Source organism: Neospora caninum, chromosome VIIa (assembly GCF_000208865.1).
Source record: "Neospora caninum Liverpool complete genome, chromosome VIIa".
Taxonomy (NCBI): Eukaryota; Apicomplexa; class Conoidasida; order Eucoccidiorida; family Sarcocystidae; genus Neospora; species Neospora caninum.
Genome location: NC_018393.1, coordinates 644,899 through 714,073, shown reverse-complemented (window position 1 = coordinate 714,073; position 69,175 = coordinate 644,899). Strand labels below are relative to the sequence as shown.

Sequence of the window (69,175 nt, the reverse complement as noted above, 5' to 3'; positions counted from 1 at the left end):
AACAGATCCTCTACGGCAAAACAGTCCCGTTAGCAGGCCGCCCGTTCTCCGCCAGTGTTGTGTGCCTCGTCGGCGTCTCGGCGACATCCGTGGCAGTCCCGAGACAGGCCTCCTCGGCTACCCCTGTCCGGATCCCCTCGCTGCTGAAATTCGGCGATACACAATTGCACTGTTGCAGTTCTCAACATTGGGATGGCCAAGAATTTCACAGGATCGCATTGCTTTGCAACACGCACAGTCTTCAATGCCTGTAGCTATTTGCTTGCCCGTACGAGCCGACTAGCATGAGGCATGTCGGATGGAGCGGGTTGAATAGCGACGAAGAGAAATCAAGTCCGCGCCGTGGATCGGAGAGAGCCGACTGGTGCCTTCACCGACGCCTGCGCGGCGCTTGCGTCCCTTCCTTGTGCCTCTCGTGGTCGACGAAGAGGGGGCCGGTCTCGAGTCAACATCTCATTGCTTTGTGTTCCAAGTGTTAATGCCACGGAAGGACCCGTCAGTGGGCGCGGTCTTCTTTCGAGCCCCATTCAGCGTTTTTCACTGACACACTGCTCAAGTGTCGACATTCATTTCCATCATATCGGCAAGAAACCGTGGCAACTAGCAGCCGCGCGCGGGGTTGGATAGCGGTTTTGCCCGCTGATAGCTTCGATTGTCGCATTGTGTGTGTACGGTCCACAAGCGGTGCCCTAACGTCGTGTTTGCTGGTCTCGTTCGGGTACGTTCCTCTACCTAGGGACACCGGCGTTCAATTTTCTGTCGTTTCCAAGCAATTTGCGGTACCGCCGAAGAAGAATGTCGGGACGATAACACATTGGCCGTGATTTCCGCGACAAACGGCGCCCATGCCAGCAGTCGTGCCGATGTCAACGTCTTTCAGAAACGGGTGAACCAGGATAGCGTAGTACAATTTGGAGAGACCACTGCTACATGTGAGCGACGGAGCTTCGGTCTTAAAAATCCGATACGACGGAGCTTTCCAGATCTCTGCCTCAAGAAAAACCTACATAGTGCGCGCCCAGGCGTCTCTGTTTTGTGCCTGGCGAGGCCGTTTCCACGGCAGGCCTTGCTGGCGATGAGGCCGGACATGGGAGGACAGAGAAGTAAACGCACTGACGCAGCACCATTTATTTGTGGCTCGTCGACATAGCAGAGTGTGTCTAGATATGAAGTGATTACAGATGTTGCTCCTTTGAGCGTGGTGAAGAAGGCATAGGGTTTCTCTCCGGGTACAACGATCAAACGTTGGTACCTTGGGACCTACGCGACTTGAACCTTTAGTTGACCACTCTAACCGAGGAGCGCTCAAAGATAAATTCCCCCAACGACAGGTATAATACTTCAGATTTCTCTACCCCACGCGTGGGTACGCCACCCGCCGATGCTTTTTTACAATTCTCGCCGCCATGCTTTCCACGAGGCGGCTCTGGACGTCTTTTGGCATTCTTTCAGCCACCATCTTCACCGGCGTCCTGTATCAAACTGACACGGCAGACGGACACAGATTCAAGGGCCTTTCCTACAGTGCTACAGACGCTGAATCTGCAGATGGTGTGAGTTCAGGAACGGACCGGCTCGGGAGCGCCAGGTTCCAGAAGAGCGACTTGAGACCTATCAACAGGCACCATGGCGAGATCCGTAGCTACGCGCCACCTTCTGATGCCGTTGACAGTGGCGCTGCCTCGCCTCCCGGAGCCGCCTTCCTTTTCCCTACCAGTTCAATCGGCAAGAAGGGGACAAATCTCAAGATCTCTAACACGGTTCCTGTCGAGCCTGCTTCCCCGTCTCAAACGGTCCACCTCGGCACGGCAACTGCTCGACCGGAAATACTTGCCACGCTGACCCCCGGGTTACATGCACCGCAGGCCTCGATGAACGATCCTGGATCATGGACAGGGCTCGCGGAGGCAGCTGATCCGAGCCATGTAGTTGCGTTGCCAGGTCAATCACAAACTGGCGTCCCTACGGTGGTTGTGCCGCAGTTGCCGTCAAATGGTTCCCCCACTTTGGCGCCATCAACTGTGGCGCCCCAAGGAGCTGCGACCGCTAACCCTCCAGCTTCCTTACCGGCTGGACAGAACCAAGGACATCCACTTCTTGCCACGGACATGGGCGGGTTGCCTGCTCAGCCTCTGCCACCAATGACCACGAACCAGGGTGCCCCGCGCTCCGTCGGTGCGACGACTTCTCCCGTCTTACTTGCTGCCATACCTGGTAGTGGCGTGGCTCCGCAACCACCAACGACGCTTGCCCCTGCACCAGCTCCAGTCGCTTCTGGACAGCAGCCGAAGGCCAGCACTGTACCGGTGACAGGTGCGGCTTCAACCGGTGTAGCTACTACACCACCAGCAGCTACAGCATTTCCGACCGGGAGTCCAGCACCGGTAGCAGCTACAGCACCAGTAGCAGCTACAGCACCAGTAGCAGCTACAGCACCAGTAGCAGCTACAGCACCGGTAGCAGCTACAGCACCGGTAGCTGGGACAGCACCGGTAGCTGGGACAGCACCGGTAGCAGCTCCAGCACAACCAGCCGCTACAGCACCGCCAGCAGGGACAGCACCTGCTGCTGTAGTTACTTCTTCACCCACCGCAACTCCCTCATCGGCTTCATTGGCTGCGCCCGTGGCCGAACCACGCATCGATGCTCGTTCCGCTCCCGCAGCTGTGGGTGGAGTCACAGGGACATCTGGTCAGCTGTCCACACCCATCACCGGCGAAGCCTCCCCTGTGACCGCGGAAACACAACCGGTTGCTGGAGCAGTGGCAACAGCGGCGGCCGAGAATGTGCCGCCGGTAGCTGCGGTGCCGGAAAGTTCTGCGCCCGACGGGAAAGTCGCAACCGGAGAATATTACCAGGTGGTGGCCGGCTCTGCTGGTGGCGCTGCCGGTGCCGAAGACCAGTTTCTGGTTGCCCCTTCAGTGAAAGAGATTTCTGTGGGGCCGAGTGGCACTAGAGTTGTCCACTCCCAACAGAGAGTCCGGGCTGTAAGTGTTTCACGCAGTATAGAAAATAATTCCTCGGGATGCTCGCGTCAGTTGAGAATGCGGACTCTTTTCAAAAAAAGACATCTTACGGATCCGAACTGACGCTGATATGAACATACGTTTTCACCATACCACATTTCCGGATGCATGGCCACCCCTCCCCACCGATGAAGGGAATAAGCGTTCCGAGTAACTCGTAAGATTGTCTCTTCCGTGCGCTGCGCTCCTTGTGCCACTGCTTGCTGCCAGTGCGACGCTTGTCTTGCTGTTTGCCCTTTGTCTTTTCAGGCAGGCGAAGTTTGTTTCGATGCCTGCTCCTGCTGGCCGGTGTGGTGCATCAGCATCGTGGTGCTCGTCGTCAACCTCGTTGCTAGCTTTGTCGCCTTCCACCTCACCGCATCCCTGTACTCGAAGGTTAGTCACTGCAGAACGCTGCCGCTTTGTTTCATTGTTTAGTGGCAACGGGGTGAGCGCGTGTGAGCCCGGCGCGCCCCGCCATGAACATGGTTGCACGCCTCGCAGTGCGGCCTCCTGACAGTTCAGTCCGCGACTCCAAGCAGCACAGCAACTGAATCTAATCATCCACAACCGTTAGCCTTGGCAAAACAGCCTTCTATGCATGTGCCTGGGGGATCAAGGGGGTTCGCTGTCGCCAGGGAGTATAGTGGTCGGGCGTTGCTCTTCTGCTGGTGCAGGCCGGAGACCTTTGAATCTGTGTCTGAGTGTGTGTGTGGACTGTCGGTTTCCCCAAGTTGCAGCAGCACGTCACCTGGATTTCGTTTTAGCTTCGTCTCGTTTAGGGGAGTTCAAGCATTTTTATTCCTCAGGCTAGAGGCTTGGTTCCATGCGTCGGACGTTGTATTCATACGGACTGGTCCGTGCACTGCTTCTTCTCAGGGACTGTTTTCTTCGCATTTCTACAAAGGTGGCGGCTACTGGATGATCGGCGCGGCGATTGGCGGGCTGGTGATTGGGGGCCTCATTGGAGGTTTAGTCCCTCCCGCCTGCTGGGCAGGCGCTCTGTACCTCGGCGGATCCTTGATGTCGAACTGCATCTCCATTATTCTTCTCGGACGCCGAGGCGCATGGCTGGGTGCTCTTGGCGGCGTAGGCTGCGGTGGCGTCATTGGTTTCTTTACCGGCACGGGTGCTGTCGGCATCGTTGTGGGCGTGTTTGTCGGCCTGCTCTTTGGCATCGTTGTTGGCTTCGCCCCAGTCTGCCGGTCACTGAAACTGAATGAGCGGTACATCCGAGCTGGCATGAGAGTTTCAGGCGGCCTTTCGTCACGGTAAGGGGAAAGCCGCGCCCCTGTTGTTAGCAGCTCAAAGACGAGCGCTGCCATTCGGCTGTGGGACGGATGCACATCCCGGTGACGGTCTGGCTTGAACGCTGTCGCAGGTTGCATTTTGGGCAGAACGGACATGGGCACGCTTTTCAATCGCGTGCGGTACGGGAGAGCATGGCAACTTGGTAGATCCTGTACACTGCCGGGATTCTATGTGCCTTGAAAAGCCTACCTTGTGCCATTCTTTACAGGTTCTCTGATGATGGTCACGAAGGCAAGCACCACTCGGGAACTATGACACCGCCCCTTTCTCCGTAAGCCCCTGGGAGTCTCAAAAGGGACCCTCTCGTTGCTTGCTTCCTTCTACTAGGCAGCTAGGCTTGCAGGGGGAACGGAGGAGGTGATACGAATCGGTTCTTTATTTTGACTTGAACCCTCTTGCACCACCCCAGGGTGAAGGCGGAGTGACAAGCAGAATTATGCTCACGTCTGCAGGGAAAAAGGTGGAGTACTTTTGCACCTGCCTGTCCATTTTTCTCTGTGAGGTGTTTTGGTACGGGAATCTAATGTACATTGCCGCACAGAAACCCCCGATCCACACGCTTCTGAGCCATATAGTTACCTCCGAACGGCAGTTCGCATCGGGGCTGTGGACGTGAAAAGCTCTAAGATACGGCTAGAAACGCCGGTCCATGTGTGCGCATGTGGATGCAGAAGAACAGCGCGCACGCCAGCAGGTCGACGACTACCTGGGTCTGATGTGGGATCTGCATCTACCGTACAGTCTTCAAAGCGATATACAGAAGACCGAGTTCACGCCTTGGCTTCAGATGGTAGCCGAACTCGTCAGAATGCTGTTCCGGGTAATGCGGGCGACAGTCAGATTGGTTCATAAAGACTGTGCAGGTGTGCAAAGGAATGGAAAAAGCCTCCCTTTCTTGTCTTCCTTCTCCTGACCTAACTTCCTGGGCAATCGACTTCGAAACAACAAAAGCAAATGTTCACAACACTGGCGCGATTTTTTTTGTACATACGTGCGCAAATTTCCAAAGGCGGCGTTATGGCCTTGAGCCGAATGACACTATTCAGTTCAGCGGAAGCAGGGGCAATCAGCTCATCCCCTTGATGTTTTCAAGGGGGAAGTTGCGGGGGTATCGGACTATACCTTCATCAAGGGGTGGAACACGCAAAAATTCTGCCCCATGCGGGGGTAGCGCGCCTGCTAAGAAAAGCAAATGCGACGTCATTCTGTCAAACCTTACTGGTTTCCTCGTCTCTCTTTTCTCTGTTGATATTTGACGCTTGTATCGTTGCCCTAACCCGTTTACAGTCTCAGTGGGACGTGTAAACTGTGATTAAATTGGTGAAACCGCCTGGAGAGCTTTGAGCTGCAGTTGCTGCGCCGGCGAGGATGCGCCAAAACGGTGTTCAACAGAATGTTTGCGAAAAAAGCACGGAAGAGAGCAATAACGTATGCGAGCAAGCGCTGGCATCTTGAGACAGTTTCACCTGCGTACGGCTCGAGGAGAACTGGAGACAAGCTACCTTTGCTTCAGTCTATATCGGCACGACTTTCGTTTACCCCGCGGCACGAGATCAATTTTGCTGAACAGACCACGAATAGGGTAGCACAAAACAAGAAAAACGAACCCATACTACCATAGCTCAATCCCCATCCTAACCTTAGCGTCCCTCCCTACGTAAACAGAGACGGGTTCCCATTCTGATGTGATTATCGAATGTTTTTCATTTCCGGTTTTCCCGTCCCAAGACGCCTCCGCGAGGGAAGATTCAGTTCCTCGGCAGGATACTCACTCCGGGACGGCGGATAGAACGGCAGTTAGCTGACGGAGGAAGTACTGATATGCGGTTGATTCGCCTTCATCGGGGAAACGGTCGGCAGTTAAGTAATGCTGTTTCTTGCCTGCAAGTCGCCCGCATCCTCGAGTCGCCGCCTACGCTCCTCTCTCTTCATCTGTGGTTAACGAGGAGAGGCTGTGTGCTCCGAGCAGTGTCTCGGCCGTACGAACTATCTTCACTCATTTCGAGGTCTACGACGCCTCCATTTTCCTTTGACATGCTGGCTTGGGGGCTTCGCTGATGGTGCCTCGCAAATGCGATCTCAACGGGGTTTCGCATCGTCGGCAACGCTCTGCGGTACTGGTCGATAGAGGCGTAGATGATGGGCCCGTCGCCTTGTTGAAATTGCACTTCTCCTCTGCCTGTTAACTTGGCGTAAATTTTGACAAGGACGAACTTTAAAATCCCGAACAAGGTCCCCAGAGTCTGGAGAGAATACAGCAGAGAAATAACCACCTCACATCCGACATAGACCAGCAGCCAGTTGAACTTCTCTCGGATGTGCTCCTCCGACTGAAACAGCAGGCTCTCGAGGTCACTGAAATTGTACAGTGCGTAAGCGCCGACTCCTGTAAGCGTGTAGTGAGTTGCACCCTCGGCCACACGGTGTAGGAGGCCGCACATAACACTGCCGTAGGCAGCTCCGTCCTCTCCCACGAGGCATGTCATGAGACACATGAAACATCCGAGACAGAGCACGAGAACAACTTCTGCAAGCATTGAACCAAGGATATAGTAAAACAGCAGGGGCGATGTGTTCCGCATTTCTGGCCAGTGAAGCAGCAGTGACGTCCCCAAACACAGAAGCAGTAAACTGAAAACAGATTGCAGATTCCGCAGGCAATGACCCATGGCGTTCTCCACATCATCTTCATGAATGCCTGTAAAAGCATCGTTCTCGATATCCATGAGCGAGTAAGAACGCAAAGGCGCTTCAGCACGATGGTAAACCACCGGATGCCCGTTGTGTGGATGGGCATGCTGCCCCGACGGGCTCTCTCCGTCGTCCCGTCCATCTGTCTCAGACGCGCTCTGAGGCGGCTGAGATGCCACCGTGGGGTCACACTTGAAGTGAACATCAGCCTCTTTCATAGCGGAGTCTCGATGTCGTGTGCGTGCTCCCGTTGCCTCTGTTTCTGCGACTGTGTCTGTCGCAGACGACCCTACGAGTGAAGGAAATACAGTGGGAAGCAGCTCGTCATCGCCAAAAACGGCCTGTGGAAGCCACTGTGCATTCTCATCTCTCGATGCCGAAACAGTGTCACCAACAGGCGCGTCAGCCTCAGGCGTCTGTTGCGACGCTCGAGGGCGAGATGGAGCTAAATACACGGGAGGCATTGAAAAGGGTGCTGTGCTCGGGGCCCCGAACACCGCTCCAATCGTTACGTTAGTTCCCACGTCACCGCGTGGTCGAAGTCCGTGTGCTCCCGGTAAGAGGGCGTGGAGATCTTGTCAGAATCCCTGGTCACACGAAAACTGATTGCACAGTGCACGCACACCCCTTTCAAGGGCACCTCAGCTCCTCGTATTTTCGTGGTTAGCATGAACTTATTGCGGGTGCTTCATCGCTTGCCCAATTATTTGCATACGAGCAACACATCTTGACTCGGAGATGGAATTGCGGCGGTCTCAGGAAGAGTGGCGTGTCGCACTTCCGTGCGGGATCGGTACTCACGAGTTTGGAGGACGGTTCCCAAAAGTATAACTGGGGGAAGTTGCAGCGAAAACCAGAGGCAGGTAAATGCACGGTATACTGGAACGCCGGTCCTATAGAGATAACGGTGATTGTAAGTGTACGACAACTCTTTAAATCTTCAAGCATTTGCAGTTCCAAAAAGGGGCACTGCACAAACGAAAACGCTGTCTTATGTGCGGTCACCTACCAGTAGGGCGTGAGAAGGAACCAGAGTTTTAATGCAGTAGCAAGAGTCTGAAAAGGAACCGTTTTTGAGTGAGCATCATTCATGTTGTTGTTCATTGCTTGGCACAGACGAAGTGTGTGGTAGGGAAGCCTAGGACTACCAATCCACAAAGAAAAGTTGCGCTTTTCACGAGGCTCTTTTCTGAGCACAAACGATTCTCCAGCTAGCCGACCGAGTATGCGCGCATGTGCGAGCAAAAGCCCGGGAGGACAGGCCCACACGCGCAAGACCTGGCGTGCGCGTCAAATCTTGCCTTATCCAGCTGACGCGACAATCCCTTTGGACATTGAATTTCTGTGGTTCTTTTTTCTGCGGAACTTCAGGCTGGCTACATTGCACAATTACTTCTGCCTTTTTGTTCACTACGCTGAACCGTAGCATCGGCTACTCTACGATGGGCGACGCCCTGTAGAGAGGGTCGGGGCGGTAAACGGAGGGTAACACGGCGGTGGGACGTGCTGCAAATCACAAGAACTGCCACACCGTTTTGGAACTGGAGTTGAGCTTGGTACACATTAACCACTCATCTGTCAGCGTTTTGTGCAGTTCGCGGCCCACGACGCCGTCATGTTCGTGCGTAGTGCGTGTGATAAGAAACTCCGTCTCGCTCAGCCCTTCCTGGCGTCTTGTAACCGTCCCCGTCAGTTCGATACTGCTTGCAAGGTGGGCAACAGCGCCTGGATCCCTGAGCCCAACAACGGTGAACGCTTGCAAAACTAGAACGCAAATGTGCTAGTGCCGCACTTCTCCGCAATGTCCAACCCATCACAGGGGAGGAGGGGGAGGGCTACTCACGCCAGAACTACTTGAATGCTCCAGTTGACCTGCTGCAGAGTACCAGTTGAGTTCGCGTTGAACAATAATCGCGTTCACGGATCGTAAATGCTTCGTAGGTACCGTTAGGATATATATCACCTCGATGACTAGGCCCACTGCACTAAGCACGCGTTACTTAGTGTAATCCGAAACGCCTCCGTTACTGATGCCGCGCGACCCTCTTTTACGAGGATAGATGCCCCGCACGACCCTAAATATAAATCTTCGAAACAGGCGAATACAAAACTTCTACAGAGCACCTCATCCTCCTAGCCAGTGTTTCACCGCCAGTACAATGCCACGTCGAAATACCTTTCCTGGGTGCCGTAGCATAAATGTCATTGGGCCAAACTATCTGACGGTACAATCGAGTCTTGCTGAAGGGGTTTGACTGCCCTACGATTACAAAATGATCATTTGTCCGGCGCATTGCGTGTGCTGAGTCTGAGGGTACACCTAGCTGCTAGAAGGCTAGTGTGACACATGCTCTCGGTGTCTAAGAGTGGAGATTCCCGGCCAGGGCTGCGAGTAACAGCATCTGGAAAGCAAAGCAGTTCTTTCACCACACGCCCTTGGATCGTACAGGTAAGGAATGACAAAGACCCTGAGCGGGGAGGGGGGGGAGTCTTGGATTAGCAAGTTTTGACAACCGATGCGCAGCAGGTGCCTCACAAGCGACACACTGCTTAAAACGTCACATGGCATCCAAGTGCACAACAGTCATCTCCTGTTGTGCAAAGGTGCTTGTCACCGGCAGCTACTTCACATTCAAGGAACTCACTAAGGGTAAGTCATGCAGCCACGTCGCAAGCTTACGAGAGTTGGCCGCACGCCGAAATCTCAACGGCACACTTTGGCTGACCATTAGAGCGTCCCTCGGCCTCCATCATTTTCACAACTTCCTGTCCTGCAACAACCTTCCCGAAAACGACGTGCTTTCCGTCCAGCCAGGGGCAGGGAACAGTGGTAATGAAAAACTGAGAGCCGTTGGTGTTGGGTCCAGCATTGGCCATAGACAAGAGGAAGGGCTCAGAATGCTTGTAGCTGAAGTTTTCGTCCGCAAACTTTTCACCGTAGATGGATTCGCCACCGGTTCCGTTCATGCGGGTGAAGTCGCCTCCTTGGCACATGAATTGCGGAATGATTCTGTGGAAGGGGCATCCTTGGTAGTACAGCGGCTTTCCGCTCCGGCCTGTACCCTTCTCACCAGTGCACAGAGCCCGGAAGTTTTCTGCCGTCTTGGGAACCGCATCGGCGAACAGCTCGAATTCGATGCGGCCCGCAGGCTTCTTGTCAATGCTGATGTCGAAGAACACGCGTGGGTTCGGCATTGTGGAAAGTATTGAAGAATAAGAACAGAAAGCCACGGGCGATAAAGATCCCGAATGGAGACGCGTCGGACGACTAGTGTAGAGTACTGCTCCCGCGGTGATAGGAACGAAGATTGCACACAGAAACCATATACAAAGATGGTAAACTTTCTTCTGGAGACGTGGATGCTCGGGACAAAAAAGTGACACGCGGGTCGCTGGCGTACCAACTCGTGTTGAGTGCGCCGAACATCCGTGAGGGGAAATACCACGAGGGAGAAGGGTCGGCACCGGCCGAGACATTTCTTGACCGGGTGAACTACGGTGGGTGGGGTGTTTGACCGTGGTCGCTTCGGTGCTTCGTGGCCTTTGTGTGACAAAGAAACGGAACGCATGCGGCTTCAGCACTCGCGCACACCGTCCCCACTGCCTTGGCACAGCCCCAACCAAAAATGGCACCGGCCACCCAATTCCTCTTCCTTGACATACACAAGCGCAGGCCTTGATATTTTCTTGAGTGGGCTACGTCTCAGGCGGCACTGCAAGTGCTAGGTTTAATTAGGCACTTTCCAGGAGACACAAACGAAAAAGCACGCAGCTCCTGCGAGACCACCTGCGAAGCAGACAAACTGTTGTGTGGATCCTGTGTGCGCCGCTGCGCTGGTTCCGCCCCGGTCCCGCGGAGGACAAACTGGGCCGTGCTGCCGGCACCGCAGCTGCTGCTCCACGATGCAAGCAGTGCACACAAGAAACAACATAGCGTGTTGCAAAGGTTTCGACAACCGGTTTTGAGCTTTATAGAGCCTTGCGGTGGGTTAGCAACACTCATTAGAAATGGATTGCTGGCTGCGTTTGAAGGCACATCTGTTGCTGCGCCAGGCGTTTTGCCGGGTGCATTTCCTGCCGTACGGGCTGCTTTCGTTCTCGCGGACGCACGTACCAGAAGCATTTGACACGAGAGGGTGATATACGGAAACATTCGACTTCTGAATAGACATCAAGAATGTCCCAATAAGCAAGAAGGATGAGTGGATGCGTGCGTCTCTCTCTGGAGGTTTTGCAGCTGCAACAACGCCTGTCGAGAGGAACTGCTCCATCACGATGGCCCGCTGCAGATAACGCGGCGGGCCCCTCACACAACGCCGCGAAAGGCTGGTAAACCCTGCACTCTCACTCACAAGTTGTCATTTCTGTGACTTCTTCACATTACTAATACACTGGGTCGTCCCTCCAGCAACGTTCACGGATGAGGCAGGGCTGGTGCTTCGTTGCGAAACGTACTGCGTCGGTGGCGCCTCCCAGGAAGTTGGAAAAGGTTACGGTGACGCGTTGGGGAAAACTACCGATTTACTAGAAAGATGCCCATCGTCTACAGTGTCTCGGAATCTTGATTGTGCGACAGCTCCACAGAGAAAGTTACCGGGCTGCAGAGCCCGGTCGCTTCTCCAACAGTATGTCGAAGGTGTCGGCAAACCAGGGGGGGGGGGGGGGGGGGTAACGTCCTTGAGGAACTCCACGAAGGGCCCTATTGCTCCTCACTCAAGATCTCTATTGCTACTGACACTCCCAACCTTGCTGAGGTTTTCGAAGCTCCACTATTTCACCTCACAGGCATCGTGGTCAGTCAAGTCATCTCTCTTGCGCCAATCTCAGCGCCCGGCTAGTTACTGTGTTCCATCCCGCGTACACACGATCACGCGAGACCGAGTTGAGATGACAGCCTCCCCAGAGATTCTGGACAACGGGGGATATTGTGGCCGCCAAAGTCGACGAAGTGTGAGAAGGGTCTGAGGATCACGGAAAACGCGTTTAAGCACACACCAACAGAACTGCTAACCGGCAAGAGACCATGATAATCGCACTAGACAATGACTTCTTATACACGCGTATACACCCATTTCGACCACGTATGTCCTGAGGAATTTTGGAATCAACAACGACGCATAGCGGCCTGCATTTCCTCCAGCCGCGACCCCGACGACATTTGTCAGTACCGCCACGTAGGTCTTATTGAGTAAACAGACATGACGAGGGGAATCCATTACATACCGAACGTAGCCTCACGGTACCAAGTATTGCCTCAGTAAACCTAGGGACGTGAACTGCTCCACGACCAGAAGTCCATGTCAAGCACTGAGTGTGGGGAACGCTTTTGAGGAAGGGATCACTCATCATCCTTAGCCGACGCCACAGGCGAGCCTGGTGCCTGCGAAGTGGGATATCCCAACAAAACCTGCACTGCTTCCAGGATGCTCGTCAAAGAGAAGTTTGCCTCCGCTCCACAAAAGCTCGTGCACATCGCTTTCCCCTCCAGCGAGCTCTCTCTGTAGAACCTCCAGGATACATCATCGGAAGCCCGACAGCCTCGCACCGTCAAACCAGCGATTTCATCGGGTAGTCGCTAATTTAAATCCGTCTGACTCTCCGCGTCTCGCGTGTGTTCTTCGCTTTGTTGTCTGATTTACACTTGGTGTGGGGCGTCACCGGCCTGCAACAACAAAAATCGCTGCCACAGCCTCACCTAGGAATTCACACCAACGATCCGCAATGGAACCTCCGTAATATGAGCGGCACACTCTGTGGCCCGCAATGCTGGCCCTTGCCCGACCAAGGGCAATGGCGAAGACGCACTACTGCTCCTATTGTGGGCCCCAGGCGTCGAAACACGATTCGACACTGGCAAACGACAGGCGTTTCCAGGTTCACCGGACCGCAAATAGATAGCTCTTAGTTGGCACGTAGGGTTGTTTATCTAAAAGGTTGTAAAATAGAGTTATCTTTGAATATGAGGATCGAGACGGCCCGACGGTTAGACCCTGAGCACCTTTACATCCCTTATAAACCGGACCAAATCCCTGACGCGCAAATATCGCCCACGGGCTTCTCGAACCTATGCATATTTACGTCCATAAACTGGATATAACGCAATGTCGCTCACCGCAAAATCAGTGAGTCGGGGAAGATGCCTCTCCGGGGACTCCAGTGTCCGATTCCTGTTTCCCTGACGCTCCGATCTGTGGCTGGGGTCTCATTGCGGGGAACAGGATAACCTCTTTGATGGTATTGTGATCCGAAAGGAACATCGTCAGCCGGTCGATCCCAAGACCCCAGCCGCCAGTAGGAGGCAGGCCGTACTCCAGTGCGGTGCAGAAGACTTCATCGATACAAGCGGCCTCGTCATCGCCAGCTGCCTTCGCCTGAGATCGCAACACGATGGGAAGTCTTGATAAGTGAGCTCTCGCAGACTGACACAGCAACCGCGGCCGTCCTGAATGAAGCGCAGCATCTGGAGAGTCTACCGCGCTACATATCCTGGCCACTGGTCCATTTGACAAGGGAATATCTGTTAGCCACTCGGTGAACTGCTCAACGCCAACTGCCGCGCTTTGATGGTTCTCTCTGGAATCAGAACCTGGCTCTCGCCTACTCGGAATCCCCACTCACTCGGCAGCGAGCAAGGATTTATCACAGCCTCGTGCTGGCAAAACTGCAATTGCCACAGGCGGCTTGTCCTGTCGCATATCAATATGACACGTACCTTTGCTTGGTCCATAAAGCATTCACGCTGCTTGACGGGATCATTCAGCTCGGTATACGCATTGCAGAGTTCCTTTCCCATGACGAACAGCTCGAAACGCTCTGTCAATTCGGGCTTCGACCGATGCCATTTAGCCAGAGGGGACATGATCTGTGGGTGCTCTGTGATGAACACAGGTTTCGTCTGCGCTTGACACTCCACATACTCTCCACAGAGCGCGTCGAGCAGCTTAGCACTCGTGGTCGGTTGGGGGAGCTCCACCTTGTTCTTAATCAGCAGGTCTTTCATGAAAGCGATGCACTCATCGCCATCCAGCGGTCTTGGCAACGTCACTCCCGCTTTCTTCTCGATCTCCTCGACCATAGACAGACGCGCAAAGGGGGGAGTGAAGTCCAGAGTGACTGCCTCACCGCCGGGGCCATCTGGGTGATACTGAATCTGATAGGTTCCATGGAGCGCCATCACCATAGCTGCGCAGAAAACAGGGAGCACGCGCAGTAGCAGCGCCACAATTTCGTCACAGTCAGCTGCATGTCTGTCGCAGCGAGGTGTCCGTGCCATCAATCAGGTCCACAACACAGAGCCCCGCAGAAGGGAAGCGTTCAAACGACCTTCGATCGATCTTGCGAGACTCTGAAGCCCAACACAATCAGCGTACGCCTATATGGGACGCCTAGAAAACAACAAGGACCACGATGGCAACGCGAGCGAAAGCCACCTTCTCCGATTCTCTCTGGCGGTACACGCTCAAGCGAGACCAAGCCCAGCTCTTGAAGAACTCCATTCAGAGCTTTCGGCTGAGAGGTCTTCCTGCGATAGAGGCTCCCCGCTCAGCAGGGGCCTCGACAAATGTGGAAGTACCTAAACAGATACGCATCCATACGTCCTCGTCTCTGGACCCAGAAGCTCTGCCGGCACAAGGATCCGCAGCAAGTTACGGAAGCAGTCGACGAATCACGCCACCGAACTGGCGCCTAGGCGGCCGCGAGACTTTCCACTGGCGAGCCCCCACTTCTTTCATGCCGGACTCCTGTGCAATGCGTCGAGAAACTTACATGACAGCAGTTCCTCGGTAAGATCCATAAGATCGTTGTAGTCAGCGTAGGCCCAGTAGAATTCGCAAGCTGTGAATTCCGGGTTGTGTGTCATGTCGATCCCTTCGTTTCGGAAATTCTTGCCGATTTCAAAAACGCGATCCAGGCCACCAACAATGAGCATCTTCAAGAACAACTCCGGGGCAATTCGCATATACAGGTCCATGTCCAAGTCGTTATGGTGCGTCTTGAAGGGCCGCGCTGCAGCTCCCCCGGCAATAACGTTCATCATCGGGGTCTCGACCTCCACGAAACCGCGCGCTTCCAAGAAGTGACGCAAGAAATTGACAATCCGCGACCTGAAAATCCACAGCCATCGTCGCATCTCATCGCTGATACTGAAGACCCTACAAAGCGCGCCGCCTCGAAACAGCACCTCGAGGTACGCACCCGGATCGGGCCCAGGTGACTCCTCAACGGTACTGCCGTGGCTCCAATGATCTGCTTGATCGGAAAACCGGGTGTACGTTTATACGGCTACAGCGAGTTGGAGGAATGCTAGGCAACAGGAACTCGGTTGGCGCACTGTTTGCCGTTTCTCACGCACGAACGAGCAAGTTGTCCTGTCTCCGATAGGTGAGGGCGTCTCAGTCGGCGATGGCGCCGCAGTCTGAGTCCTTCCAAGTCACCTTGGAGCTTCCCCCCGTTGCCTCCCGAAACGCCCCGTCCTGGTGCACGACCGTGAAGACGTGCTACCAGAGCGGGTCGCCTACGACTTCTCGATCTGGTCCACAAATGAATCGCCTTTGCTGACTCAACGATCACCGTCCAGCGGTGCTTCCCAGCGCGGCCACGGCCCACCATATGTCCATTGGTGAACCGTGTCGATTCCTCGCGTCCGCATCTTGACATTTTTCGCCGCGTGAAGCGACAAAGCAGTCCGTGTGAACAGTTACCTTACCGGATAAGGAACGTTTTACGCGTTTCATCGTTGACGATCAGATCGAGATACCGGTGACGGAAGCGCACTTCGAAGTCCTTGAGAGTGTTTCGCTCCGGCAGCATGTGGAGGCACGGACTCAGCAGGGTCACTTCGCGGGGAAAGATCGACAGCTCACCGCGTTTCGACTTCCCGGGGAACCCGCGAATTCCTGACGCGGCAAACAGCAAAGAGGCACCGGAGCATATGAGGCTGAGAAGCAGGTGCACGGCATACTGCTCCGGAGGGGTACAGAGAAAAAACAGAGACTCCATCCGGTGGCACCGAAAGCACTGGCGTGTTTCTGTCTGTGGAAAACTCGAATCTCTTGACGGCTGAGAAAAACTTACCAATAACATCTCCTCTTCGGAATCGGTTGTGGATCTCTGAGAAGTCTCCTGCCTTCTCATCATGATAACTGAAATTCGACATGACTTGGATCTTTTCGCCGTCGCCGCGGATGTCGTAAAAGCGCAGCTTCTGCCCGCTCGCCGAAACACGTGTAATTCGGCCTGCGCGGAAGGGAAGAGAAAGGCGAGAAGCGCAGAGAAAAACTTGAGCCTACGCAGCCAGGCCTCATCGACTGATGAGAAAGGCTGCCCTTCGGCCTGGGCAAAGGCGATTGCCAGGGACGCACAAAGGCCCTACCCAACTACGTCCACGAGTCTCACAGAGGGGAATTCGACACAACGTATAAGGCATCCGTCTCGATCTGCTACAGAAAGTAGGGCGTCCGCCGCGCGCAGAGAAGTGGAAGCCGCGCCCGTCAGCGCGCCGGTGTCAAGCATGAGAACCTGGTCGCGTTCAAAAACCTCAAGCTGCAGCGGAGTCCCGCTCGCGTTTGCAGGAAGGCGTACCCGCAATCTGGACTTCCTCGGCTTCCAGGTGCTCGCCGTCTCCGAGGTTGCCGTACTTCTTGATAAACTCCGGAATCGACAGAGATACCTGCGCAGGTGAAACGGAATAAAAGACTGTCAGCCGATCAATTGCGTCACCTGCCACGGCGCGCCAGGCGAAGGGTAACGGCTGCTGCGTACGCTGTCTGGGAAACGCGGCAGGCAGCGGCCAGGTTGCCGAAGTTCGGCTCCTGCTCGCCCGCAAAAAGAAGTTCGCCCCGCCGCCCCCCTTTCGACGCTGCGTGAGATCGAACGTTTCGAGTCCGCTGGCTGCCGCGAGAACGTTGAGTTCACGACGGTAGCAAAAGGAGAGCCATCCTTGACGGGCAACAACGCGCTAACGACTGCCTGCGCAAACAGTGTTTCCTGCGGCTCGACGCAGGCAGCTGGACCGCCGTTCGTAGGTATGGACACCACAGCACGTGCAGAGCTTGAATGGAAACACTGTGCTTGGAGCACCAGTGCTTCGGTTCCGCCCTCAAGGGTATCGGCCGTGCGCGCGTCCCCACAAAGAACTCTTCCTTGGATCCGGCCCCGCTCGAAAGCCGCGCGCCGCGTACCTGAAATTTGTGGGGGTACGCGGAAACGCCCTTGTGTTTGAGGTCCTCGACAAGCTGGCAGCGTTTCTCGAAGTACTGAGTTGGGTCAAGCTCGTCCTCAGCCTTTTCGGCGCCGTTCTTGTCTGCCTGGGCGGCGGCGCCTTCTTGCTGTTGCTTCGACTCCTTCTTTGCAGCCGCCTGTTCTGCCTTGCGCAAGCGCCTTCTCTCTCTGCGTCACACACCGAAAAAGCGCGAACACGCAGCGAAGAAACGAATCGACCGCGCTGCTCTGCGGCAGATCCACAGCAAGCACGGGGTCTGAGGCGGACGGCGTGCTGGGAACGGCGGGACTCCCGACCCAGCTGCTGCGCGGCGTTTGCGAAAAACACGGGCCTAGACGCGTTTCCACTTACGACGCAGAGAGCTTGGGCTCCTCTCCATTCACGGCGGCCTGTCTCTTCTCAGGCGCCTCGGTTTCGACATGGCCGGCGGGAGGAGCCATGGTGGAGAAGGGACGGTGAAAAAAGCGCGCGCCGGGCACTCTGTACCGATCTAGGAAAGGGTGTCGGCTCTGAGAAGCCTCGAGTTGGAGGACACGCGACCAAATGCGTAGACGCCAGGAACAGACCAGAGACAATGCCTCAAACAAGCTCTTCCCGCCGGGAACGGGGACGCGCATGCCACGGACCAGTCGCCACGGATATATCGGTCCTCCACGTCTTGCGGCGCACAACGCCAGAAAATGACGGCGCGCGGCTACTCTGTGAGAAACGAAGCCTCCCAGGGAGAACGGTGACGCTAACAAAACGGCTCTGCAGGCACGCCAGAAACGCGACCCGCGACAGGTGGGGGGAAGGAAACGCGACAGCGTTGAATAGCGAGACGGACGAAAACGAACGATTTGGTCGCGTTGCCCGGAGCTACGGGCATAAGCTACCCTCGAAGAATGTTTTGGTTTGGGACCAAACCACAAATGAAATCTGGAGCTACAACAATTTCTTTGCTGAAAACATTAACAGTTCAGCCCTAACAGAGCGGCTAATTGGCCTAATGCAAAGCGCCGACCCCAAGGGACAACCTTTCTCGGGCCTGCACAAAGCTGCGCCGTCCCTGTCTCCGTATGCCGAACGACGCGCATGCGTGCCATCAACCAGAGACGCCGACGCGGAAACGCGCTTTTCTCTTTATAGACAACAACTGCGCGATCGGCGCAGAGAATCCTCGAGGCTGACGAACTCTTCTGCAAGGGGTGTATATGCAGAACCACAAACTTTTGAAAAGAAGTTACTGCATCTATGGTCGTACTGTCCATGCCGGTACGACTTGTGTGTGTATGTGCGCTGAGATAGGGACATTGTATAAGCATACATAAATGTAGTTATATATATATATATATCTATTTATACGTGATCGGTACAGTCCCAGATCAAGCACCGCTTGTGTTGCCGAGAGCAGGAACGGGATCAGCAAAGAGTTGTTATTCGAGCCGCCGTCTGTGGATGTTGCTGCTTCCACATTCGGAGTTCCGTTTTTTCCGTTCCAAGGTATTCCAGGTTGGCACGTGTGATCCCTTTCCCTTGTATTGCGAGATTCAGTCATTGGGACGGTTTCCCTCCGCCTCACGTCCGGTCTTGTGTGTGCGTGAGCGTCGCGCTTGTCTGCGGAATCCTTTCCGTCCCGTGACAGCCGGTCAAGCGCCCATGCACAGCGCTGTCTACCTTGCGGGCGAGGTTGCTTGTCGAATGGACCATTTGTTTGTGAAAATTCCATTTCTTCGCAGTGTTTTTGCTGGCCCACATGCGGGAGTCTCCTCAGCCACGTCTCGACGAGACACGTGTTGGGACACCTAGCACACGCAAGGTGCGCGTTTTTTTGCTTCGTGTCTGCACGTGAAAGAAAGTTCACCTTGCACGGATGCTCATTCGAGCCGCGGGCTCCGTGGACAGCTTCTGAGAAGGCAGGCGGGAAGCAAACGAATCTACGTCGTATCTACGCGGGTGGGTGTTTCCTTTCGAATCTCTGAAGGCCCATCTTTTGTCTTCACGGGAAACAGACTCGGGCGCCCCTCTGTGCGCGAGACCAGGGAATCCCTGCGCGTCTGTAGCTGTACTTTCTGTGCCACAGAAGCGTTCAAGGTTTCTAGAATTTCCTTCTCACGGGCGGCGTCCACCATGTCGCCGTCCGCCTCTCTACCGTCGTTGGAGGCGATTGCCTCTCTGCCTAAAGTCGAACTTCACGCCCACCTCTTTGGGTCCATTCGCGTGCCCGTCCTGGAAGAGATACGACGGAAGGCGGCCAAAGAACAAAAGAGTGACGCGGAGGGTTGCAACGGAATCCATGCAGACGAGGCAGCCGCGAGCGTCGCGCGGATCGAGGGAAAGTGCATCGGCATCGGCGACGCGTTCGCGTATTTTTCGGCCGTTTACCAAATTGTGAGGCGAAAGGATGACATCGTCCACGCGCTCCGCAGGACACTCGAAGACTTCAGTCGAGATAACGTCGTCTACCTCGAGCTACGGACAGTAAGTTCTTCCTTACCTTCTCTTTGCCGTTCTGTCTCTCCTTTTCGATACCCGTTCTGCGTCCCTGTCCCTCTGTTCTTTCGTGTCTGCCTTGGTCGCGCATGTATGCGGGTGCGACACACACTTCCGTTTGCAGCGCATCTCCTCTGTAAAGACGGTTCCTCTCTGGTCTTCCGTGGCCTCCTTCGTCTGAGACGGGGGTAGCGCTTTTCGTGACTCGAGAGGATCTGCGTCTCTTTTGAAAAGGCGTCAAGGTGTTGCGGGAAATGGTTCCGAGAGCCAGGCAAGGATCTTTGCTTAACCACGAGCGATTACTCTTTTAAAAAACGCCTGCGCTCGCACGTGTGCACCTTCTCCCCGGCCTGTCCGCAGACGCTGAAAACGATTCCAGAAGAAGGAGTCGACCCTGACACTTACGTGGCGCTGCTGGTTGAGGAGCTCAAGTCTTCACAGAAGCAACACCCGATGATCGTAGGTTTTTTCGAGGCGACGGACTGCCCAAGCGAGCGAACCGCCGAGTTCTGCACTGAGCGCCCCGCCGGCAGAACACGCTGTGGCGTCGGAAGCGACATGGGCGAGATCTGAGAGCTGCGTTTGTCGCGGAAATCCCTTAGGTTTTGGACAACTGCGGGATCGCGGGCGTCTGGAGGGAAACCATTTTCCCAGTCGGTGTCGTCTCGGACCGGGGTGCTTCCTGTTACCGCAATCCAGGTGCGGGAAGCGTGCAGAAGGCAGCTAGTTCCGGAGGGACCAAAGGTCATGCAGGCGCTCACTTGCACGGTTCGGAGGCTCGGAGATATCAGGCAAGGGCGTACGGTTTGGTCACTAGCAGGCTTTAACACGCAGAAGAAGTCTTCTTTCTGGCGGTTGTCTCTCTTTGCCCCAGGTACGCCTCATTCTGTCTTTGAACCGTGCTCGGCTGACCAGTGAAGACGAGACCCGAGACGAAGTCTCCAAAATTCTCAACCTCGCGGCGAAATACCCGGAGTGGATTGTAGGTCATGGACAAAATGTACAGCCTCTGGAAAGGGAAAGGCACATGGTATACATCCGGTGGAAAGGGAAAAACACATGGAATAAAGCCGGTGGAAAGGGAAAGGCACAAGGTATACAGCCGGTGGAAAGGGAAAGGCACAAGGTATACAGCCGGTGGAAAGGGAAAGGCACAAGGTATACAGCCGGTGGAAAGGGAAAGGCACAAGGTATACAGCCGGTGGAAAGGGAAAGGCACAAGATATACAGCCGGTGGAAAAGGAAAGGCACAAGGTATACAGCCGGTGGAAAGGGAAAGGCACAAGGTATACAGCCGGTGGAAAGGGAAAGGCACAAGGTATACAGCCGGTGGAAAGGGAAAGGCACAAGATATACAGCCGGTGGAAAAGGAAAGGCACAAGGTATACAGCCGGTGGAAAGGAAAAGGCACAAGGTGTACAGCCGGTGGAAAGGGAAAGGCACAAGGTATACAGCCGGTGGAAAAGGAAAGGCAGGCGTCAGCTGATGCTGCCCATATAGCTGGAAAGAGCCTCTCTGTGGAGCCAGGTGCTGGCTGTCGGCGTTCGAAGACGACAACCTCACACTGTGTACATGGAGGAACGTGAAAGGGATCGCGCGCGGCGCCGCATCCAGTATAGAGGATTGGCCCAGCTTGATCGCTGCATTGACGTCACCGGGGGGAACTCCTGGAGGTCTTCCTTCCTGTCTATGTCTCGCCAAATCTGCCTGCTTCTCAGGTCGGGGTGGACATTGCCGGCGACCCTCGAAAAGGAAATATCTTGCCTGCCTTGGCAATCTTCGAGAAGGAGGTGATGAATCCAGGGGGTGCGCACTTCGGTAAACTCAAGCTCACCGTGCACACTTCGGAAGTGGTGCGTCAACTTCTCTGCATTTCAAACAGGTAGAGGGGAGTTCTGAAAGATCGTGAATAGCAACCGTGCTGGTCTGCTTTGGTGTGTGGCCGTGCGCCAGCAAAGCCGAACTCGCTCTCATCCAGAGGGAGGGGGGCGGAACAGTTCCCGTGACGGTTTGGAACATCCTCTGTTATATGTGGATACCCGCAGGAAGGTGCTGAGGAGGAGACGAAAGCTGTGTTGAAGCTGGCACCCCACCGCATCGGTCATGGGTGCTACCTAGTAAGTATCGTAGTGTTTGCTGGGCCTTCGTCCTGCCTGATCCCGGTGCTCACGCGACTACAATAAGTCTCTGGCGCGCATGCACGGCCTTCCCGCCTCCCCAGCTGATGTCCCAAGACGCTCTGACTGCGTCGGTCGCCTAGGGCCCCCAGCAGAGCACTAGCGCCTCAGCTGTACAGGCAGTGGGAGGGCCTGCGGGGCAACCTGGTGTCTTTTTTGAACCGACGTGGGCTTCTCAGGCTGATGATCAAAGGGCGCATCTTCTCAAGGAGAAAATCTGCGTTGAGGTTTGCCCGACTTCAAATATGTGCACACTTAACCTGAGGTAAGCTGACTCTGACAGCTTTTCAGGCTGCCGACCACAGTAGTCTCCTTGGAAGCTGGCTCTGCGCCCGGTTCTTCGACCGCGCCTTGAAGTCAAGCACCATTCATTCGCAATAACCGATTCTGCACTCCTCGATTTGCTGGTTTCTTAGGGATTTGAAAGACCATCCGTTTTCGTATTACTGCGGCAAAAAGGTGCTCTCCAGCGCCGTCTGCATCTGCACGGATGACATTGGTACGTTTCTTAACAGTGTGGGTCACGGAGCGGCCTTACGTGGAGCTGTTCTGCTCTGTGACCTCGCACGAGTGCGCCGCCTTCAGGGAGCATGCACATGTAATTTCTACAAAGTGAAGGAGAGCGAAGAGCTTGCTTCTACGCGAAGGTTTTTTGCGTATACCCGTTTCATAAAGGGGCTGTGGTGCATGGTTGCGACCGCAAAATTCTACCCCGGAGGCGCGGTTTTTGTCGGCATGTCTTCTTTTCTTGTCAGGCCTGTTTGATACCTCGCTCTCGAAGGAGCTCCATACCCTCAGCCAGGCGTATAACCTTTCTCTGTCCGATCTTGTCGACCTGCAACGGTCTGCCTTGGCGGCTGCTTTCTGTCGCGCTGAAGACAAAGCCAAAATCGAGGAAAAATTCTTCCGCACGTCTGTTTGACGTGCGCCTTTCCGATTTCCGAATGGAAATTCGTGTCGCCTCTCCTGAACACTTGCCACCAGGATGCGTCGCGGTCTTGTCGGACACAACGCCACACGGTCGCTCTACTTCGTGAAAACTCTAGGGTAGCTCCCGTGAGAGGTGGTGGTGAAGTGACGTGGCAACCAAGACTCAAAAATATACACTATCTTGTCGCCCGATAGAACCGCCGGCATTTTCCTTGTCAACATGTTTCTAGTGTGGCTCTCGAGCGGCTGTACCAATAGCGGCGTCCGACGGTGGTGCACTCAACGGACAGTCCTTGTGAGGATTCGGTTCTCGTCAGATATCCTGTTGACGTGGACTTGGCAGGCTTTCAATCTTGAAGGGGTTGAAGTGACATTGTGCTTCCGTTTATCCACATGACTCCTGCCCGAGAGCAGACCAAGAAAGTTGGACGCGTCGAAGCTGCAGCGTCGAAAACCCAACTGAGCGCCCAGTTTCTGCTTCTGCCAATCACAGGCTGGGACGTTTGTCTCCTCGGTGTGTGCACGCCTCCCGCGGCAGCTGAGACACTAAAGGAAAGAGGTTATGACGCCACGGCATTGGCGCCGGGCCGTTGTGCAAGGAGCCAGCATCTCCAGGATTCCTCGGTGGTACAACCAGAGTGAAAGACACATCGTTGTAGAACCTGTCGAATCCACCGATGAAAGGTGATAGGTGCGACACAGCTCATCAGCGGCGTCCTTGTGTGCGCGTGTGGGGGTCAAAGCCCAGGAGTCCAAACACTACTGTGCAGCTGGCCCTGAAGCTAGTATTCCGGATACCGGAGGACGCCAGTCTAGCAATGCCCGACTGCCGGCATAGTAAAAACGAGCGTAAATCACCGTCGCCTCTGTCGAAATGCACATGCCAGCGAACGCATTTCCTTGGCTGGCACACCGGGAGAAAGGCTCCTGTCTGGGGAGCTCCTGGGGCCGTTTCTGGACAGAGGCTCGCAGTCTGTGGAATGCCCCGCAGCAGCCGTGTGAAAACGGCAATAGTGGTGTGGCCAGAAACTCTGTATGGGTAGCAGCAGGGTTCTAAACCAGTAACGTTGCTCCAGAATGCGGGGAAAGGGCGCAGCCACGCTCGACAGGAAAACTAAAATGGAGACTTTGCTGATGGCAGGGCGTTCACTTGCTCAGTGGACAAGGCAGAGCCAGGAAATACCTTCGAAACGGCTCCACTTCAAGCGTCACAAAAGGCACGGACAACAGACACGGCTCAAAGCGTTTTCTGACCCAATTTCACCTCCCGGCTCCTGCGCACTCCTGGTAGTTCACTCCGTCCCCTGTCAACTGGCCGATGCTGGTTGACTCCTGCGGCTGCCACAAGTATCCAGAGACGCGCAAAGGAACGCATTGGCCCCGTTTTACAGCCACTTCCTCGGCAACTGTTCTCTCCACGTCTCGTCCCTCGTCTGCTTCCTCGAGGGTGCCGCGCTGTCGACATAGGTTTAGACGGCCAAGATCACGGCCTGTCTGTGTCTTGGTCGACGGGACCGCCACTCGATTGCCTGCCGCAGTGCTTCCTGCATTCGATTCCTGAAGACTTCTGCTCACAGAGGTCAGCCCGGACTACGCTGATACGCTCGTGTGCGGCGGAAATGGTCTCGTGCAAGATGCTCACGCACTCACTGCGTCATCCTACAAACTGCGCGCACAGGCACCATTTGCTCAGGCTAGCGTGCACATTAGTTTCTCGAGCCCTACGACAGGTTTGCTGTACCACGGGGAGATCGCCGACGGGCCTTCGGGAGCAACATCGAAAAGGACCCTTCGCGGTACGTGACAGTGAAGCCACAACAGAGACGGGACACAAAATCTCCCACAAATTGCGAACCGAGAAAACACTACTAGTTTGAGAAGCTGCAGCGGGCGCCTGACCACACACCGAAGGGAATTCAAAGAGAAACAGGGCCGTACGTCCCTGTTTGTATCTGCTCCTTCAAGCATGGGGACCGTGCTCTGTACCTGCCGAGCACGTTCTATGCGGAACGGTGTTCTGTCTATAAAAAGCGCGATTTCTCCCGTGTGCCTCAACGTTCCTGTTCCGTAAACGCGTCAGATGGTACTCCCTCGCTGCCTGCGCAAGCTTGTTCCGTGAAGGCTCACCCCAGTCCAGTAGTCAGAAAGCTTCTTCCACACTGTGACTCTGTCGTCGACTCTGCGACTATACAGCATCGTCTTTCCATCATCGTAGACGATCGGGCCGCAGTCGAGCACCTTCTGTATGCCGGGACACACAGGTCAGTCACGAAAATTAGAAAGATCGGTCGGTGCTGCCGTCGAGGACACAAAAAGACACAGCCACAGAGCAGGACCACAAGTTCGCAAGAGGGCCTTTCTGGGGCAGACGCTCAAGGCTGGCTCACGCTGCAGTAGCGAAACCGCAACAACAGAAATACCCTATACAAATACGCCCATTTATGTCTTTTCGCATTTTTGCGTCTCTCCCAACGAACCAGAACTCCCATGTACCTTCCACATGGACACCCGCGCTACAGACAACGAACGTCTCGGGAAGTCGAGAACGGAAAACCACTCGCGCCGGACGGGTCCTTTTAAGCGGGGAGGACGCGTTCGAAGTATTTGAATTCACAGTGGACTCGGTACACGGGAAGAGATAGCTTGCAGTCTTTTGAATCTTTTAAGCACCACCACAGTTTAACCGGCAGGTGATAGCTCTTGAGAGGGCTCAGGGAGGCGTACCTGCGCGAACTCGGGCGCGGCGAAAACGACAACGAAGTTCGCCTCTTGGCTCACTGACGGGGCACGCTCGATTCGAATAACTGGTCCCCACCAGGTAATGTAGTTTCGTGCCGTAAAGGGATTACAGCCGGGCGGAAAGTTGCAGATCAGCAGAGACGAGGCCTCGTCGAAGTCTTCCGGCTGACGGCGCAAACACCCCACGGAGAAAAAGGAGTCATTTGCCCTCCTCGCGATCCGAGGGCAGTCGGATTCGGCTCTACATGCGCATCGAAGAAAACATCCTGTCCACATGTACGATCCTATGGCGCCTACGAATGACTTTGAAGAACAAGCAGACAAATATCCGGGTTGCACTAGAAAGCCGCGGGGATCAGTAGCTTTCAGTTCTTCAGTTGATGTGAACAGCAGATCAACAGTAGGAAACTGAAGTGGACGCGGTGTGAACCGCCGTACCCGTCCCCAGCCACAGCCGCCATCGACGCGGGACCAAGCCTTGGCGCCTTGGGGCGAAACACGCAAGCAGACGAACGCTACTAAGTGACGGTGCTCTCAAACAGCACAGTTTACGCTCAAGCAGCAGCCGCACCCTGATGAAAGCCTGAGTTGTGCCTTTTGGTTTGAAAAACCGAGAAATATCTTAGCCCATCCTCAAACGTACCGCATAGCACTCAGTAAGAGTATTCATAATCTGGCTTGGGTCGCTGGGGCCGCCGTCTACCCTCAAACTGCTGGTCGACCGCATGCTGGTCTGAGACCTGTTCGGCCGCCGTTGAATTTCAACGGTAAGTTTACGATCCAGTTTGCGCTCCATTTTGTGCTCTGCCTCAACTTCTCGGTCTCGTCTGGTTTTTCGGGTTCAAGCCCAAACCCCGCCTCTGGAGGGGAGTCTCCGAAAAGTCTTTTAAAGCGCCGGTCCCCTGGACGCAGCCGCGGCGACGGTATTCGCCGGTTCAGCTCTCTTTGGCACGCTCACCACAGCATCCTGACGACGATCCACTATCTGGATCGTCTCCACCTCCTCTACAAGGACGACGCTTTCGATGCGTCTTGAGACAAGGCTGGACGTCCTTAGTCCGAAAAGACGAAAGCAGGTTAGCCCTCTGTCGGCCGAGCCGAAGACCACAAGCCCCGCCTGGGGTTTTGTAGGTGTGCCCAATCCTGTTTTTCGCGGGCGGCAGTCGCGGCCGTGGGACACAGTCAAATGAATCAGCCAGTCAACGCGACCTTCCTCAAGAAGAAGACATCCTTCACTTGAAAGCTTTCGCTCGTTCACAGGTTTGGAGCGAGCAAGAGCGACAGTGTAGTTTGGTTCCCTTCTGGACGGCGTGTGGAAGCGAGTCTTCGCGAATGTTACGAGTACGGGGCAATGGGTGGAGGACAACGCGACTGACAAAAACAGTTTGGAACTAGATTCAACCCTGCTTGTAGGCGCGATGATTTTCACTCGGGAGTGTGATTTCGTGAGCACACTGCAGAGCGTACATTCACTACAGGTAGAGAGAAGGCGGCAGAGGTACTCGTTTCAACTCTCCCAAGGAGGGAGGACGTCGGTGAAGCCGCTCCAGCCTACCTTCGTGTCGAGCAAGTATGCCTGAATAATTGAGTCCCAGTAATGGGTAAAACAGAAAAGTGCGTCTGTCGATTCAAAGGAGCTGCCGAGCAACGCGGCATGCACACGGCTCAGAATCGAGAGCCCCGAAATCTCGCAGCCGTCAATGGGAGCACGAGGTCGTTCGCAGATCCACGAAACCCTGACAGTGCGTGGTTAGCTGGAAGAGAGCAAAATTTGACGAAACGTGTTTTGACTTTCTCTGTAAGTCGTTCCACGGTTTTGAAGGTGGAGAAAAAGGGGAACCGCGTCGGCTAGTCAGCCATAGCAGAGAGCGCGCCGCGCGACCACCGGCCTAGCAAAGCGGTGAGTGCCGCAATGTGCAAGCAGGCGATCGTCGACGCTGACAAATTTACACGGGTCCGCGTTCCCAGCTCAAGGAAATCATGGAGAGGAGAAAAGGCGAATTCCATCAAAGGTACAGAGATTATCTAGTAGCAGCGCCGGTGTATGCAGTCTCGAATTCATTGCTATAGCAAGTGCAGCTGCCAGGACGCGTCTCGTGCAACAGGTGAGAAGCTCAGTCGAAGAGGCGCAAAGCCACGACCTGCATGCACCGCCGCCAAAACGCATTCCTGTTTATTCCTGTGTGTGTCTGTAGCACGGCATGCATATCCTTCTCTTCCAACCTGTCGGTAGTCTGAAGACGGTAGAGCCGTAGAGCTCTTGGGCAACCTCTTCAATTTACTCTACTGGTACGTAGACTCCTTGGAGAACGTCACTCGCTTTTTTCGCGTGGCCCTCCACACCGCATTGACCCGGCTGCATGCACGAACTCCGAGCACACCCTGTTCTGTAACATTCTTAAGGAACTTTTTTCGTTCACACACAACGAAGCATATAGAGGGCGTGCCTTTTCTCCTCGGTTGTGTTAGTCTGGCTGTCAACTGTCTCCAGTTGCCATCGGAAAGACACGGACAGTGGCCCCGAGCTTTTACAGTACTTCCCGTTTCCCCCCCCGCCCCCCCCTCCCCCTTTTTCGACGGGGTAAAGTGGAGGATTACGGCCCCATAAACCTTTCTGTCTCCTCGGCTAACTCAAATGAACTTGATCGGGCCAGCGCTACCTTTCAGCCGAGGCCAAAAGGATGGGAAGGACCGATCCCAGACCTTCCTTGGTGCTTTGTAGACAGTTGACAACGGCGTACTCTTGCGGAAAGGCTCAGATGGTGTGGAGACCCGTTTCGGGATTCTGCACTTCCCGTTTCCGACTCCAGTGATCCCGCCAGGGTCTTCTCTGAAGGGGCGTCGTCTCAAGCGAAAGACGACAGTGCCCAGCAGCAATCAGCCTCAATTTCACGGAACATCCGCCCGTCCTGCTCACTCCGCGGACCCTGCCGGAGGTAAAGCAGCTGCGCGACCGGCCGCTTCGCGGAAACTGTCGCCGTGCGCTGTCAGTTGAGCCCGATACAGAAAAGGCAGGATGGTGGCTGCGCGCCCGGATCAGTCCGTTCCCCTCCGACAGGTCGGCGGGAAGCAGGCGGCGGGAGCCTCGGGTCGAGGTCTTGTGCGTTGTCATCTTCAGAAAGCTGCTCTTAAGCGCCTGCTCTCGGCCTTTCTTCTTTGTGAAACGCTCGTCTTCTCCACTGCAGTGTTGGGGGCGCAATTTGAAGATGAGGCGGGTATAAACGACTGGCTTTCCGAACAGGTCGCCGGCGTTACGCATTTGATTGCGAGCGAGGATACCGGTCCTTCGGAGAATACTTTCTTTGTTGGAACAAGCCACGGTGTCGTAGCGGCATTCAGCGAGGCGGAGGGTTCACTTCGATGGCGGAGGGTCCACAGGGAGAGTGACCGCGTCGCACGCCTCGAGCGACACGCCCCGTACCTCGTCGCTCTGCTCCAGCAGCCCGCCAGAGCACCGCCGAGCACAACGGGACTGACGGTCGCTCCAGAAGCGGTTCGGTCTGGGCTGTATGTCCAGCTGGACACCAGCGGCAGTTTGGTGTGGAGTGTCGAGGAGGGCGTGAGAGACTTCGCCGTGGGGCGAGGGCCAGATGGTGCACCGGCAGTGGCTATTTTAAGGCCTGGCGGCCGTGGTGTCGAGGTGCGAAATCTAAAGGATGGCCACGTCGTCTGGGCGGCTGGTGATGGAGCTGAGCTGGGGGACCAGACCCGCGTCGCGTCGGCCTTGGAGGGCGTTGCGTCGGTTCTCGCTGTCGCACATCTCCCGCAAAAGGAAGGCGCTCTGGTGCTGCTGTACAAAAAAGGCCCCAGCCAAAGCGAAGTCCGCATGCGCGTTCTTGCCTTCAAAGACGGGAAGCAGCTGAGAGACGCGCCGTCGCATATCGCTGCTCCAGGCACGCTCAGCCTGGTCCAAGGCAGCACCGACTGCGCAGGCTTCCTCAAGACCACTGCCTCCGTTGACTCCCCCCCAGTAGGTTGGAACCCTGCTGACGCAGCCTGCTTTGTCTGTGCGACACGGTGTTTCTCTCTGTCTGCACATCTGGCCCCAGTTTCGTGTCTATGTGGTGCCTTTTCCGCATCTGCCATCCTCGTTTCTCTGCCCCTCCGCCGTTCTTTCCTCTGTTTCCCTCTAGTGCTTCCTGTCTGCCACAACGCTCGCACTTCTTCTGCGCGGGAGTTGGTGTGAGCTCTTCAGTCAAATACAGCGAACGCAGCTGCTCCACGAGACCGGTCATCAGAGCACGTCACTGCGGGGTTCCAGGGGGCCCGCGTCGAGCCCAACGCAGTCAACAGACGCTTCACTTTAGAACGCGCTAGCCTCCTCGATGGGCGTCGCGCGAAAAGGAAGGGCGCTCCACGTATTACACGAACAAGATCAGATGCAAGATAGGGCATCCTGCTCTGCGACCGAATCCTGGACCTGGCGTCCGTCCGGTCGGCTTGACGAGATGCTCAGTGTCCCCAGCAGAACCTTTGTGCGTTTTTTCGCCGGAGCCTGCAAACGTTCGCGCGGGCTGCCTCCCGCCCTGGTACTCTGATCTTTCTGTTCTCGGCCTTTGTGGACTCCTGTCTTTACAGACTTTGAGCGTCGTCGCATCGAACGGCCAAGATTTCTTCGTGAGCAAACCGTTGTCTCTGGCAGCCCCCGGCAAGCTCCCGAGGTCGGCTGTCTCCCCTTCCGTCCACGTCGCTGCGCTTCCCGTCGCGGGGTGTTTCTTCGCCGTCACTGGCGAAGACTCTCGACAAACGGTCATCTTGCGCGGCGAAGGCTCGGGCGAGCAGTTCCAACTGCGGCAACACTATGTGAGTTACACGCGAGAGTCGCGTGCGCGTACATGTGGACCCTGTCTCGCGCGCTCTATGCTTCGTGGGGGACCCGAAGAAAGGCGGTGGCGTGGTACGTTTCCTGGGAAAATCCTTGAGACTGGCCTGCGACAAGCACTATTTTCCTTCGTGTGGAAAGGCTGCGGCGGGCAGCTACCGCTTTGTCGCACCCGTGCGCAGAGCGCGAATGAAGAGACGCCATCAGAGAAGAGGAGGCCCCGCGCTGTCCCGAGGGCGGCGAGTCGGGCGCAGAGGAGGACGGACAGTGTTTCGCGAGCTTCTCGAGAGCCAAACGAGGAAGAGAAAAACTTCGACGTTGGTGTAGAAACCACGAACGAACGATTCTGTTGCGCAGTACGGATGTGCTGACTGAAACTTGAGAGGGGATTCTGCGACGTGCATACTTCCAGAGGCAGTCCGTCTGTGACCTTCAACAGCTTTTCCCGTGTCCTTTCTCTCCATCCGGTTCTGTGATGAACGCAGACTCTTGCAGCCGGTCACTGGGCGTTCGGCAAGCTTCTGGTCGATGGCAACCGAACTGGGAGCGACATCTGGACGCAACTGGGAGGACGCGACATGGCGTCAGCCCCTTCAGAGTAAGGTCGACTATGCCAGTCATGGTCTAGAGTGAGCGAAACGCCGCTCGCTCTCAGATCGCAAACGCGCATCTAGGCCCCGGAGGCCCCCTTGGCAACTGTGTTGTTGAGTTGTCTCTCGCGGGCAGGATGTCTCATAAACGACCGGATTGACGGCGCATTGCTCTGTTGAACTGAAAGGAAGGGGGGACAGCCTCCTTTGATGTGCGGAGAGGAACTCTGCAGCCAAGTATGGGAGCGGGAAGAGAAGCTAGCAACGTGTCAGCAACGAAGCGTGCCCGGAGTTTAACCAACAAGAGATATGCGGGGCGGGGCGCGAGTAAACGGGTGGGTTGCCCGTGCTCCAACAGACCGGCCGAAACCCGTTGGTGCTCGACGGCGCAGGCCGTTCTTGACATCGATGTAGCGTGATTCAGGTGATGCACGTTTACACTTTTCCGTCAGAAGAACAGTGCTTTCACGTGCAGTCTGCGCAGGAAACGCGGTTCCGCGGTGGTCCCGCTGACATTGAACCTGGCCGTGAGTCCGGTCGAAAAAGGTGACTGGTCATGGTAACGGTCTCGTTGTGTGTCGTTATGTGGGTCTGCTGTCTTTTCCAGTTTGGTTCTTGCGACAACGGTCGAGAACGATACGCTCCGTGCCTTCGTCATGGACGCACGGACTGGAGTGCAGGTCCGCTATCTGTCGTAAGTGGAACCGGGGGCCAAGGGTTCACGCCGGAATTCTCAGATTCCGGGGATTTTGAAAGACTCTGAGTTCCCCGACGAACGGACACTCCCCGGCGTGTCCATGTTTCCGTGTGTGTCTCTTCTCGAGCTTGGACTTGTTCGTGGCTCCTCCAGCAGTTCCGTTTTGTCTTCTTTGCCACGGGAGAACGGCTGCGATCCAGGAGTGCACCGTGAGCTGTTCAACTTGCTTCCACCTGTCCGCTGTGGCCAGTGAAAAGAACGACGCCCACTCGGATGGTTCCTGCAATCTGCTGAAACTCCGTCTAAATGTGACCAGCGACGCATGCAGCGAATACTGGAGCAGCGGTTCCCGAATGGAGGCCCAGGTTACTCATTTGTTCGTTTGGGAGGTCAAGAGGAAGTTTTGAATCGCCAGAGTGGAAGGGTGACAACAGCCACGAGCGTCGCGCACGCAGCTATCCTGCAGAGGGTGTTTTCTCCCAGATCGCTTTCTTCCTGCATCACGGATTTCGGCCTTTTCGAGTGTCGGCTCTGATGGGTGTCCGAATGCGTAGGCTTCCTTTCGAACAGCAAAAGAGCGACGCGCAGAAACTGGCAATGGCTGTGGCCAAGCAGCGGTCGACAGCAGGCCTTGTGGAGCCTTCCCTCATCAGCGCCGAGCTCATCTATGGTCGCCTGCTGGCGGGTGAAGATCCGTCGGCACGCCGTGCGGTGCTTGTAACCTCCGATGCGTCGCTCTCTCTTGTAACGGGGGCTCACTGGGTCTGGTCGCGGGAAGAGGGCCTCGCAGATATTCGTGGGACCGTTATGTTCGCAATGCCGTACACCGCGAGCCGTCCAACAGGTACGTGGTCTGCGGGAGTGGACAAAGGAACTCGCAGCAGCTAGGTTCGACGCTCTCTTGTGCATATGCAAGTGCTACAGACGGCGTCGGCGGTCGCACGCACAGCACACCCGTCCGTCTGGTAGGCATGGTGGACGTGTTTTCTGCACAGCCGGGCAATCTTGTTTGATCCCTTCCTCAGAAGCACACAGCCACTGCCTCACGATACAGGCTCTTATCTGCTGTTGAAACTGAACGAGTGACCTCGTCATTTCAGATCGCGTGGTTTCACCGTCGGGTGCGGCGCGGAGTCACTAAGGCCCGCTTCTGGCGCCATGCTGATTGTTGATATCTCGCTAGCAAGGCCCAGTTTGCACAGCGGATCCCTGCGCGCTGAACAGATGGGCTCCGCAGGCTGAGGATCTCTGGTGCTCAGGAAAACGGGGTGGCGACAAAAAAATCGCAAAGGGGAGTGCTCGCCCCGACCACGCCCTTACGGATGACGGCGAACTGGAGGTTGTCTGTCCTGCCGCGATGGGTTCAGCTTCGTTCTGTCTCTGTTTTTCGCCTACGTGGCTGTGCCTCAGAACGACGCGAGTGGGCTTCGCTGCCATTCATATCCGCGCTTCTTCCCTCGGGGTTGGAGCGGCTGGCCCTGGAGGCTGCGCTCGCGTCGCCTTCAGATTCCGCCGCGCAGCGAAGTTGGGCCGAGTACCTGAAGCTTCAAGCGGCGCGTCTGACTGCCTCCGCAGTCCTGGGAGTTGCGCAGATGCTGGAAGCGACTGTGGCGTTCTGCCGAGAGGCGGTCCAGGGCGTTCGCCGCGCGTTCAAGATGAGTTCTGGAGCCCGTGCCGGGGCAAGAGAAGGAGCAGGTAAGGCGCTCACCAGCCAAGAGTCCAGGTGCGGCCAGCAAAGGACAAGATGGCATGGACGGGGGAGGCGTGTGGGGAAACCACCGGGAGGACAGCCTTGTGGAAGGGCGCCGCAGCCGGGGGGGCTGGTTCCTGTCCCGCTCAAACGTCTTGCCGCCTCTGTCGGGGTGCACCTTGTGGGGGCGGAGTGAGGTGAGTGAGAAGGTTTCGACGTCCACAAAGGAAGACATCCGGGTTAGATGCCTTTGGGCATGTGGCTGTGAGACGGAGCGATTCGGTGACTGTCTCCGCTTCTCCGGGCATTTTCGGTTCCGCGCGCGTTTTCACGAGGTCGGATCTGAATGCTCCTGCGGTTCCGTGCGCCATGTGAGTGTGGACGCTGGAGAGAGCTCTGTACCAGTGCGTTGTTTCAGCCTTTCGGGAATTCCGCCGCTCAGCTCTTCCCGTCGTGACCTGTGTGCTAGTGTCCTTGTTGGACTGTGTTTGTGGGCGAGAGTGTGAGGCGGACGGCGTCTGCACACGCCGTTGACGTGTGCTTCTTCACGGCAGAGGACGTGCCGCTGCGTGCATGCTTCCGACCAGGCAAGCGGGCGGCGCTCGCGCCGTTCGGCTTCGCTTCGCTTTCGGCACACACGAAGCTGCGTCTGCTGGGTTTCGTCGCGTTCGAGGGAGCGTCGGAAGAGACGGCAGACCTGGCGCTGAACGCCGCTGCCGCTGAAGAGGTGCTGATGCCACGGGGACGGAAAGCCCCGGCGGTGCACGTCGATCCGCGGCTGTTTGGGTGGACGGAGTTGATCATCGCCGCGACATGTTCTGACCAGGTCGGTTGCTTTGCGACCGCAGAAATCGAAGAGTGGCAGCGCGTTTCACAAGCGCTCACTGAGAAGAAAACGAACCCGCCACAGAGCGGCCCGGTGTGCGGTGCCAACCTCGCACAGTCTGCACGCTCCTCCCTTCGCGGGATTCTCTTGTAGTTCACGTTTCGAATGGGAACGAGTTTTCACAGGCAGAAAACGTGGTTCTGGGGAGTCTGTCTTGTACCCCAAGAGGCGTCGACGTAAATCTCACCACGGGAAGCGAGAGGAAGCGCCCTGGGTCGAGAGACTCAACACCAGAGAATGTACACGATCGAACGAAGGCTCTGGCCGTCCCCCACACAGCTGGTAGACGGATCTCTTGCTCTTCAGGCTCGGTACCGTTCAAGAGACAAGTTCCTACGGCAGTCGCTTCCTCTAGACACGTTTTTCGCAGTAGTCGGTCTGTGTAGTGTGATACCGCCAATGCCATGCCTAGTTTTCCCCCCCCGAACACGAGTGTCGGTTGGCGTGTGTGTGGCGCCTGTGTGGCGGTACGTGCTCACCAGCCATTCCGTGGATCTCGTTCCCAGCAAGGTCAGCCAGCGGCGGAAGGCATGCGTTGGAGCGTGACTTCAACAGCTTCGCGTGGCCTCATTCCGCCGCCAGCGGGAGTTCTTACGGGAGTGTTTCTCTGCTGCGGGTGCCGCCGTCTCCCCGACTGTACCGCTTCCTGGGTCTGGTCTTTTTGTCGTCAGGTCTACGCGCTGCATGCGGCAACGGGCCTGGTCATCTGGCAGCAGAGCCTCCGTTTCTGGAAGACCCGCGAAGCGCACAGGGCGGCCTATCGAGCCTGCAGAGCGAGCAGCACGCTGGATTCTTCGCCCTTCGTCGGCGTGTCCGCGACCAACGGCCGAAAAACGTCGGTGCTCCGTGTGCGCCCGGATGGGCCAAGCCAGGGCGGATCTCTGGCCTCGCGCTTTGCGGAGGGCCCCCTGCAGACGGGCGGCATCGTGGGGATGCACCTTGTCGGAGAACACAAAAAGGAGCTCCTCGTGGTGGTTGTTGACTCAGCCGAGCAGGTCAGGAGAGGGTCGCAAACAGCCTTGTAAACGCAGGCCGAGAGAACGCAGGGAGGCCAATTTGAGGCTCGACCTGGCTCAGGCGTCGATATCTAGTTCGGCCCGCGTCCGTTCGTGTCACTGCGTGTAAGGTGCGCCGGCGGCAATGCGTGGCCCTAGCGTCTGGAGCCGTTGTCGCAATCTGCCTGTCATATTGTGCTCAGTGACGCTCATTTTCTCGAGCGCCCCTGGTCTAAAGGAAGATGGCGAGAGACGCCTTCTTCTCTCTGAAAAAGGAGGGCTGCACGGCTTTTAGGCTTCACAGTCTGGAGGCGGCGTCTGTCACACCCTCGGCGACGGCTCCTTCCCGGGAAGATGGGTGTCTGCCCGTGCCTTTTCCAAGGAGTGACGATGTTGCCCCTGCTCACGTGGAGCGCGCCTCTGTGTCTCCTCTGTCCGTCTTTTTCTCAGAGCTCTCGACTGGTGTGGCTGGACGCGTCTCTGGGCACGGTGCTGCACGTGGCCGCGGTGCCGTTCGTTCCAGCGCATGTCGTCCCGCTCCAGGCTGTCGACCCCTACCACCAGGTGGCCAGCGCAGCGGAGCGCGACACTCAGACCTTTTTCGAGAGTACAAACGGGGCCCTCGTGGTCGACGCCAGCGGCCGAGCGCCGGTTCTTATCCCCAGGAAGGCCGAGACCGAAACTGAGCTTGAGACGAAGGTGAGGAGGGAGAACAACGTCGGAAGGGAAAGCTGGGTTTTCAGGACGACCGCGGCGAGTGCGGTGTGTGTGTGTGTGTGGCGCGCGCGTTAGGCCGTTTGCCCTCGTTCCGGTTTCAAAGTTGGAGCGACTCAGGAAGCCGGAAGGAGCATGACGAATGGGGGAAACGGCACACACCGCGAACGTAGGCGCTTCGGCCACACAAAGGGCGGATCGACGCCCTTTAAAAAAAAGGACCAAGTTGAGACCTTCCATCCCTTGAAACGCACGGGAATGACGCAGCACCATTTGTATCGGTACCGCGTATACATGGGCGCCGTGCTCTTTTCCGGTTTCCGCTCTCTTCTCCAGATGCACTGCAAGCTGGCGAGACATCTCTCGCACCACTTGAGTCTCTACGAGTTGGACGTCGCTAGCCAGCAGCTCTTCGGCTTCCTCGTGCGCACTGAGGAACTGCAGACTGGTGGCCAGCCCGGGGTCGCACAGTGTAGCCTCCGGACACAGCGAACGTGGAACGTTCCTTTTGGCGGATCGGGCCAAGCTCTGATAGGTACACGGAAGGAACAGGAACCGGTGGCTGGTCTGAAGGACACCAGGACAACCTAGGGCCTGCGCATGTTGTGCAGCGGGGACTGGAGTATCCTCTAGGAAATAGGCAAAGGGAAACTCGGGTTCCGTCCTAGCTTTCGCCGGTCAGCGGGAACCGTGGACAGCGAGGAAGCAGAGCTGCTCGCTTCGGGTGTAGCACGTCGGATAACGCCCGTATTTTACGCGCGGAATGGTCGTGCGATTTGTCGGGTTCGCATTTCGTGTGATCCAGAGTTGGCGAAAGACGGTTTTTTTTTCTACCTTTGGCCATTCCCGTGGCGCACATTAGGGATGTACGGAGAAGAGGACCGGTCTATAGATTGCTGTGCTCCGCAGCATTTGCGTGCACATATCGGGTTCCGGGCTACATCGGGGCTCACGGCATTCAGAATCTGTTGCGGGAGGTCGCCGGCCGTCTTCGCCCTAGAAACCGTCTACGTGCGCGCTTCAGTTGCAGCCCAAATGGCCCTCGTGCTCTGGCAGGAAATGAGCCTTCCGCATTCTTTTGTGGGTGTTTCCTCTGTTTCTCTCAGCCGCTGCTCGGCCGCTCCACTCGGACTACCCTCACGTCCCTGTGTCAGTCACGAGTAACATTTCGATTGTTTACAAATACATCAATCCGAATCTCATGGCTGTCGTCACGAAGACAGAGGTACGGCCAGTCAGGAGACGTGTTCCTTCCGGGATGCCCCGAGTCTCCTTGCGAGGTGTAGGTTTTTTCGTGCTGCCGTTGCCTGGCCGGTTAGCTTTCGGGGGGGAAGAATGCGTGCAGCTTTGGCCGGTACAGATAGCAGAAGGGAACGGAGGACTGGACTGGCTGCGTTCAGTGCGCGAAGAAAAGTCTCCAAGACGCCTACGTGACGGCCCGAGCTAAGGATGCTTTCGTGGAGCGGGGAACTCGGCTGCTATGGTCACGAGACAGGCCCTTCCTGTACTCTTCTGGGGCCTTCACTGAAGATCGCCGCACCCCGGGGACTGGCCTCACGGTGGAGCAACGCCGGACATCATCCTTGTGCGGGTCTTGTCTTACAGCGGGGCGACGCAGGACTCGCTGGAGCAGGGGCGTCGCTCATGCTCCATGTAGTGAACCTCACAGACGGCTCGGTGGTCTACTCGGAGTATCTGCCTAGTGCCGCCTCCATGCCTCTCCATCTAATGGTACGCCCGCGAAACTTGTGTTTGGGTGGCTGCAACTCGCGGCCCGAGTTCTTCAGAGGTTTGTTCAATTCGAGTGCCGTTTCTTCGATTCATGACTTGGCCAACGGTGTTTGAGAGCATTTACTCTTGTTGCGTGTTTTCGGTGAAAGCCTTTTGTGATTTTCCCCCCGCTTCACGTTGAGTTTCCGTCTACACAGTCTGGTGCTCGTCGCAGGGCACTCGGAAAGGGCTGCCTGCGTGTTTTCCCGTGTCGGATGGGGGAAGCTGCATGCATGAAAAACGTCCACTGCATGCACCGGCCTGTGGGCCTGGTCGGCGGTCGCGTGCTTGGGCGTGATTGAGAAGAACGAAAGCGGTTGGGATACTGTCGGAAGAACCGTGAAACCGCGCCCAAATCCGCAGCGGCAGAGGCTCGTCGTAAAGAGGATCAGGAGGCGTGTGGGTGGTCGTATGGATGGGCCCCGGCTTCGAGAGACAGGGCCGTGAGGCCAACACGGTGCCTCACCGCATTCTGAGAGAGGGATCCCAACGAGACCTGGCGGTTCCGAGGTCGCATCCCTCTTGTTTGTGATGCTGCCTCGCACCCTTTGGCAGATGTATGACAACGTCGTTATGACGCACTACTGGAACCTCCAACACGCTCGCTACGAACTCCATTTTGTCGAACTGCAAGACGCGCAGAAAGACGAAGGTGAGTTGCTTCCGGCGTCTGACAGATGCCACGAGACTCGTGGACAGTAACAGGGTGAGCGTAGGCGTTGTCGATGCTCGCGGAGGGTATGTCTTCTGCGTCCGTTCGTTTACACATACAGTCACCCTCTCTCTGTGTCAGTTGGTTCTATGCCTCTGTTCGTGTTTTTTCAGGGCCTTTGAGCATCATTTTCTCTGCAGCCCGACACATTGTGCCCAGACTGACAGGCTTTGAGCTGCCGCCTCCCACTGGGATCAGTCAGACGTACATCCTTCCCACAGGTGTACGCGCCTTCGGCGTCACAGCTACGCTACAGGGCATAACGACGCGCGCCATCTTGCTGGTACGGCTTTTCTACCTTTGAAGGGTACTCAGGAATTCCCTCGTCGAGAGGCAATGCCAGAGAGGACACTGTGGAGGGGATTTGCTCAAACGTGAGAGATATGCTGCCGGGGGAGCATTCGAAAGAATGCCTGGGTCACAGAATGTCGTGTCAGCAGCAGCGCCGAAGGCGACGCGGGGTTCTTGCACAGTTGTGGAAGCCCCCGGTAGCACAGGGATTTCCAACGCCTCTTAGTCGAAGACTGCCAAAGGGGGTGTGCGTTGCAGCGGTGGACAAGCAGCCTGGAATGGAAGCCCTGTCCTCCGAGGTGGCGCGTGTCAGTTCCGTCGAGCTCCTCTGCGGTCGCGGCAGCGTTCGCGTGTGAGACGCGGATTGAAGTAGGGGAGTTCTGTGTGCTGAAAAAACATAGGTGATATCTGTCGCACCTCAGTTCTGCTTTGGAAGGACTTGACTGTGCTGTATTGAAGGCAAAACATCCGCGTCGTGTTGCGACGCCAGGTGTCCAAGCTGCACTTTGAAGTGATCCGTTCACTGTGCCCAGAGCGAGATTGCCGGATGCCGGAGCCGATTGTGTCTCCTTGACATTCAGGCCACCTCATCGTCCCATCAGGTTTACTCCATGTCTACGCGTTTGGCCAATGCGCGGCGTCCCCGCCTCGTGGACGAGCACGGCCGGCCGCCGAAAGAAGCCAGTCCCGCCCGGCAGCAAGAGGAGGGGGTTCTTCCGTATCATCCGCTCCTGCCTCTCCTTCCTCACGACTGCATTTCGTATTACAACCAGGTGAGAATCTGTTTCCGCAAGACATCGCCGCGGCAGTGGAATCGAGGCATCTTCGTTCGCTCCTACGAACGCGTGAAAACTAAGGCGCATCAGGAGGACGAGTTCCCGACGCTTCGCCGTTGAAGAGAAGAGAGCCGAGCTGAGGGGGTTCACTTTTCAGCCTGTGCATGTACTTCTGCGCAGCCCGTTGCTCACGTGTACCCGCCTTCGTGATCCTGTCGCATTGTTGCCACACAGCGCCTTGTCTATATGTTCCTGTGTAACAAGGGGCTCGGCTGGACAGGTGTGACTGTTGCTTGGCAGTGTGACAAGCGCGTGAAATCTACGTGCACTGAAAGGCCTTGCGCAATATGCGTGCAAGTCGCGTTGCCTGCCCCGAGGTAGAACAGCGTTTCAGAGGACAAGGATACGTCTGGGAGGGTGGGGGCTGGACGTTCCTCGCGATTTCTTGAACAGGGGTGAAGCTTCAGCTCCCACAGGGGAAAAAAACGGTTCTCAGGCGAGGGCCCGTTCTGCGGCTTCGTGGCGTTCGCAGGTGTTTCACGTGCGGGGCATTGGGGCCCACCACACAGCGCGCGAGTCAACTTCTTCCACTTTCGCCTTCGGTCTCGACCTCTTCTTCGCTCCTGTGCAACCTGCCAAGGTACGTTTGCCTTTCACCTGCTCGGATAGCAACTGTGGACAGGAAGTTTGTCCGTAAAGGCAAGAGCATACAAGACAAACGCTCGCCGACACAACAGAAAATCGCGGCAGGAGACGGACCGGTGTGCGATGTGAGGCAGAAACCAGTTGACTCTGTCAGCATGTCGCACTCTGGTCGAACGCTTCGTCTTCAGTTGTCCCTGCTTTTCGGAGCTGTGGTATTCACCGAACGGAGCGGGTGACGGTGCCGCCTTTTTCCTTGGTCGGGCAGCGTCCGGAAACCCGCAAAGGACGCCTCGCCGAGTAGTTCCATTGCTGCAGTCGTGTATCGGGTTTTTTTGACATCCTCGCTCGATGAAACGGTTTCGGCCCTGAGTCCGGCGAGACTGAAGAGTGAACTTGTGGCTGCGATGTGTGGACGAGTCCGACTAATTTCCGATCTGTTTTTCTCTAGAAACCGGTTTCGCCACTTCTCCCGTGTCTGCTGGTATAAAACACCATTTTCTTCTGTTGTGCGCTTTCCAGGGATACGACGTCCTCAACTCTCAATTCAACTACGGCCTCTTGGCGGCCGCGATGGTGACCCTTCTTGTTTTGGTTGTTGTGACGCGCTGGCGGGCGAAGGAGGCGGATTTGGCTGCTAAGTGGAAATAAGAGGAAACGCCTGAGGGAATGCTGTTAAACGCAGTACGAGGGTGACTTCCGTTTTTCGCTTGTCTTTCGCTCCGCGCCGACCATGCTGGTGAGGAGTTCTCGGCAATTCGCAGAAGGTGAAAATCGTGCACCGAAGGTGCTTCAGCTATTTGTGCGACATCCTCCACGCTCCCTGGTCGGAGGACGCCAAGCGCTGCTCACCCAACAAACGGTCCAGGAGTTGGGTCCACTTGTGTCCAGGTGGCTGACCGCAGTGATGGAGCGCTCGCTTTAAACTAGTATCAGTCCATCTGTCGTGGGCCTCTTGACCGTGGTCTTGAAGGCGTTCCTCGTTGGGAACAGTTTCAACGCCAGAAAGACTTAGGACGGTGGGGGGCTTTTTCCTGCGCCACACTGACTAGGTGCGGCAAGGGCGGCAACTCGAAACAGCACAAAATGAAGGGCTCTGTTGCGTTATTGAATCCATTTTCTCGTCCCTCCACTGATTCCAGTTTTCTGTTGTGTGCCTGCTGACACGTACTTCTCAAACTTGTCTTCCTTCTTCTCCACAAGACGTTTGTTCTGTTCTGTGTATATTTTGTTCCGTTCCATGTTTTACGGAATTGCTCCTTTCTTGGTGTCAACTCGGTGTTCCTGTGGTTTCTCTTCTCTGCCTGGGTGATTCCGGGATGGCGACGCATGTTTGAAGGACCCAACTGAAGAGACGCGTTCCTCGCCCTTGATCCAAGCGAAGTTGGACAATGAATGGCCCAGCAATGCACACGCGGCATCCGTGAGTGGGAGGCTGTCGCCGCTCCTAGATACCAGTCTCGCTTTTTAAGACGCAGTCTGCTCTTGTGCGGTGAGACGTCGACAGTAAAAGAAAAGCGTGTGGCATTGTAAGCAACGGAAGCGCTCTGAATGACAAATTTGAGTTCCAGTCTTGAGGCGGCTGCCCAGCCTGGATGCGGAAGAGTCTCATTGAACGCAAGAAACCTTCCTCTTCATGGTGGAAAATGCAGCTAGAAATTGCATTCCGGCAGCGCTGTTCTCTCGTTTGTGAGGGGACTGAAGCCGCCCAGATGGAAGTTTTCCAGGAAGCCGCCAAGCCATGGCTTTGTGAACCCTTGGCGTCTCGTGTCGCTTTCCACCTCCGACAAGTCCGACACCTTGCACGGCCCGAACGCCACTGAACTTCGAGGCAACACCCTCTGACAAGGCTAGAGCCCTGGTAAAGGCTGAAGAGTAATCGGCCCAATCCGCAACGTTAGCAAATAGCTTAGATGCCGTTTTTGCAACAATGCATTCCCTGTAGGTTCGTTTCTTTGCTCTCAGACCCACGTACGCCAGTTGCCTGGCAGAAGAGACTCCTGCGGTGTGCATGACGCACGGCTGCATGTTCACGTCTTTGTACCAAAAAGCCCTATCATTCCCCACGCAGTACTCGGAACAGCTGACCTGTGAAAAAGCCACCCGCCGACCTCTCGTCAGGGGTCCCCTTCCTCTCAGTGAAGAGCCCTCCTCAGAACCTGCACCTGACGGCGGAGTGTTTCTCTCTTGCCTTGTTTTCAACGCGTTCGTCCCGCAGGCCGGTGGTGTGCAGGAATGCCGCCGCCAGGCTCTTCAGAAACGCAGCCAACCCCCACATCCTCGACACAGGAGTCAGATATGCCACACTCGCGGCAGTCTACTCGCAGTAAAGACTACCAAGTACTGAACACTGGAAGCCCTTGGGGTTTCCAAAAACAAGGGTTTCTTCACTTTCTCGAGTCGTCCCGGAGCATCACTCTGGACAAAAACGAGCAGTCCCTAGTACCGCCCCAGCCAAGTTCGTTCTCTTCCTGGCCGACCGAAATCAACTACCTCGACGTGTCAGAAGGAAACAGAAGACAACGTGGAAAAGAGGCACACAGGCGCGGTCGCTGATCATTTTGGAGAGTTCTTTGACACAAGGAAGGACAGGGGCGTATTATTAGCTTGCCATCGACAACCGCGCTTCACTGGAGTGCGGCGCAACTGCAGCGGAGCGAATGAGCGTCTGCATGCGGTCAGCCGGCCGTCCTGAAGGCCGGGAACTCGAGTGATCAAGAGACCCCGCGTCTTCTTCCGCGCCCGGGCGACCAATGAAACGCTTCTTGAAATCAATCGCTCCTGCCCAGTGCGGCGCCTCTTGTTGCGTCCAGCCAAGCTGGAGGAAGTAACGCATCGCGCGCCATTGCTTGAGCTTTGTCACCAGTGTGTCGTGGACAATCGGGATTGAGGTTAGAGGCGACAGGCAGATGCTTGACACGACCTGTCAAAGGGATACACGGGGAAGAACGCAAAATTCGATGAAAGACCTGACGACGGGAATGACGCGACTAGCTCAATGAAGGACATGGTCACAGAAAACCACAAACCCACAACGTGAAAAAAAATGGCTGTGTCCTAAAACACGTCCATCGGTACCTGCTGTTCCTTGTACTCCCGCGCTGCAGTCTACACACTGCATAGAATGCATGGAAGAGGTTTGACGGTCCCAGTATCACGATAGCGCGCAGTGTCTAAGGTAGGTTTCTTTTCAAGTGTAGCTCTGGTCCAAATGTCAGGGAGTTGCCTGGTGACGAGCAGACTGAATGTGAGACAGCTAACGCACAAATCTGATAAAGACAATAGCAAGACAGGCAGCAGGGAAGCAATCAAACTAAGAAAGGAAGCTCTGTTCTCGTGCGGAAATCTACCTGTTCGGTATTTTGCCCGAAGATCGTCCTGAGAATGGTCGCATCCAGCTGGCTGAAGGTACTAACACGAACTGTAGCGCAGCGGCGTCTCTCTGGAGCTATCATTGTCAGTTGCTCCGTGATACGCTCTAGTCGTCGAAGAGTCGCCTCCAGCCTTCCGATGCGGAGGTCCCACTCATACCGTGTGTCTTCTAGAAGAAGCAACTGCTCTTCGTGGCGGTTCGTGAATCGCGCCTGACTCTCGGAACTATCTGGAATGGACGCCCAACTGAAAAAATGACAAGGAAGAAGAGCGAACGAGGAGCGCACTTCATTTTGAAAAGGCGAGGAGAAAAGGCTGGCACAAGAAGACACACTGTGTCTCACGTTCTCCGTCCAGTGCGCATAATCGGAAAACATTCGCGCTCCAAACTTTCGGAAAAGGTACCAGCCCTCAGTCCGTAAACTGGCCATGACCCGCAAGGTCCTACGACACGGGGCAATTGGGCCCGCGAAGTGTCGCAGGAAACCTAGAGTGGCCACCGCTCACCTGTGAGTCTCACGCATGCACGGACACCAGTGAATCCGGCAAGCCGCGGTGTACGTGAGAGGTGACACGAATGCATCTGACGGACGACAGACGGCATGAGGTTCATCGCGACACCCCAGCCGTCTTGGAGCCATTCGGTTACGCCTAAATGTGTAGACGCCACGTGCCACATTCAGGGAGCCGCGGGAAAAGGGAAAACCCACAATTCGGTTCCAGCACGACGCAACACCCCAGCAGCGAGCCAGACAAAAGCTAAAAGAAGAAATTCGGGACCACGCAAAAGGCAAAAAGGCAATAAGGTCTGTTGTTGACCTGGTCGTTGCCTATCAGTGCGTTGTTATCTGGCGGGGACGAAACTGCATTATGCAACCCGAGAAATCGAGCGCAGCAACGGCGCGCGTACCTGTCGTTGAACACCTCCCAGCAGAGTGCGTCCCGGCCGCTACACTCAAGCAAAGGCCAGTCGGGGGGCAGTCGCCGATAGGAAGAACCTCGTCGTTCCCACATATCGTACAACTGGCGACTGAGGGAGCCCGTCATATGGCGTTGCCTGGCGCCCTTCTTGCTTTCCAGCAAAGTGAAAAGCGGTCGCAGAGCGTTGCGGGCTCTGGAGTCAGAGCCAGCAATGCACGTCAGTGAATCCATCGCCTAAACGAAAAACGTAAAAACGTGGGGATGTCTCTGTTACTCTCTTCAGAAGGCAGCAGCGTGCTCCCGCGTTCGCGAAATACGTAATCGGCTAATTGCTCCAAAGACACCATCGCGTACGTGACAGTACAACGTTTCTCTTTTTCGACAAGCAACGGCAGCCGCAATGCACCGGATCGTCAGTACATACACACATATATAAAAGCAGACAAGCGAGCAGACACGGAGAGGCACTACATGCTGCTTGTTTTCTGTTCAAATGCGTCAGGCAAACGCCCCTACCGCAACTGTTGGGCCACTGCACTAGACGACGGATAGGCAGGCCGTGACAGGTTTTGACTTCGGGTATTTCATTCGTGCCAGCTGGCTGGCGCACCTGTTCCTTGGTGAAGAGACCGTCGTTCCATTCGTCGAGGATCATATAAATCAATGGAAGCCATTTCGGTCCTACGAGCTGCATGAGAAGCTGCTGACTCCGAAACCGAGCCGGAACAATGAAAGGTGCGAGAGTTTCGGCGGTTGACTGCAAAAGAGTCGGTAAGTAGTCGGTTATAAATCCTGCTGCAACAGCGGCTGCAGTGGACGCCTCTGTCATGTCAGCCTTCGCTTTCTTCTGAATAACACAAAAACATGGACGACGCTGTGAACAGCAGCAATCGGCCTTCATCGGTAGCGAGTCTGGCCCGTAATCATCAGGCCTAGCGCGTTTGACCGTTGAATCTTTGCTCGCCCAAAAACTCCATCCACTGGAAAAGTGTGGATTGCTGAGTACCCCGTTTTTCCTGATGCTAAACTGGTACATGAGCGTTCGGTGCACACCACGCGATGTCTATGCAAACACTCGACAACGTCAGCACAGCGGCGTCTTCCGCGACAGTTCAGCCCAGTAGCGGCGCTGGGCGGTCCTTTCAACAAGCATTCATCGATGTTTGCGGTTTGGCACTGAACTGGACCAATCTAACCCTTACCTGACTCGCGCATCTCTCGTGCTTCAAAATGTCAGACAGTCCCTCCTCGAAGTCCTGCCGCCTCCGCTTCCTGGAATTGCAAGAACCTTTCGCTCTAAGGTCAATGGCAAGACGAGTGAGGACGCCAAGCTTCTCACAACTATGTGGGTGCTTCCCGAGCAAGGAAGCCAGCCGCTGCATCGTAGAGGCGGGAGGAAAAGCCTCCCTCAACGATCGTTTCACCAGATGGTCAACCTCTAGGCGAAGAGTCGGGGACCGATTTTCCAAATCTTGGAGGAAAAGCTCACAAGCAGCTCGGAGGCCGTCAGAGGCAAAATGAGAACCCCGCGCTGCACGGTTAAAGAGAGCCGACAACAGCACGAATGTTCGGATCAAAAAATCCGAAAGCGTGGAGGACGGGGTCCGGAGGCCTGATCACCCAGTTGTGAGGCTTCGTTTATGCCAGTGAAACGCTGCACCGACACCAATTCTTGCCAAGTCAGCCATCCTACTGAGAAGTGACTTTCTGAAGAAACGGTATTCGCTTTCACAGATGACAGCCACAGGAGCCTGCACAGCCATAGCCCCTCTTATCCTCGCTGGGTCCTACAGATACTACACCCATATGCGCTCCTCAGAACGATGCTGACCAACAAATCCACTTGTGCTGGTGCTCATGACTGGACCGTTAGAGACGAAAATGCTCGCCAAATTGGCGTCCCCACTCCTAGTGATTCGACGGAACCACGAGGTGTGGCCACCGTGTTTGGCGAGAAGCCCACGCTCAAAATTGTCCACGCCTGTGTCCTCAAGTTCAGTCGTATCTTGCCATCGTCAAGTCCACGTACCTTGTTTATCATCCAAAAGATTCATGAGCATGGTGACTCGCCGATTCTTCTCGAAGTCCTCCGGCGCAACGGATAATATCAGCTCCTTCAATCGGAGAACGTGATGCCAGCCCGGGTACCCACACCACACTCTATCCAACTCATCGTTGACTTGCTCGAACGACAAGGCCCCGCGGATATACAACCGCGTCAAATGTAATACATTTGAGGCTAGCGCACAGGCACGACTTCGATCTCCCCCCAGAAGGGCTACCTGAAAGGTCATGTTGTAGACAGAATGCAGCTGCGCAACAAAACAAAGCAGACAAGGCCAAAGCGCAATCGGAAGGGGATGGTAGGTCACTAAACGTGTATGTCTTGTCGCACCGCGCCACAAGAAGGTTCTCTACGAAATGGTTCGACTATGAAAAAGGTATGCCCCATCAATCACAACCCACAGGTGGCCTAGAGCGTCTGATTCAACCCGACCGAACGGCAATTGGAATGAGTGGCTGTCGTGTCCCCGGGAGGCCGGGGACACGTTAGGCTCTCACCTGTAGAGGATCATCATCTTTTGGCCGAAGAATTTCGACAGGTTTGTTGACAAACTGAATGCCACTATTTCTCTCCATGCAAAATTGCTGTACGAGAAGTTTCCTCAATCCTCGGGTGACAAGACGATGACCATGGAAAAGAGCCTGCATTTTCGGGAGAAGTAGATCTCTGCTTCCTCTTTCATGTGTCTGGCTGACACACGTCTTGAGAATTCCGCTGAAAATAATGTATTTGTCCGGAGCGACATTTTGTATTAGTGCGCACATGGCCGCAGCCGGGCTGCCAGCGTCAAGAACAATTCCGTCAGGCAAGAACAGGGAGAAGCACAGGAGAACCTCAGGACAATCTGAAAAGTAATATCCCACCAGAAATGCGAGTTCTTCCACTCTCAGGCTTTGTGTTCTGTATTGAGCAACGATTCTGGTGAAGGATATCAGGCGCTCCGGCTCGCTGATGAACCTCTTGACCAGGAAAGTCTCAAACTGCCGCCATAGAACTGCGAAATCTTGACCCTGCTTGAAGGTAGCTGTCGTTCTCGAGCCCACTGATGTACAGCCGACACTAAAGCGCGAGCCAGTTTTTCCGTCATGGCACTGACGAGGAACAGCACCATCAGAGAGCCCTCCCATTTTGGACACCAACCTGAGGGGTCAGAGTAGCATGCTGTTGTCCACACTGGGGTTGATTATTCCAAACTGAGTCCATAACACGAGGTCACCAGTTCCAGCCCCATGTATGCATCCTGACCGCATAAGTCACCCAGGGATGCTTCTGCGGTCGCTGTTATGTTTATCATATCAGAAGCACTTCTCTGCGTGATAAGAAGGAAATGGAAGAGGGCAGGACCGCTCTTCTGACACCAATTATTGATCGCTCGAAGGCACTTCTTCCTTGTGGTGGCGTCCTGTTTGTCCAGAAAACACTACCGCAGTCCGGTTGTGTGACCAACTATTGCCCGTAATTTGTTGAAAAGAAAAATGGTGTCTTGCTCGCACTCCAGTGGCAGCCGCTGAAAAACTGGGCTGAAAGAATCTAGAACGACTGCGCAACTGCCACTGGCCCACCACCCAGTGCTCACGCGAATTCTAAGCAAGACTTGCAAAGCTCAGAGCAGCACAGAGATACAGCTCAACAATAGCAGCAGTAGGATTATTTAGAGTGAGCCGAAAAAAAACATGAGTTGAACGCAATGTGAAAAACAAGGCTGCATGCATCGACGTAGTACGTTCCGGCATGCGCCCGCTCTCATCGGATGCGAGTGTCTTTGGTGGGGGCATACGGTAGTAGAGAGTCGATGTAGGCGATGTATCATGTGGCTAAATTACTTGAATTTCCACTACGTGCAAAAATAAGACGAAATATTATAGACAGAACGTGTTTCAACACCCCTGGACGGTGAAAATGCAATCTTAGGACTGAGGGTGGACGAAGACACACTAAGACAGCTCAGTGCGGGTTGCCTGCAGTTGCGGAAGAGACGGTACATCACTACTACAGCAGCAAAGGGCACAGCAGATTTCATCAGCATCGACCCTTTCACAAAAAACCATTTCGTTACCGAAGCTACAGCTGATTGTTAGCTCTAGATTTCTCTGGCACAGTGTTAGAGAGTTTACGCGTCAGGGATCATACCAGACAAGGCCCTGGTATATCGACCACCAGTTGCAACACATCCACCTGTGTTCAGCGTCAGGAGAACCTCGTACTCGAGATAACCCGAAGAACATTTCGGCACATAGTAGCAGTTAAAGCACCGCATGAAGAGGGGCTGTGAGATTTTGCTGTCGCCTTTTGGTAAGATGGATACATCATGGCCGCACATTTGTTCGGGTGTACAGACAGACACTTTCGTCCCAGAGCTCCGGTTAAACATCAAACTTTTTGCGTCTCATCGACACTGGACCCCCCTTCTTGTCAACTACGCCATCTACTCAAACGGTCTGTAGCATGCGAAGATGAGGGCATGTTTTTTTGCTGCTGTTGCCTCCTACGGCATCGCCGCTTTTGCACGCGGCAGAGCGGAGTATCCCTACACAACTTACCCAGTTTGCGATGTGGCCGTTCAATCTGCTCTCTGTCTGCACGGGGAGCAGAAAGTTTTGCTTCCTAGCGCTCAGCCGTATGGTAAGTTGTGAGGAGACCGACTGGATATTCTCTCTGTTCCGAATGCGTGTCTTTCAGGGCTTGAACTTCACATCACATTTGACAGCATCAGGCCGCTCGATGAAAGCGGCAAGAGAAACCATGCCTCCGGGGAGGTGATGGCTGCAAATGGCATAGGAGGTTCAGGCAGCTCGGGCCTTTTCCGACGCAACTACGTATACGTCCCTACTGCAGACGGGTTACAGACTGTAGATTTTAGCTACACATTCTTCGCGTACTTACTTGAGGATGCGGAGTCTAGGTGCCTAACATTCTTTCACCCGTTATCACGAGTAAACCGTTACATTTTGTGTATAGGGCGAACAACCAACTCCATGACCAATTCTGTCCGTTACTTCATAAGGTAAAAACGCTGTCCCCTGTGTTGTCAACATGGGAGACTGTGGCTTTAAAATCGGTGTCACGTTTGCAGGGCATTATGAAGGAGGATGTGCAAGAGGCGGCTCCTGCGATACTCGTCAATCCAAGGGTATGCAGACTCTCTTCTTTTTGAAGCCCGCGTAACCGATGGACTTCACTATTTTCTGAAAAGGACGGCAGAATCAAGGTTGTTGTCGCTACCTCGCAAAACCCTGACACTCGTAGGCGCATTTGACAGAATGCTATGTCGTGAGATCATGGCAAGGCTTTTCAAACAGCGGGGGAGGAAATGATGAGCAACTCGAGAATGAAGCCTCACCAGTGGTATCACATTGCTGGTGAGCCCGTACCCTCTCTCTGATGCATGAACTACTTGGCATAATAAAGAACCGGAAGCAGTGGTCCGCCGCATGAACCGAGTGTATCTTTACGTCGATGGAATTTTTGACTCTACAATGATAACACAAAGTAAGACTCCCTATACTGCTGCTCATGTGGAAACCACCATCCTACGTAGCTTCTCGGGCAGGCCTTACGCGAACAAACGACATCCCACTGTACATCGGTTCGACGCCATATGCTGAGGATGTTTGTGATATGCCACTCCTTATGGATGAACTCAAAGTGTATTCCTACGTACGTGTGTCAAACGCTTCTTCCGTACTTGTCCACACGTGCCTCTAATCGCATGCAGGCGCTAGGAAGGGATAGCATCCAAGCCGAGGGTAAGCAACGAGAGCACACTGTTGCAGTGGAACGAGACTGACCCATCGTCACGACCAGCTTCGATCTCACTGGCCGGGGTTGAGCCGTCATTCATACACATCGGCTGTGTTGATTGCAAGTAAGCGCCGAGATTGTCAGTCTTGGTGTGCTGACAGTGACTGTCCACCATCTGACTTCAGCAAAGACGAAGCCTCAACAGCGTGCCCGAATGGCTACCATCTTTGCGGTATAGTTTTCGTCTTATGCTTTTCCTGTTGTCGTACAACGGCTGGTTGTTTCAGACAAACTGGAGTTGTACATTGGAGGATATCAGGTTGCTCGAAAGCTTTCTCTCGGGACATCGCTAGTTGCAGCAGGATCCGCAATGCCAGCGAAAGGAACAGCATTATGCTGCAGTGATGCCTGACTTTTATGTAGAACTGTATAGAAGGAGTCTAAATCCACTGTGGCCGTGTGTGTGACTATGTTGTCAGGCTTGAGGCGTGGATGCGGAAAAAACGCTTCCTAACAGGAAGAGCGTGGATCCCCCTGGATAACAAAAGCCATGGAAAAACAGCGACAAGTATTTTAGTTGACTATGGGCATGGTCCCGGAGGAAGGAGTTTGAAGCGAATCACTCCGAGCAATACTTCCTTTTAGCCAGCGAAAAAAATCTGTGGTGTCCCGGCTACAAGAATTTGGCGAAGTACGCTAGTATTGCATTCAAACTCAGCAATGTGCAAGACGACTTGTCGCGATGAGTTCCTCAGCAGTTGCGTGGCAAAATCCGCAGCATTTATCGTTCAATTAAGACCACAGTTGTCAATACTCGACTCAGCGGCTATGCGTAGATGCTTGGGCCTGCATAGTCGAAAAATAAGGTCAACCCTACCACCAGACGGAATGCCTGGCATAATTTCGGGTCATATAGGTGTCCAAAACGCTATCGATGATAGATACGAATTGGTTTCACAAACATAATAACGCACAGTCACATGACACAGGCTTGTCCAACTCAGTTTCAGTTCGCGGAATTTGTCTTTCTGAGGAATAAATCCACGAGGTGATGTGTATACACCCGTGGTTTACAGTATACCTTGAATCACTGATTAGAGCGGAATGAGTTTTAATGTCAAGAATCAGAGATATATTAGATATCCAGTAACGCCGGGTCGTCGCACATCCATCAGAGCAAAGACCCAAGACTCTTGCTATTTCCAGCAATTCCATTTCTCTGCATGAGGGAGGCCACTCAGGTCGTTTCCTCGAATGTGGCACTCGCATAAAAATCTGTTTCTCCTCAGCAGCGAAGGTCTGCTTCCGTTCTTTGAGGTTGTTCACGCCCACATTTCTATCCTGTCTCTCTTATCCGAAGGCTCGATCCCAGTCACCGGCCCTAGAAGTAGACATGAGCGTCGTTGGGAAAGACTTGCACATTGGCTAATACGGAGGCCACAATTGTATGCATGAAGTTAACTGTGAGGCTCCGAGTGTTGCCACTTTCGGTTACTTCATGTCTTGCTAGCGCAAATATACTGGAGGCTCTGTTCCTTTGTGTAAAACTGAGGCAGCCACTGAAGAAGCCAGACGCTTTGGGGCTGTGATTGTAGGGACCCCTTTTGGCAGAAAATTGTCGAAACCGCATAATATAGCCACCTCCACTTGTGGTTCCAATTGGCAGATGTTTCGAAACTTCGTTAGGAGGCAGATTTTCGATGGGGCATCTGCGTACTGCCGTACCCCATGGCAGGAGCCACAACCGCCCAGCTTTAGTGTATGCACGTCGTGAAAGCCATGGCAAAACGGCTGTGTGTGTTTCCGATGCTCTCACAACAGGATACATGGTTTGCCGTTTTACTTTTGGTATCGCTGGCGTGAAGACAGTGCACGTGTGGTTCCTCTGATGTCACCATCTCGAGCCGCTAACCTTGGAGGTGCGATCATTCTGCACCAGATTCCCTGTGCGAATCGATGGCGACGTGCATTAAATTGCTGGACAACAAACCGGAAAATCACGTTGGTCAGCGGTTGTGCTGAGCCGCTCTTCGTCCGAGTTCAAGGGCTGAGCATTGTTCATTCTTTCAAGATGCATTTTGTTTCTCCTTTCACGTCAGAAGTGACAATTCCCGTTAACAAAAAACTGCAAACGGAGCGAGAGTGCACGCTCACGAGAGCACGAATTGTGTCGTAGTGACATCCGTCTTTTGCCAGTTGGTGGAGACCCATATTTCATAGAACGACGACCGAGACGGATAGAGGAAAAGTGGTTGACAGCATCCATCCTTGTCAACTGTCGTGTTCCAATGATGTGCAAGTTTTAGCTCAACACGAGGCTTGGGCAGAGTTGCAGTGGAGTTACCGGGAGAGAAAAAAAACCCTGGCTTAGGTTTCTCCGGCAACGGCTGGCCACAGTTGATTGGGCTAGAGCCACCCCGCGCACAGAAGGGCGAAACTCATTTATCCACTCTCGAATGGTTACCACCACATATGAAGTCCGGAGAATCGATATGGCATCACAGTGGACTAAAGCCTTTACGCTTAGTATGTGTCTCCAAGCCCACGTTGCCGAATCAGTAGTGTCCGGATATTACTGTGGGTCGCCGATCTCAACTGATAAACCCAAAACAATCTAAACATTGAAAAAGGTGATACAGTCTGCAGAGATGTAGTGAATGCAAGGGGGCGGTCAGTGCGGAGTCTGCACGGTGCATGATGTTACGGCTAATGGTATGTGCGTCTTCTGCTGCACTTTGTTCCTAGCTGCAGGTTTCTCAGCTGCCTATGCACACAGTCTCTGCCTACGGGGGGCCACGGGACGGGGGATCACACGGCGGCCAGTATCGCAACATCCTCAGCCGCTAGCTGAACACGCCCTTAAGCAGCGTCTGATGATGGTCTAATGCGACAAACGTCGTGGCTCCTCCTACCAGCGACTCTTTACGAAATCCACCTACAAATGCATATCTCGAGATCTCAGTTGCAACAGCTCTGACTGCATGTCCAGGTGGGTTTTACCGATCGGGTGCAGTCGTCGGACACGGAAACGGAGCGCGCTGCTAAGCTCAGGGCGCTCGGTTGAGGAGTTTTCTCCGGATGCACGAACACGGGGGGAAAGACTTTACACCATTCAAACATTTTCGTTTTCAGGCCCAGTGATAGCCCCAGGAGTTTGACACAGCCGGACATCTGTACACAACATCACGACGTGGTTCAACTCCACACATATGAGCACACTTTCAGGAGAAAAGCGGGGCCACATTTAATGGGGGGGTTGTCCTACACAGGTGGGCGTCTTCCTTGCTTCTCGTCCTCATTGATTTTGATATACCGTCTGGAAGGTTTTCTTAAGCGGAACTCGTGGCTGAATACGTACGATCCCCCTTTATCCCGGGAAATTCGTCACTCTTGTAAGGCTCTTCCCTCGGCGTTCCACCAAACCGCTTGCCGTCCTTTTTGCCAATTTGTCGCAATATTTGGCCACATGAAAAATAGTATGTGAATAGTGATTCTCTTTTTTCAATTTCCTACATTATTTGATGATGATAAAAACCAAGACATTCTCTGAAAATAGCTCACTCGTTTTCACAATTTTCTGACTATCTGGCGGCGACAATTTACGTACTAGGAAAAGGAATCACGTATACACTACCCCCTTAAAGAGACAAGACTCTCTTTTCTCCAAATATCGCAACACACAGGCCTGCACTTCACAAAGGAACACCGTAAAAGACAGCGCCTGGCCTTGCCTTGACAATGCTTCCACCTACATTGAAGCAAACATTTCATCGCTTCGTCACTAACATTTTTCCATATTTTGCCACAACGTATGAAACTGATTGTCTTTTACGCTAGTGACACAACATATGCCTCTGTTCCTCGTCATATCGATCTTCCTCTGCATTATCGCAGGGCGAAGAAGAGAGAAGGATGGAGCAAGAAAGGCATGTAGAAATAATATGTCGCCAAAGAAGAGATTTAACCACATGCTCCTGTCAGCATACGTCACTTCCGATATCTTAGTCAATCACTGTAGACTGAAACCGCAACTCCTTCCGTTTGTGGTCCCCTATATTCTTCCGTATTTCGTTTAACGTCCCCTTCTCCGGACTTATCTTTCCACTGTCAGCTGTCGGGAAGTCGAGGAGGACGACGACCCGCCGATTACCCAGGACAGACACGAGGCACCATACGAGAGACAGAAACCAACTCTCCTTCCCACAATTCCTTTCTACTTCAGCATTTCCTTCTTCCTTGTGCAAATGTAGACGGGACTGTCGTTCTTCTTACTGAAACCAAGCTTGACAGATCTCCGTAAAACTATTAATAATATTACATTAACATTCTCACCCGCAGCGTCACGTTTTGCCGCTTAAACGTATCCCTCTGTATCGTTGTCACGTCCTCCGAATATCGCAGATATGCATAAGATTGGTTGCCCTCTGAAGCCTATTCAAGTTCCTGACAACACAATTGCGGCAGAAAAATAAGTCAGCACGTGACAAAATATGGATGAGATTGAAGACCCTCTTGCTCGAGGAGCTATATCCTTCTTTCACGTCCTATTGCGAAGAAAAAAGGAAGCACGAACGTGATAAGTTGGATAGCGACTACTTCACTGCAGTGGCAGGCTTCTAACACACGCGAGTCCCGCTATTCAAGCTATGAAACTGGCCACCTTTCAGCCAGAATCCGCGGTCCATCGCCCTAGCACACCGACCATAAATATCTGGATCTAAGTAAGGTCTAGTTCCAACGCCGGATCTAGGTTCCTTGGTAGTGCCCTGCCGACGGAAAAACCCATTTCTCGGCGTGCTAGGGTCTCCATAAATCCTCGTCAGGCCTCCCTGTGGTATGCCATGGTCGCTCTGGGGATATGGCGTGACGAGAGCAATATCAAAGCCCATACCGGATTACCACAGCGAGTAATGACGGAATATATGTTGCAAATTCATCTCGTAGCGATCGCGGCGCCACATCAGGTGTAGCCACTACTCATCATATTTACGTTACGACAAGATTCATAAGGAACACACCTTGTGTTCGTTAGTGCCCGTATTCGATGTGTTGCTCGTTTGTGATGTTACAGTGGACCCTAGCTGCTAAGCCGTCGACTCATCTTCGAGTCACCTACGGATTTCGACTGAGGACGCCAGAGGGAGACGCGCATCAAACAAATGCTTGTGCCGACAATCTCACCAGGAGCCACAGGTGACAGAGCACAGCCTCGGTGCTGTGCCATCGACACGTGATTCACACTCATCCGCAACAACTATGCTTGATTCAACTCTGATTCGCTTCCCGGTCGAGACTTCATTCACCAGTGAGCGGCTTCTCCCCCACCCATTCCGACGAATCCTGTTGGTAGCAGGAGAAAACCGGCTTCTCCGCACACACTTTACCAGCGCCATATACAGATATCCATATTTAGGTTGGTATGTGCATGCGCGCATAAATACAACTTAAAGCATGACAGACATTACGTGCGGTGGCGTCTGCAAACCAGAGTGGCGCGGTTACCACAGGCACATTCTTTGCCGTATGGGGGCACCTACTGCATGTAGGCAGACATGTGTCTAGTTATCAATCGCCACTGTCCATTAGCTTCTTTCGACACTTTCTACCCCGGTGACTGTACATGTGGTTCTCAACAGATAATTTATCTGCTCACTTAGACAACGCAGACTTCTTGCCTTGAATAACACATCTACCAGTCCAATGAACGCGTACCCCTCGACATCAGTGGGAAGTAGACGGCAACTGGAGATTAATACGGTTACAGAGAGACTTGCCCAACGAGCACACGACTACTATAACACACGTCACACACGAAAACAAGTGTAACCCAGACTGGCAAGCAGAACAAGGGAGACGGCCACGGAAGACCAGGCAACACCTCGGCTACGCTGCCCTCTGATCTCTACGCGACGCTGGTACCGGAAGCATGCGGACCAAAAGAGAATGCCGAGCCACGACAGGGGAAACCAGAGGGCAACTACAACGCCCAGAGGAAACCCCATTTGGGCGCCCATTTGCTCTGGTGGGGCAACAGCGGACGATGTCGTGATGCACAGACGACACCGGCTGTGATGGATCGCGGACACGGACAATACCCAAACAGAGTGAAGATACATGCCTTCGCAAATTTCTCTGGTACCTCTACCTGGAGCTGAGGGGACCTCGTATGGAGCAGGCGTATGACGTAACTGAAGCCTGCTGCCTTTATTGACTTTAATAACTACAACGTACACTCTTAGACTGGAAATGGAAAAACATCACAATGAGCCGTCACACGTCATCAGGACAGGTCAGCTCGTGTACCGCGCTTTCGCGGCGCGGTTTCGAACAGCCCATAAAAAGGGCACAAAGGGAACACCGCCATGGGTACCCATTTTCTCTCTGCTGTCACGAACGGATGACGTCCGGATGTATAAGAGACAACACCTGCTGTGTTGCACCGCAGTCACGGACAATACACAGACGCCTTGACGACGCACGCCGTCGCTGATCTCTCGTGTACCTCTACCTGGAGCTGACTGGCCCTCGTATGGAGCAGGCAGATGAGGTAGATGCGCCTGCTACCTTGGTTGGCCTTTAGAATCGCCGCGTACCTTCTTGACCTGAACAGACGTTGCAGTGTGATGACAGAGCCAATCACAAAGCGCTACCATTGGTGCCTCACCAGCCAGGTACGACTACAAGTGGCCCCTAAAAATGTGGCCATTCCACATGTAGAACCAGAGACAGGAGTTGCCAGCCTCAAAACGCCAGGTGCTCACCCACCCTGCAAAGGACCGCCTCCCACGCTCTCGTCTCCTGTCCTTTTCTCGTCGTTGCACCCGATCATACGCCTGTAGGAAGCAACGTTCTTACCGGGAAAAACTGAACACAAAGAGGAAGGGTAGAGGCTTGCCGACGGAGTGCCATAGTGAAAAATCTGCCGACAGGCGCGAATGCTAGGCAAAACAACCTTACGATGGGCGAGCATTTGTAGCAGCGGAATTAGGTGAGGCGGACGACAATCTCAATCACGCTACAGAGACCCACGTCCAGTTGATATGCTGGATAGCATCCATTACGCCACTGCCTCCCTAACCTGCTGCAGTCTGTCTGTTACTCCGTCACCGGAACAGGCAAGACAGTACATTCACGTCAGCCACTGCGGCATATGAGCAAACTCGGGTGATCGCGTGCTGTCTGCATGATATCTCCTTCCGTGGCCACGCAACAACTTGCAACAAATCCCCACACAAACAGCATCGACTACCTGGCCAGACACTCTCACACCTATTGCCGATCTCGTGTGTCTCTCCTCTACTCTGCCCATTATCTGCAGACTCCCATAATTGACTGCTAGCGTCTCACGGCCGTGACCGTAAAGCGAAAAAGGAGTGGAGTAATTTTGCAGCCCTCACGCCGCCCGTGCAATGATGCAGACTAGGAACGGCGGTAGGCGAAGGAACCGAGTAAAGTGGAAAACAAGTCAGGAACGGAAGCTGAAACCATCATCGGGACAGCTATGCCTGTATCCCTTGAACCGAAAGAAATACGACGTGGAAATTTACCGGAGAGGCACCAGAAAACGCAGGCTATTTTGCTAGAGGCACCGGACCCGCTGACAACGCTGCGTACTGAAGCGCACAACAACATCGCTGACGCCGCATACACGCTGATACGACCTCCCCAGTTCAGGGTTAAGCGACACGGTCGCAATAGTCTGTTTTGGCTCACGTGCGCGCATCGCCACGTTGATAGGTACCCCGACACGAGTTTCACGAACATAAGGCAAACGGCTTGTCTAATGTGACCCCCCGGACGGCTGCGGCTCCCCGCCTCTGACTTGCCCGTGTTGCAATTCCTAAAGTTACGGAGCGGCAGGCATGGGGAGCGATGCCTGCTCCAGAACCTCATGCCGCACACTTCGGAGCACATCATGACCCCGTTTGGTAGTATACGCTGTGGGATATGTGATGCTGCGCTGCACACTACTCGTTGCGGACACCGATTCCTTCGTGTCGTCACGCTGTCGAATCTCGTGCTGACGACGAAGAGCCCCTACTTTTTTCTTAAAAAGCACACAACACAACAAATTGCATATGTGCAGCCGGTGACACTGAGAGGCTCCCCGAGTTGAGGCAGAGATCTACCGTTCGTAACGCGTTCCCACCTACCTCCCGTAGCCTTCAACCGGATAAATGCACCTACCACGCTTAACTGCCAATACGTGCAGCCGTGTCCTGCCACCGCCTACACCCCTCACCCTTGCGGCTTCCGACACCCTACAACAAATCAAACCTCAACACACTCCTCTTATGGATACGAATGATGCACATAGCTTCACTGCCCTCCTAATCACGAAACCATAGTCACTATGCCTCTCATCCTCCTAAGAAGCTGGAAATGCACATTTGCAGCTTCCTTCTCAGAGCGACGCCGCTCTAAATCCAAACCAACGACCCCCCCAACGCGTTCCAGATCAATGTACTCACTATTTTCTTCTGGACACCACCACCAAGGACAAAACGTCTCATCAGGACGTGGCGCGTCATAACGGTGTAGGCACGTCGAGATGCAGACAAACTGTCCACGATGGCACACACCGGCACACTTAAGGCGAGTCGCTATGACAGCACGCTCTAATAGAGCATCACTGACGCACACCCAGGCCAGACTCTCATGGCTGCGCAGCGCTCAATGCCGAGGAGAGACGCTCGTGATTCAACCGAAAAACAAAAATAAGAAACAACGCAGCATGCCTAGGAGGCTGCAATGTGACGTTTGCCGAGAGGGTTCCGGCCTCACGCCGTTAACAAACACGTGGCTTCGTGTTTCAAGTTAATCGTCCAGCGGCGGACCTCCCCGTGAACCGCTCTATCCCTGCAGAGACGACAAGCCACTTCCCCTATGCGCCGGCAGAATATATACTCCAGCCCCGTCTCTTATGCGAGTGCCGCACTCGCGCGGGTCCGCGACCAGTAACCCATGCCAGCGTACCGCCTTTGTTGCAGAAGCATGCGACACACCGTGCGCGGAGAACACTTGGATCAGTAGCTCCCCACAACCCCTATTCGGCCTGCCCCCATGCGGCCACACGCACTCGGACGCCACCCGAAAATCGTTGCTACATCTACAGCCGCTGCTCGTGAGTGTTCCCCCCGTCGCTGCCTGACGCCCCCACCAGGCAACGCGAGCTGACACTGCGTCGCCCGGATGCCACCAATCGATGGACACGAGACCGCGCACGAAAGGCGCAGGCTCTTGCAAGCCGCTGTGTCCCTATTCCAGTTAGATGGAGAAGCACCAAACGGGAGGGTTAGGCATCCCAACGGTCCGCATCGCCGCACCATGTTCACGCGAGCGACGACGACCCGGCAGGTAGTTGCATAAGCCGAGGCCGTCGGAAGTCGTGGATCACATGCCTCGTGGATGCAGAAGGCTCTGCACCAAGGCGTGCAACCCTTTGTCCAGCACGACGGCGCGTCGGACGCCACCGGACGAACGACATCACCATTTGGTACTGCTCTCTCCATCCAGGCCAGTCGGCACAAAAAAAGCAAGGCAAGTCAGGCATGGAAAACCGTTCGACGAGCAAGCCGCACAGACGGGCTTCCCCCGGAATCACGGCTGCGCTACGTATCTGCTATCCGACGGGCAAAGCTGCGTTCCCCACGAACACGACGCCAACACTCTGATTGCTGCTGCACCTGTAGCCGAGATCTCTCTCCAGCAACAGGTTATGATCATTGAGAGGAACCCCAAGAGACACACACACACTTGCAGGACTGGTACACTGCAGGGGTCCACAAGCACTAGATGGGCACAGCTTCTACTGCCTGTTCGTGATGACGAACAACGAGCGGCCACAACAGAGTCGGGTCTATCATGTTCCGGAAATGCCCTGTCGATATGGATCCAATCTCTCGTCGACAGCAGGTAGTGGAACGACATGTTAAGAGACCCGTGGTGTCGACAGTGTCTTCAGAAGCCTCGCTGATGCCCGTATCGCTACAGTCGCCTACTATAAAGGAGCCGCAACACCAGGTTTCCCCTGAGGCGCGGTTTGTCATGGGTGTGTCAGGACTGGCAGCTCCCACATTGCAATGTGTGGGCGATGCCAGGTCACAGACTCCGCGAACATGGGCATCCTTGCCGCGAACCGTCAGTGAATTGTTGCTAGTAAACGCCAAATACCAGGATCCGAGTGGAAACCCGTCTAGCTCGGTCCGGCGACGCACTGGCTAGCACGGGTGCCACCAGCGTTCAGTGCTCCCCGTCTCCTTCAGAACCGGCTGCGACCAAAATGCAATTTCACCGAACCCCCCCTGAACGACTCCGGTCTCCGCCGTCGCCGGTCTGGCAGCGCTGGCTCTCAGCGCCTCGGCAAACAAAAATCCGTGTCATGACTAGCCGAGATTTCACATGCTACCAGATCGTGTTTGTCGTGGCGAGAGACCCGCAGAACCCCGCCTGGCCTCCACCCGATTCATGACCGAACGTCGCTCATCTGTGGGAATATGTGTTGTACGCATCCACGCTTCTCAGTCTCCACGGCAAACGCACCCGCGGGAAACCGCCGTATGCTAGAGCCGAAGAGGTGGCGGACGCCCGCCAGTCAGCGTCGCAGCGTACCGCCTTTGTTGCAGAAGCATGCGACAGATCGTGCGCAGAGAACATTTAGTTCAGTCGCTCGCCACAACCCCTATTTGGCGTGCCCTCATGCGCCCACGTGCACGCGCACGCCACCAGGAAATCGATGCAACATCTACAGCCGCTGCTGCTCGACAGTGTCCCCTTTGTCGCTGCCTGATGCCCCCACCACGCAACGCGAGCTGACACTGCGTCGCCCAGATGCCACCAATCAGTGGACACGAGACGGCGCACGAAACGCGCAGGCTCTTGCAAGCCGCAGTGTCCATACTTTCGATATCTGGAGAAGCACCACGTGGGAAGGTCGGGCATTCCACCGGTTCACAGCACCGTTTCAGGTCGACGGGAGTGAGGGGCACCAGGCAGGGAGTTCCCTCAGCTGAGGCCGTCGTCGTGGATCACATGCCTCGTGGATGCAGAAGGCTCTGCACCAAGGCGTGCAACCCTTCGTCCAGCACGACGCCGTGTCGGACGCCACCGGACGAACGACATCACCATTTGGTACTGCACTCACCGTCTACGACAGCAGGCACAAAAAGGAAGACAAGCGAGGCATGGAAAGATGTTTGACGAGCAAGCCGCACAGAAGGGCTTCCCCCGGAATCACGGCTGCGCCACGTATCTGCCATCCGACGGGAAAACCTGAGCCAATACTGTGATTGCTGCTGCACCTGTAGCCCCGACCACTCTCCAGCAAGAGTTTATGATTATTGAGAAAAACCGAACGAGACTGTGCGTCGCCCAGGTGCCACAAGTCCACGGACACGAGACGGCCCGCGAGACGGCGAGGCTCTTGCAGGCCGCAGTGTTCCTACTGAACCTAGCTGCAGAACCACCACACAGGAAGGCCGGCCATTCCAACGGTCCACATCACCGTAGCATGTCGACGGGAGCGAGGAGGATCAGGCCGGTAGTTGCCTAAGCCGTCCTTGTCTTCGTGGATCACCTGCCTGGTGGACTGAGAACAGGTGCATCGAGACAAGAGACCCCCCATCAACCATGATGGCGTGTGGGACGCTAGCATGCAGCCCGATATTTTGGCACTGCACTCTCCATCCAGGCCAGCTGGCAAAAAGCTCAGGCAATCCCAAGCATGCAAACGAGTGCGGTAGCAGCAAGGCACATTAACACGCTTTCGCCGGCAGCGCGGCTGCGCTACGTATCTGCTATCCGACGGGCAAAGCTGCGTTCCCCACGAACACGACGCCAACACTCTGATTGCTGCTGCACCTGTAGCCGAGATCTCTCTCCAGCAACAGGTTATGATCATTGACAGGAACCCCAAGAGACACACACACACACACTTGCAGGACTGGTACACTGCAGGGGTCCACAAGCACTAGATGGGCACAGCTTCTACTGCCTGTTCGTGATGACGAACAACGAGCGGCCACAACAGAGTCGGGTCTATCATGTTCCGGAAATGCCCTGTCGATATGGATCCAATCTCTCGTCGACAGCAGCGAGTGGAGCGACATGTTCAGAGACACGTAGTGTAGGGAACGCCTTGGGACACGCCGTCGACGCATATGTTTGGCTCAGTCACCTAATGTATATGAGCCGCAACACCAGTTGCCCACCGAGCCGCAGTTTGCCATGGGTGCGTTAGGACTGGCAGCCCTCACAACGCATTACATGCGCGAGGCCGAGTAACCGACTCCATGAGGATGGGCACCGTTGCCGCGAACCGTAATTGAATGGTAGATAGTAAACGCCAAATACCTGGAGACGAGTGGATACCCGCTAGACCGGTCCGGCGAGATACCTGCTAGCTTGGTTGCCACCAGCATTCAGTGCTCGTGGTCCCCTTTAGAACCGGCTGCGACCAAAATGCAAATTCACAAAAGTCCGCCTGAACGACTCCGGTCTCCACCATCGCCGGTCCGGCAGCGCTGGCTCTCAGCGTCTCGGCAAACACAAATCCGTGACATGACTAGTCGAGTGATCACATGCCTCTAGATCGTCTTTGTCGTCGTGAGAGATGGACAGAGCCCGCCCCATCTGCCCTCCACCTAACTGATGGCAGAACCTGACCCGTCCATACGATTATGATGACACGCATTTACTGCTTCTCAGTCCCCACGGCAAAGCCACCCGCAGCAAACCGTCGTATGCTAGAACAGAAGAGCTGGCGGACGCCCGCCAGTCAGCATCGCAGCGTACTCCCTTCTGTGCACAAGCATGGGACACAACTTCCGCGGAGAACACTCGGATCAGGGGCTCGCCACAACCCCTATTCGGCCTGCTTTCATGGGCCCACACGCCCTCGGACGCCACCCGAAAATCGATGCAACATCTACAGGCGCTGCTCGAGAGTGTTCCCCCTGTCGCTGCCTGACGCCCCCACCAGGCAACGCGAGCTGACACTGCGTCGCCCGGATGCCACCAATCGATGGACACGAGACCGCGCACGAAAGGCACAGGCTCTTGCAAGCCGCTGTGTTCCTATTCCAGTTAGATGGAGAAGCACCAAACGGGAGGGCCAGGCATCCCAACGGTCCGCATCGCCGCACCATGTTCACGCGAGTGACGACGACCCGGCAGGTAGTTGCATAAGCCGAGGCCGTCGGAAGTCGTGGGTCACATGTCTCGTGGAAGCAGAATCCTCTGCACCAAGGCGTGCAACCCCTAGTCCATCACGACGCCGTGAGAGACGCCACCCAGACGAACGCCATCAACATTTTGGTGCTGCACTCACAGGCTACGCCAGTCAGCAGAAGAAACGAAGCCAAATCAGGCATGGAAAAGGGTAAGATGTGCAATGCACAATGACGCGCTTCCCCCGGAATCACGGCCGCGCTGAGTATCTCCCATCCGACGGGCAAAGCTGCGTTCCCCACGAACACGACGCCAACACTCTGATTGCTGCTGCACCTGTAGCCGAGATCTCTCTCCAGCAACAGGTTATGATCATTGACAGGAACCCCAAGAGACACACACACACACACTTGCAGGACTGGTACACTGCAGGGGTCCACAAGCACTAGATGGGCACAGCTTCTACTGCCTGTTCGTGATGACGAACAACGAGCGGCCACAACAGAGTCGGGTCTATCATGTTCCGGAAATGCCCTGTCGATATGGATCCAATCTCTCGTCGACTAGCAGCCAGCGGAATGGCATGTTAACAGACCTGTGGTGTCGATGGTGTCTTCCCAAGCGTTGCTGACGCCCATATGCTTGACACAGTCACCTAATGTATATGAGCCGCAACACCAGTGGACTCCTGAGCCACAGTGTGTCATGGATGTGTCAGGACTGGCAGCCCTCACAAGTGACTGCGTGCGCGAAGCCAGGTAACAGACTCCAAGGAAATGGGCATCCTTGCCGCGAACCGTAATTGAATGGTATCTAGTAAACGCCAAATACCTGGAGACGAGTGGAAACCCGTCTGGCCCGGTCCGGCGAGATACCTGCTAGCTTGGTTGCCACCAGCATTCAGTGCTCGTGGTCCCCTTCAGAACCGGCCGCGACCAATGCAAATTCACAAAACCCCCTCCTCAACGTCTCCGGTCTCCGCCGTCGCCGGTCTGGCAGCGCTGGCTCTCAGCGCCTCGGCAAACAAAAATCCGTGACGTGACTAGCCGAGATATCACATGCTACCAGATCGTGTTTGTCGTGGCGAGAGACCCGCAGAACCCCGCCCGGCCTCCACCCGATTCATGACCGAACGTCGCTCGTACGTGTGAATATATGTGATACGCATCTACTGCTTCTCAGTCTCCACGGCAAAGTCACCCGCAGGAAAACGTCGTATGCTAGAGCAGAAGATGTGGCAGACGCTAGCTAGTAAGCTTCACAGCGTAGGCTCGACTGTGCCGAAGCATTGACAGAAGAACACTTAGTTCAGTGGCTCGCCACAACCCCTATTCAGCGTGCCCTAGTGCGGCCACACTCCCTCGGACCCCACCCGAAAATCGATGCAACAACTACAGGCGCCGCTCGGGAGTGTTCCTCCTGTCGCTACCTGACGCCCCCACCAGGCAACGCGAGCTGACACTGCGTCGCCCGGATACCACCAATCGATGGACACGAGAAGGCCCACGAAAAGCGCAGGCTCTTGCAAGCCGCAGTGTCCATACTCTCGACAGCTGGAGAAGCACCACATGGGAAGGTCGGGCATTGCAACGGTGCACACGTCAACGCTTCATGTCGACTCGAGCGAGGACGCTCAGGCAGTTAGTTGCTGAATCCGAACCCGTCGTTGCAGATCACATATCTGGTGGATGCAGTATCCCCTGCACCAAGGCGTGCAACCCTTCGTCCATCACGACGCCGTGTGGGACGCCACCGGACGACCGGCATCACCATTTTGGTACTGCACTCACCGTCTACACCAGTCGGCACAAAAAGGAAGGCCTGTTAGGCATGGAAAGGCGTTCGACAAGCAAGCGGCACAGACGGGCTTCCCCCGGAATCACGGCTGCATTGAGTATCTGCCATCCGACGGGAAAACCGGCGCCCCTACAGACACGACGCCAACACGCTGATTGCTGCTGCAGCCGTAACCGCGATCACTCCCCAGCAAGAGTTTATGATTATTGAGAAGAACCCCAGGAGACCCTGCGGCGCCCAGATGTCACAAATCCACGGACACAGGACGGCGCACGAAACGCGCAGGGTCTTGCACCCCGCAGTATCCCTACTGATGAATGCTGGACAAGCACCACATAGGACGACCGGCAATTTCAGGGGTCCACAGCGGCGCCGCGTCTCGACGGGAGTCATGTGGACCAGGCAAGCAGTTGTTTAAGCGGAACCCCTCTTCGTGGATCGCCTTCCGGGTGAGTGCAGAACACTTGCATCGGGGCATGCAACCCCTTATCGAGTAAGACGGCGTGTGGGACGCCAAAGCGACCTCACCATTTGAGTACTGCGCTCTCCATCCCGGCCGGGCGGCAAAATAGGAAGACAGTCGCGAAGACGGAAAAGGTTGGGGTAGGAGCAGGTCGCACTGACGCGCTTTCCCAGCGCCCCAAGGAGCACAGCTGCGCTGAGTATCTGCCATCCGACGGGCAAAGCGGCGCTCCCCACAAACACGACGCCGACACTCTTATTGCTGCTGCACCTGTAGCCGCGGCCACTCTCCAGCAAGAGTTTATGATTATTGTGAGGAACCAAACGAGACTGTGCGTCGCCCAGGTGCCACAGGCCCACGGACACGAGACGGCCCGCGAGACGGCGAGGCTCTTGCAGGCCGCAGTGTTCCTACTGAACCTAGCTGCAGAACCACCACACAGGAAGGCCGGCCATTCCAACGGTCCACATCACCGCAGCATGTCGACGGGAGCGAGGAGGATCAGGCCGGTAGTTGCCTAAGCCGTCCTTGTCTTCGTGGATCACCTGCCTGGTGGACTGAGAACAGGTGCATCGAGACAAGAGACCCCCCATCAACCATGATGGCGTGTGGGACGCCAGCATGCAGCCCGATATTTTGGCACTGCACTCTCCATCCAGGCCAGCTGGCAAAAAGCTCAGGCAATCCCAAGCATGCAAACGAGTGCGGTAGCAGCAAGTCACATTAACACGCTTTCGCCGGCAGCGCGGCTGCGCTACGTATCTGCTATCCGACGGGCAAAGCTGCGTTCCCCACGAACACGACGACAACACTCTGATTGCTGCTGCACCTGTAGCCGAGATCTCTCTCCAGCAACAGGTTATGATCATTGAGAGGAACCACAGGAGACTCTGCGGCGCCCAGATGTCACAAAAACAAAGACACAAGACGGCGCACGAAACGCGGAGAGTGTTGCACGCTGCAGTATCCCTACTGATACTCGCTGGAGAAGCATCGAGTGGGACGACCGGCCATTTCAGCGGTCCACACCGGCGCCGCGTCTCGATGGGAGTCATGTGGACCAGGCAAGCAGTTGTTTAAGCGGAACCCCTCTTCGCAGAGCACATGCCTGCTGGATGCAGAATCCCCTGCACCAAGGCATGTAACCCTTCAACCATCACGATGCCATGTGGGACGCCAGCAGACGACATCAACAATCTGGTACTGCACCCTCCATCCAGGCCAGTCGGCCAAAAGAAATCAAGGCAAGTCACATATGGAAAGGCGATCGACAAGCAAGGCGCACAGACGTGCCTCCGCCTCCAGCACGGCTGTGTTGGGTATCTGCTATCCGACGGGCAAAGCTGCGCTCCCATAAACACACCGCCACCACTCTGATTGCTGCTGCAGCTGTACCCGGCATCACTCTACACCAAGAGTTTACGATCAATGAGAGGAACCACAGGAGACACACACACACCTGCAGGACTCGTACGCTACAGAGGGCCACGAGCCGAGCGTAGCCCAAAGTCCCTACATCTTCGTCCTGATTACGAACAAAGAGCGGAGACAGCAGAGTCGGGCCTATAATGCTCCTGGGATCCCCGGTCGATATGGATCCAATCTCTCGTCAACAGCAGCGAGTGCACCGACATGTTAAGAGACCCGTAGTGTGGGCAACGCCTTCGCACCCGTCATCGAGGAATATGTTTGCCACATTCGCATAATATAATGAGTCGCAACTCGCGTTGCCCCCCGATCCGCATTCCCCGTGGATGTGCTAGGACCGGTAGCATCACGTCGCATTGTGTGTGCGAAGCCGAGTAACAGACGCTATGAGGATGGGCCTCACTGGCGCGAAACATAACTGGTTGGATGCTGGTAAACGCCATATACCGGATACGAGCGAATACGCGTCTGTTCCGGTCAGACGAGCAAGCAGCTAGCATGGCGCCCATAGACCTGTATGCTTCTCGTCTCTTTCGCCACCGGTCGGGACCAATAAGCAAATTCACAAAACCCCCTCCTCAACGTCTCCGGTCTCCGCCGTCGCCGGTCTGGCAGCGCTGGCTCTCAGCGCCTCGGCAAACAAAAATCCGTGACGTGACTAGCCGAGATATCACATGCTACCAGATCGTGTTTGTCGTGGCGAGAGACCCGCAGAACCCCGCCCGGCCTCCACCCGAGTCATGACCGAACGTCGCTCGTACGCGTGAATATATGTGATACGCATCTACTGCTTCTCAGTCCCCACGGCAAAGCCACCCGCAGGAAACCGTCGTATGCTAGAGCAGAAGATGTGGCAGACGCTCGCTAGTAAGCGTCACAGCGTACGCCCGACTGTGCCTAAGCATGCGACAGATCTCCACGTGGAACACTTAGTTCAGTGGCTCGCCTCGACTCCTATTCGGCGTGCCCGCATGTGCCCACATGCTATCGGACGCCACCCGAAAATCGATGCAACAACTACAGGCGCTGCTCGAGAGTGTTCCCCCTCTCGCTGCCTGATGCCCCCACCAGGCAACCCGAGCTGACACTGCGTCGCCCAGATGCCACCAATCAATGGACACGAGACGGCACACGAAACACGCAGGCTTTTGCAAGCCGCAGTGTCCTTATTCCCGTGAGACGGAGAAGCACCACACGGGAGGGTCGGGCATTCCAACGGTGCACATCACCGCTTCATGTCGACGGGAGTGAGGACGACCAGGCAGGTAGTTGCTCAAGCCGTACCTGTCTTCGTGGATCACATGCCTCGTGGATGCAGAACAGGCGCATCGAGACAAGAAACCCTCTATCAACGATGATGGCGTGAAGGACGCCAACAGACGACATCAACATTTTGGTACGGCACTCTCCATCCAGGCCAGTTGGCAAAAAGCTCAGGCAATCCCAAGCATGCAAACGAGTGCGGTAGCAGCAAAGCACATTAACACGCTTTCGCCGGCAGCGCGGCTGCGCTACGTATCTGCTATCCGACGGGCAAAGCTGCGTTCCCCACGAACACGACGCCAACACTCTGATTGCTGCTGCACCTGTAGCCGAGATCTCTCTCCAGCAACAGGTTATGATCATTGACAGGAACCCCAAGAGACACACACACACACACTTGCAGGACTGGTACACTGCAGGGGTCCACAAGCACTAGATGGGCACAGCTTCTACTGCCTGTTCGTGATGACGAACAACGAGCGGCCACAACAGAGTCGGGTCTATCATGTTCCGGAAATGCCCTGTCGATATGGATCCAATCTCTCGTCGACAGCAGGTAGTGGAACGACATGTTAAGAGACCCGTGGTGAAAACTGCGTTCTCCCGAGCGTGACATATGCGCATGGCTGCCACAGTAACCTAATATATATGAGCCGCAACACCCGTTGCCCCCTGGGCCGCAGTTTGCCATGGATGTATTGAAACCGGTAGCCGTCACATCGCAATTTGTGCGCGAAGCCGAGGAACACGCTCCATGAGACTCGGCATCACTGGCGCGAAACAGAATTGGTTGGATGTGGGTCAACGCCAAAGACCAGGACACGAG

The 69,175-nt window shown here is 55.1% G+C and overlaps 9 protein-coding genes across 9 annotated transcripts; 4 read left to right on the top strand and 5 right to left on the bottom strand.

Annotated features, from left to right (window-relative positions):
• Nucleotides 1-1,406: 1,406 nt before the first annotated feature.
• NCLIV_019990 (putative transmembrane domain-containing protein) lies at nt 1,407-4,591 on the top strand (the record flags this gene model as incomplete). The annotated part of the gene is made up of 5 exons (XM_003882193.1): nt 1,407-2,313; nt 2,665-2,987; nt 3,276-3,401; nt 3,885-4,276; nt 4,525-4,591. 5 exons carry the CDS (start codon nt 1,407-1,409, stop codon nt 4,589-4,591), a joined length of 1,815 nt encoding a protein of 604 aa, XP_003882242.1.
• Nucleotides 4,592-6,244: 1,653 nt separating this feature from the next.
• Nucleotides 6,245-7,471, bottom strand: NCLIV_019980 (conserved hypothetical protein; the record flags this gene model as incomplete). Its single annotated transcript, XM_003882192.1, has 1 exon — nt 6,245-7,471. The coding sequence occupies one exon, from the start codon at nt 7,469-7,471 to the stop codon at nt 6,245-6,247; it is 1,227 nt and encodes a 408-aa protein (XP_003882241.1).
• A 2,212-nt stretch (nt 7,472-9,683) lies between these two features.
• On the bottom strand, nt 9,684-10,202 carry NCLIV_019970 (Peptidyl-prolyl cis-trans isomerase A, related; the record flags this gene model as incomplete). Its single annotated transcript, XM_003882191.1, has 1 exon — nt 9,684-10,202. One exon carries the CDS (start codon nt 10,200-10,202, stop codon nt 9,684-9,686), a length of 519 nt encoding a protein of 172 aa, XP_003882240.1.
• Nucleotides 10,203-13,126: 2,924 nt separating this feature from the next.
• NCLIV_019960 (putative lysyl-tRNA synthetase) lies at nt 13,127-17,669 on the bottom strand (the record flags this gene model as incomplete). The annotated part of the gene is made up of 8 exons (XM_003882190.1): nt 13,127-13,378; nt 13,720-14,189; nt 14,775-15,112; nt 15,715-15,904; nt 16,083-16,244; nt 16,590-16,677; nt 17,189-17,396; nt 17,581-17,669. The coding sequence occupies 8 exons, from the start codon at nt 17,667-17,669 to the stop codon at nt 13,127-13,129; spliced, it is 1,797 nt and encodes a 598-aa protein (XP_003882239.1).
• A 1,669-nt stretch (nt 17,670-19,338) lies between these two features.
• On the top strand, nt 19,339-22,800 carry NCLIV_019950 (Adenosine deaminase, related; the record flags this gene model as incomplete). Its single annotated transcript, XM_003882189.1, has 8 exons — nt 19,339-19,689; nt 20,062-20,160; nt 20,576-20,683; nt 21,420-21,554; nt 21,747-21,818; nt 22,058-22,143; nt 22,295-22,377; nt 22,634-22,800. The coding sequence occupies 8 exons, from the start codon at nt 19,339-19,341 to the stop codon at nt 22,798-22,800; spliced, it is 1,101 nt and encodes a 366-aa protein (XP_003882238.1).
• A 1,268-nt stretch (nt 22,801-24,068) lies between these two features.
• Nucleotides 24,069-26,274, bottom strand: NCLIV_019940 (conserved hypothetical protein; the record flags this gene model as incomplete). The annotated part of the gene is made up of 4 exons (XM_003882188.1): nt 24,069-24,146; nt 24,936-25,049; nt 25,533-25,712; nt 26,191-26,274. The coding sequence occupies 4 exons, from the start codon at nt 26,272-26,274 to the stop codon at nt 24,069-24,071; spliced, it is 456 nt and encodes a 151-aa protein (XP_003882237.1).
• A 2,289-nt stretch (nt 26,275-28,563) lies between these two features.
• NCLIV_019930 (conserved hypothetical protein) lies at nt 28,564-40,783 on the top strand (the record flags this gene model as incomplete). The annotated part of the gene is made up of 17 exons (XM_003882187.1): nt 28,564-29,517; nt 30,126-30,350; nt 30,855-30,967; nt 31,567-31,653; nt 32,211-32,500; nt 33,067-33,351; nt 33,901-34,172; nt 34,904-35,227; nt 35,678-35,926; nt 36,278-36,476; nt 37,048-37,166; nt 37,547-37,672; nt 38,267-38,363; nt 38,537-38,706; nt 39,296-39,487; nt 40,023-40,130; nt 40,655-40,783. The coding sequence occupies 17 exons, from the start codon at nt 28,564-28,566 to the stop codon at nt 40,781-40,783; spliced, it is 3,939 nt and encodes a 1,312-aa protein (XP_003882236.1).
• A 1,951-nt stretch (nt 40,784-42,734) lies between these two features.
• Nucleotides 42,735-47,065, bottom strand: NCLIV_019920 (Predicted CDS Pa_1_8910, related; the record flags this gene model as incomplete). The annotated part of the gene is made up of 7 exons (XM_003882186.1): nt 42,735-43,055; nt 43,483-43,750; nt 44,415-44,659; nt 45,036-45,272; nt 45,628-45,956; nt 46,455-46,737; nt 46,988-47,065. The coding sequence occupies 7 exons, from the start codon at nt 47,063-47,065 to the stop codon at nt 42,735-42,737; spliced, it is 1,761 nt and encodes a 586-aa protein (XP_003882235.1).
• A 1,878-nt stretch (nt 47,066-48,943) lies between these two features.
• NCLIV_019910 (conserved hypothetical protein) lies at nt 48,944-50,643 on the top strand (the record flags this gene model as incomplete). The annotated part of the gene is made up of 12 exons (XM_003882185.1): nt 48,944-49,112; nt 49,170-49,392; nt 49,449-49,494; nt 49,564-49,620; nt 49,684-49,732; nt 49,790-49,849; nt 49,911-49,979; nt 50,041-50,147; nt 50,206-50,236; nt 50,295-50,355; nt 50,417-50,463; nt 50,519-50,643. The coding sequence occupies 12 exons, from the start codon at nt 48,944-48,946 to the stop codon at nt 50,641-50,643; spliced, it is 1,044 nt and encodes a 347-aa protein (XP_003882234.1).
• Nucleotides 50,644-69,175: the final 18,532 nt, after the last annotated feature.